The 60,948-nt window shown below is 44.9% G+C and overlaps 1 protein-coding gene across 4 annotated transcripts; it reads left to right on the forward strand.

Moving 5' to 3' along the window:
- Positions 1 to 2,310: 2,310 nt before the first annotated feature.
- Positions 2,311 to 58,545, forward strand: EYA3 (EYA transcriptional coactivator and phosphatase 3). 4 transcript variants are annotated; one of them, XM_082296635.1, is made up of 18 exons: positions 2,311 to 2,385; positions 22,982 to 23,076; positions 29,265 to 29,308; positions 31,366 to 31,445; positions 34,013 to 34,079; positions 34,863 to 35,005; positions 40,323 to 40,460; positions 45,097 to 45,179; positions 46,583 to 46,766; positions 49,266 to 49,405; positions 51,173 to 51,256; positions 51,882 to 51,971; positions 53,307 to 53,365; positions 54,340 to 54,497; positions 56,072 to 56,186; positions 56,577 to 56,698; positions 56,957 to 57,057; positions 57,919 to 58,545. In XM_082296635.1, exons 2-18 carry the CDS (start codon positions 23,044 to 23,046, stop codon positions 57,997 to 57,999), a joined length of 1,722 nt encoding a protein of 573 aa, XP_082152761.1. In that variant the 5' UTR covers positions 2,311 to 2,385; positions 22,982 to 23,043; the 3' UTR covers positions 58,000 to 58,545. The 4 variants fall into 4 exon arrangements, with proteins under 4 accessions (XP_082152761.1, XP_082152764.1, XP_082152762.1 ...); XM_082296638.1 differs by lacking the exons at positions 45,097 to 45,179; positions 46,583 to 46,766; XM_082296636.1 differs by lacking the exons at positions 34,013 to 34,079; positions 34,863 to 35,005.
- Positions 58,546 to 60,948: the final 2,403 nt, after the last annotated feature.

Genomic DNA, 60,948 nt, shown 5'->3' on the forward strand with positions numbered 1-60,948 from the left:
GGCGCGGAGGGGGGGACCTGCTTTCCCCCCTTGGCTCCCAGCAATAGCGGAGCTCTCATTTCACAGATCCCAAAGCCCCGAATAGATGGAATTTGGCAACTATCGGAGGAAATGGAAAGAAATTTTACATGGAGAGCTGGTAGATGCATGATCTACCAATTCCTGGAAAGCTCGCAAGAGTTTATACTTTAGCTCTTCACCATGGGTACATAAGAGGCTTTATTCCATGGCTAGCACTGTGGGCTCAGGGAACAAACATAAACTTGCATCTCAGGAAAAGGCTAAGTGGAGGGAAAAGCCCCAAGGCCACTTCAGGAGATGTTGCAGTAATTAGTCAGTAAAAATGCATTTCTAAAAACCAGGCTAAGCTGGTACTTCTGTTCCTGGAATTACTTTCTTGTTTTTACTGCAATGTTGTATTACTCTGCTTTACCTTGCAATGAAATGGATCCTCAAAAGTTCTTTTAAATAAAGTGTGTTCTCCAAGTGTTTTGCCCTTTAACTTTTCTGACCTTCTCATCTTTCTGTATTTATACTTGAAGGAAAGCCTTGGTACCACACCGAAACAGCTTCAATGTGCCTTTTGGGTTTTTTTTATGACCATCATATGAACTCTTGGGAGAGGTGAAATTAAAGGCTCAGCAAGGTTCTACCTGCTAAAAGGGAAGGGGAAAGAAATAAGTTCAGATAGGAAACAACTTACGAAAAATCTGCTAGAGCTCTCCAAAACCCAACCAGACAAAACCCCCTGAACTCTCTGACCTGCATATGGGAAATTTATACAGACCAACTGTGTTGGGGTCCCTCCCCCGCCGTGTAGCCCTGGCAGAGGGGCCCTGAGGGCACAGACACGGGGTTTGCCTGCCCCTGCTCAGCCTCGTTCCCGTTGGTTGGTTTGTGTTCCCTGCGCGGGCAAAGGAGCCTCGGTCCGGTGACTGGGACAGTTCCTGGGCACAGCCCCGGCCATGCGGCTGGAGAAATAAACATCTCTGAAACATCTATCAAGAGTCTGTCTGTCCATATATATTTCCTTTCCACGGGACTTCTGGTTTGATATATGTATGTTGCAGTATCCCCACTGCAACACAATTGTGCGGCTCAGATGTGACAAACCATTTTAACGTATTGGGTTTGCAGGGCTAGGCTGTGGTAGCGGAGAAGGCGGGGGGTGGGGAGGGCTGCAGGGATGTTTTTTTTTGGGAAGCTGTCAGAAGCTTTCCCCGTGTCCAATGAAGCCAAAGCCATTCGGCTCCAGGGCGGACCCGAGCCCATCAGTGACGGTGGCAGCACGTTTCGGATAACATTATAAAGAAGGAAAAACAGTTATTGCACAGGAGCAATTCGTAGCCAAAGAAAAGAGTGAGAATATGTGAGAAACAGCCATGCAGAGCCCAGTGTCAGTGGGAAAGGAGGGCAGGACTTGCTCCAGGTGCTGGGACTGACATTCCCCTGCAGCCCATGGCGGGGCAGCTCATGGTGGGGCAGCTGTGCCCCTGCAGCCCATGGAGGGCACGGGGGTGCAGAGACGCACCTGCAGCCCCTGGAGGAGCCCACGCCGGAGCAGGGGGATGCCCGAGAGACTGTGACCACGTGGGAAGCCAGTGCTGGAGCAGTCTTGGCAGGACCTGCGGACCCGTGGAGAGAGAAGTCCACGCTGGAGCAGGTTTGCTGGCAGGACTTGTGGCCCCATGGGGGACCGGCAGTGGAGCTGCCTGTTCCTAGAAGACTGACCCCATGGGAAAGACGCCACGCTGGAGCAGGGAAAATTCTGAAAGAGTCCACTGAAGAGTCCATCCCTTGAGGAGGGAGAGGCAGGGAGAGCGCGTGTGATCCCTATTCCCCGCCCCCAGCACTGCTGTGGGGAGGAGAGAATCGGGAATACAGCCGAGTCTGACAAGCAGGGAGGGGTGGGGGATTAAGATGTGGATTTATTTCTTATTACCCTACTCTGATTTCTCTAGCAATAAATTAAACGGATTCCCCCAGCCGGATCATGTTTGCCGTACCGGTGCTGGGTGAGAGATCTCTCCTGCACTGCTGTCGCCCCACCACCCTTCGTCCTGTTTTCTCTCCCCTACCCAGCTGAGGAGTGCGGTGACGGAGCGGCTTTGGTGGCACACAGCCGGACTGGCCCCGCTATTAAATACCGTTGGGACAGTGAGCAGAGCGGAAGCTCCGGGAACGCAGCACTGCCCAGACGGGCAGCGGCACCCCGCGGCTCCCTCGCGGCGCGGGCGCGGCGCAGCCCGGCCCCCACCGGCCCCGCCCCGGGGCAGTGACGCCACTGCCGGCGCCGCGCGCTCTGTTCCGGCGGCGGGTGGGGAGCGCGGGCGCCGCTGCCATGTCCGCTGCGGGTCCCGGGCCCGGCTCCGGAGCCCCCTCTCGGTAAGAGCCTGCTCGGGCCCTGGGCACGGAGTACCCCCGCAGCCCCCGGAGCTGCTCCCCAGCTCGAGTTGGGACCAGCCGGCCGGGGCTCCTCGGCCGCGGGCGGTGAGGCCGACGCGTGTGCTCCTGCCCCCGCCCCCGCCAGAGCGCGGGCCCGGGGGGCTGCGGCAAGACCGGTGGCGCGGGGCTGGACCCCGTCTCGCCGCCCCCGAGCCCGGCGGCGTGTGCCCGGCTGTCCAGGTGTCTTCGCCGCTGCTGGTGCGCGGAAGAGCTGGGAGGAAGGCAGGAGGGGCAGGGGGGCACTGTCCGGCTCTCTGGGTTCGCCCAGGCAGGGAGGAGCGGCTAGAGGGAACCTGGATTCAGAACCCGCCCTGCGACATGCCCAGGACTCGGGTAGATGCCCGCGGGAGGGACCGCGGCTCCCGGGGCCGGGCGCAGGCTGTGCGGGCACAGTTCAGCACACCTGCATCGCTCTTGGGTTGGTGTAGCTGCTTGTGCTGAAGTTTATGCAGTCTGATAGGGTGTTTGGGCTGAGCTTGGGCTTCACAACCGAGGTTGGATCCAGATGGATGTTCCTGGGAATGCTGTGCAGAATTGCTGGAGCTTTATGTACAGCCAGCTCCAGAACAGAATGCTTTGTTAGCTTGGCTGCTGTGCTGCATGGTGTGGCTGAAGAGTCATGGTGGAGTTTGCTTTCAGTATGGAGCTAGCTCTGTTTCTGTGATACACTTCGTCTGTAGTGTAGTAACCTCCAACTGGTGATTAACAGTCAACATACTGATTAAGATAATCAGTAAAAGTCATAGAAGATAATCATAGAAGCCTTATCTGCCACTTGTTTGGTTTCCTTCAGTTTTGTCTGTTGTGGATTATCTTAAATTCCGGAAGCTGAATAAGGTATGTTTAGTTGAGAATCACAATTCATGTGCCTCAAGTCAGTGGTTTCATAATAAGTTACTTTTAAAAATGCGTGACCATAGTGGCTTTTTCAGCCTGCAAACCTACAGACTTGTTGGGCTTACCCTACTGTGTTTGGGGGATTTTCCTTGTCACCTTGTGGTGCGATCCTTCTTACTTGTGGAGTTCTGCTATCCAGCTTTTGCCACACAAGCAGTGATCTGCCAGTACATTCTCCCTGCTCTGTTTGAAACATTGCTGAGCTTGAAGTCCTGCAGTTTCCAAGTTGCTGCAATTCCTGCAGTGTCTGCCTGCAGCTTTTGTCTCCCCCTCAGCTCTCCCTGCAGCCTCAGCAGCAGTTGTGGCACCTGGGGAACTGTGTATTGTTGGGTTGTGCAACACATTTGATTGAAAAATTGTTGCTTTTCAATTATTTTGGTTGAAAAAGTGTCACGGATGTATGCTATAGCTGTAGGGATTCCCAAGTAATTGGTGACTTTGGAAGGATTTGTAACTTCTCAAAACTTTGCCCTGGAAATACCCAGATGCTGAATGAGTTTTCAGTTGAATATGTCAGAGGACACTGTCAGTGGGTTTCCATGTGTTGTATGAATGGGTTGGAGCCCCTCTACAGCAGATTAATGTACCGTTTCCTAACTTCTGTGTACCAAAAGGTGGTTATAGATGGCTAAACATAAAACTAGATAAAATATACTGAAATACTTTAATTGAACTAAAAGTCAGGCAAGTAGTGTGCTCCTGTGTGCGAGCCATGCTATACGTAAGGTACCCAAGGCATAAAGCAGATAATACGTTGTTGGGACATGAGTAGCTCCATGGCTGTACTCTCAGTTAGCAGAAGTAGGGTTATTTTTTTCCCTCTTGACAAGTCTCTGCTCTTTTTCCCTGAAATCTGCTCTTAGAAAAGGGACGTTTGATAAAACTTTTACTGGGTCTGCAAAACCCTGTGATTGGAAGCGGAGCTGCCAGGATGGAGATGTGTGGAAACTTTTGAGCCTGAAATGGAATTGTGTCAGGACTTAACAACTGGTATTTTATATATGTTCTTGCACCAAGCAGTGTCTACAGACTACCTATCTCCAGACAGCATCTTCTTACAGGACCTTGGGGGTGGTTTTGTCCCTTATACCATGACCAGTGGCACTCACTGGTTGGTTATACACTGAGGAAGGTCTTTTTCAGCTTTTTCATGCTTTGTCTTACCCTTAATTTATTTTCTTTATTTCATCCTAATTTATCCAGAATTTTTTTCCTTTACTTAGTTAAGAGGCCGCAAACCAGCATCTCTTCAGCAGTATTCTCTGGTGGCCCCTCTCTAGCAGTGATTCTGGGATAATTTTTGCAGATGCCATGACTGGAGGCACTCCAGCACCTGAGGGAGTAACTTCAAATCCTTTCTTTCTTCTTGCTGCTGCCAGCAGAGCCTCAGTGAAGGTGATGTTGCAAGGGCTGGGATCTCCTCCTGGTGCTTTACCCAACATGATGTTTAGGAGAGTGCTGTGACACAGCAGGGCATAGCAGCCTCTTCAGGGTATGGTGTCATTGTGATTCACACCAGTCACTTCCCTGTCTTTTCCAGGTTGTCACCCATCAGTCCTGTAACTGAACAAGCTAGCTAGAAAACCAGCCTTGTATTTAGAAAAATAATATAATATTGTGATGGAGCTGACTGGGGACTCTTTCCATCTCTTGAATAGACTTTTACTTGGGGTTAAGGGTATGTCTAGCCTAATTTCAGAGGTGATGGAAGAGTTCAGTTCAGCAGCAGATAGGTCCCTCCTGAGTTAAGACTTGACCAGAGCGCTATTCTTGCATCCCAGGAGCTTCCTGCTGCATCTTGAAATGTTTGTTGGTTGTGTTTGAATACTGACAGTGCTGTTTCTCTGAGAGTCACCAGCTGGAACATGGCATAAAGTGTGTGGCAGCTTTAAACCTTGGGTGATGGTTCCTATTTCTATACAGAGTGCGCTATTATGTGTAATTCCATTTCTGGGATTTTCCAAATCAGTCTCATACTAGTGTTTTTTCTGTGACTCTTTTTTTGCCCTGTTCTTTTTGAGAGAGCTTAAGAAAATCTGCCTTAAATATTACTGACTTAAGGTGATCAGGGTAGAAAAATGAATATTCAGGACCAGGTGATTATTAATTATTCAGAAGAGAAAAGAATGTAGCAGCTGTTTTCAAAACCACATGGAGGTGTTTTGGGTAGAAAAACAATGATACTGGTTTTCTGTACTTCAGATTTCCTCATGCTGCTCTTTTGGTAAAGGCATAGTTGTTCTTATCTACCTGTTGGGGAAAATACTGTCACAGAAGACAACACTGTTGGTTCAGGGCTTTGAAGTTTCACGTGCAAGTCTGGTCCCATGTGTAGGATATATCTGTTGCTTTGTTCCCTACCTTTACAATAGCTTTAGAAATTTCAGAAGCTGTTGCCTTGATTATTCTGTGTACTTTAAATCCCCATTCCCTGTCCATCCAGAACTTTTTGGGGTATAGGAAGGGGAGCTGGCCTTTCTAGAAGATGTGATTCAGAGTTAACAGGGGCGCTTCATTATCTTGGCTGGTATTCTGAAGAACTACAAAGACACATGAGGTTTAATTCTTCTTATTCTACTTTCTTTTTTTTCCCCATTCTATCCAGTAGTTAGCTCACATGCCAAGCCTCCTGCTATGTTGATGTTTCTGGATATGAGCAAAAATTAATTCTTCTGGTTTAAAAAATAAAAGAAGTTACAAAATACTCATTCTTGCCTGACCCGAGGAAAGCCAGAAAGTCCCCATGAGTCAATAGTATCACTGCGGTTGGCATTTTACAAGATAGCAAAAACAGTTACAGTAATTCCGTGAATCGTTAGTCTGTATGATAGCTATCCAGCACCTAAAGAATGTAACTTTATGCTGAATAAAAAAACAGCACCAAGTTGTCATGTAAGTTTCTCTAATGAATGATATTAATTTTTTTTTGTGGCTGCAGTTGTAAAAAACCCAAATATAACTGGACTTTATTGAAAGTGTAGTTTTCACTGAGCTACTGGCAGAGTCCAGTGTTATGTCATGCAGCTTCTTTTTCCAGTGAAGGAAGTAAAAAGTGGACTAGTTTTTGGCAGACTAGGCCTAAGTCAGAGACAACAGCCCTTTGGGTAAGGTCTTGATACTGACAGATTTTAGAGCTAGAAGGCAGCAGAAAGTGCTGTGGGCTCTTCTTTCCCACAGGTTACCTGGTACCTATGGTAAGCAAGAAGACACTGATTCCTTGGGCTGTCATTCAGCCCAAAGGTGTGTGTCAGCCTCTGGTTCTGCCTAAACTTCAGTCCTGTTCCTCACTCTCCCACAGCCCCTGGAAATAGACCTGTGGTCACAGGTGACAGAGCTGCCAGGCCCCAAAGAGCTGTGGAAGTGAGTTGTGCTCTGCTCCTTACCTGTTCCAGTTGCCAAATAAAACTGGTTGTAACTTAATGGAGTGTTGGGTTAAACATGCTTTGATTACCACTGCAGGAGTTTGTGTAATGTGATGCCTCTCAGCTGGTGTCAGCTGAAATGAAAGTGCACAATCTTATTACTGGCCACAGGTCAACTAATTAGGGATCCGTTAGTAAAGCAATGACCAGGTCATTCATCTGCCGCTTTTCATCTTGGGCTCAAGATTTTCTGTGGTCATCAGGCTTTCCAGGACATACAGCACTGGTTTTGCTGGGATTTGTTTGTTATCCGGTTAGGGATTGATTCTCAGTGCCAAGGTCTGAAGAAAATATATTTATAGCAATGAAGATATCTTCATGATCTTGTTCATTTCCTCCTGGGAGCCACACTTGCACGTACCAGAAGGTCAGAGGACCTGGTTTACGTGATGCTTGAAGCAGTGTAGTTTGTTGTCTTTCTTACTTTTTGTGCTTGTTTTTTAAGTGTTGACAAGAGTAAAGCGCACATGTGGAAATGCATGCTGTGGAAAGATGCAGACACAAAGTTCGGGTCTTGTCATTTGTCCACAGTTGTGTAAACTCTGAAATCTGATGCTTTTCTTTAGCTCACCTCCCCTTTGTCTTTTCACCTTAAAAGCTGTAACTCAGGAACTGCAGTAACTTGAAAAGCAAACAAACAAGAAAACACTCTTCCCCCCTGCCCCTTTCCCCCCCAAAAGACCCCAAAACCTTCACATGCCTTTTTGTTTCTTTGGCTCTCCATCAGGTCCTGTTGACTTGTTGCACTTTGCAATAGACACAGTTGCCATTTGGCTGAATCTGGTAAAGCAGTCTAAGGGAGACCCTGTGATCAGGAACACTCAAATGGCTGCTTATCGTACAGGGACATCAGACCTCTCTCTCCATCTTCCCTTTGTGTCTTTGGTGTGTGTCATCCCATTCCTTCAGGGCCTTCCAATGATTTTTTTTTTTTTGTGCATGTGGCAGAAGCTGAATATGCATTTGGGATTACTGAATCCCTGGAAGCGTTTAAAGCCAAGTTGAATGGGGCTTGGGGCAAACTGTGGAAGGTGTCCCTACCTTTAGTAGGAGAGTGGAATGAGATGGTCTCTAAGGTCCCCCCAGCCCATTCTGTGATTTGGTGACTGCTTCTGAATGAACCCAGAGTCTCACTACTTGCAATAGCTGTGCTGGGTTGCTCGGCAGACTTCTCTTCTGCATTAGAAGACTTGGGAGAACTTCTGCAGGGAGCAGAAGTGCCCTACAGTAAAGAAGTACGATGGTCCAAAGACTGAAAGCTTATGTCACCACAGTTTTGTTGTCTGGAAGTATATTTTTGGAGGAGAGGGTTGCTAATTGACTGAATCACTGAGTTTAGAAGTTAATATATTTGAGTACTCTTGAACTGTAATATTTCATATGAGCTAAATATAAAGAGTTACATGACTGGCAGTTAGATAATTCAAATAAATAACGGTGTGAAAGAGAAAAAAAGAACATGGAAATAGATGGAAGGCCAACAGGGAAGAGTAAGGAAATATGAGTATGTCTTTAATCTGAAGGTTTTGTTGTCCTGGCTGCAGTATCTTTTGGGGTCTGTGTAGAAACTTCATGCAATTTCTCAGTATTTGAATGTAGCTTTTTTGCTGACTCTCCTGGTCTGCGAGGTAACTCTCCAGGTAAGTGAGGAGCACTCACAGTAAATAAAATACCAGTGACTTCTTTTTTATAAAAAATAATGCACAGCATACTCAGGATCAACTCAGACTTTTTGCTTACATGTGATTTGGTCGCTGGTAGCATATGTTAATTATGGTTCATGCTGAAAAGCACATGAGGTAACATGAAAAAAAAAGAGAGTTGGGAGAAATGGGGCCTTTAGGGTAGATTTGAAAAAAAAGTCATCAGCCATTTTTTGGCCAGAGTTGTACCCTGTGGAGGAGACGGTGCTGCTATTTGTGAGATATTTGTTCTTTTTTGAAAGTTGGCTGACCTGCCAAGAGCAAAGACGGAAAAGGATTTTGTCAGTGAGCTCCAGCAAGAAACAAATCATTTACCATCTAAGTCTGCATTTATTTGAGACTTTATTTGGGTGTAAATTTTGGAATTGTTGAATTCCAAGTAGTACATGTTCATTCTTGGTTTGGGTAATTTTTGATGCTGTAGTACTAACTAGTTGTAGATCCTGTAATCATAGCAATTACTATTTGGTGGTGAACAGGGAGCTGACCCCAGGGTTGTGCTGTCTGTGCTGTAAGAAGTCTTAGGGAGATGACAAAAGGAGGCTTTCCTGGAATGTGGTGATGCCAGGGTATCTCTATCCAGGAACAGTGGGGCCAGGGACAGTGGGATGTGGCCAGTGTGAGTGAAGGGGTTTATAAATGGGAACAGCATTACAGATACAGAAGAAGAGAAGCACTCTTGAGTCTGTATGGGTGGAAATCCCAGACTTTAAATGTACTGCTGGGATTAGACTGGGTATCCCTGGATCAGGCCAGTGATAATGATCAGGACCTCTTAACTGAGATCAGAGAAGCTGCAAATTTGGGAGATTTATGATGGACGATTCCACCTACCTGGACAAAGACCAGGTAGTGCCTTATCAGGAGGCGAGGTAGAAGGAACATTCTTCCAATTCAGTGAATGACCGCTTCAGCTTAAACTGTCAGAAGAAGTAGCTTTTTGGATTGTTGTGGTGCATAGAACCAAATTTAAGTGCTAGTAATGGGAAGGCTTGTAACAACTGCAGTGCAATTAGATATAACTGATTAGAATGGGACAGCGGCCAAAATAAATCCAGAACGTGGATATTCAATTTCAAGAAATTAAAATACCTAAAAATGAAACAAGTTGATTGAAAATCCCTCAAACCATGAAAAGATCTGTCCAAAAGTGAGCAGCCGATAGGGAACTTGTAGGCTGTTTAAAAAATTCTGTCAGAAGCCTGAACAGCAAACAAATTGGGGTGGTGGTGGTGGGGTGTCCCCAGTATCCCTCCATGGCTCGACAGGAAAGCTAAAAAAAATCATAGGGGAGAGATGAGCATTTAAAATGAAAAGTGTGGCAGGTGAGAACAGGAAAATCTGGGTGGTGGCAGGTAAAATGTAAAACAAGAATTAAAAAGAGTGAAAAATAAGTTGAACAGCGCCTTGCATAGCAGGCTTAAACCAGTTGTAATATATTCTCCAAATTCATCAAGAGCAGGAATCCAGGTAGCGATTGTGTGGGACTGCTTGGTGGCCAAGGATGAAGTAATGGGCACCCGAGGGTAGTAACGTGTAACGGAAAAGCTCAGTGAGTTCCTTGTTTTCACAGTTAAAGGTGGGCCCTAGAGAACCTCCAGGGAACACCACAGATGACTGAGTTCCACAGTAATAAGGTTATAAAGGACAAAACCACTGCTTACTTGCAAGCATGCTGTCAGCATGGCTTCTGTACAAGCAAATTCCACCTTGTTATTGTCCTGGAGTTCTCAGAGTGCATGGGTAGAGGGGAAGCTACAGGTATAATTAAATTTTCAGAAAACATTTGACAAAGCTGTATTGAAGGAGGTTTCCCCAGGCTTGGAGGAAAGGTGCTCTATGAATGGAAGCTTCTGGAAGGAGAGATTTGGACTGCAGGGCACCTCATGATGTGGCCTCTTTTTTGTTCACAGAAGGTAGGTGGCTCAGGCTCTTGACCGCTGGGCTTTTGAGAATGTGCAGGGTTGGATGTTTCACCACCCCTATGGGACAGTCTTGTAGTGTAGACCTCTCACATGGTGAATAAATTTTTCCTCACATTGAACTGGAATTTTCCTTGTTGCAGTTTACAACCATTACATCTTTTTCTAGTCTCTTGAGATGAGTCTGGCTGTGTGTGTTCTGTATCTTTTAGTCTAGCTTGAGACAAGCCTTCGTTGCTGCCAGGACTCACAGCTGACTCATGTTGTACTTGTCCACCAGGATTCTTCAGGTTCTTTCCTGCAGAACTGTGGCCTCTCAGTTTGTTCCCAGCCTGTCGTGTTGCATGGGGTTGCCCTGTCCCTAGGGCAGCCTGTAGCCCTTGCCGCTGTTTAACTTCTTGAGGTTCCTGCCAGCCTGTCCTGCCAAGTCACAACTGAATTACAGCTCTGCTTTCCAGGCTTTTGGATTGCACCTCCCATTTTGGTCTTATCCATGGATTTTCTCTGAAGGCATGTGCTGTACTGTTGAACTTGTCATGATGAAGATGTTAGTACTGTGTCCACTGTCATCTCTTGTGCGTAGCTTTTTGTTACTAGCCACTAGTTAGATTGTTGCCATGTAGTCACAGTCCTTTGAACCTGGCCATCCACGCAGTTTTCCTGTGGACAGGACTTGTCCATAGTTCATATCTGCCCAGTGTGGCTGCAAGCATGCCAAAGGACTCTGCATTACTGAAAGGAGATACCGAATATTCATAGCTCTTATTTTCCAGAGCAAATAATTTCATCAGAGGTGGCAGTCAGATTGGGCAGACACCATTTGGCTTTGGTGGATCCATGCTTCTTGTTCCCAGTTTCGTGCTTGTCCTTTGTGTGTGTACGAATGATCTCCATGGGGATTTGCTCCACAGTCCCCTGACACACTGGGATGAAACAGACAGCTGGCTTCTCTCTCCCTTATTGTCTGTCTTGAAGGTAACATTTGCCCTTTTCCAGTCATAAGTCACCTTCCAGATTGATGTGACCTTTCTAAAATGATAGGAAGCAGATCCTTCTCCATCGTGTCTGGTGTTAGTTGTGTATGTCCAGTTTTCCTAAGGCAGTTTCTAACTTCATCTTCCATTGTTAGTGCCAGTGTTAGTGTCTGGGAGCAGCAGGAAAGGGCCACTGAGTGGTAGCACAGCAGGCAGCTGCAGCAGCAAGGGCGCAGTCCCTCAGGACCCACAGGGAGAACTGGGCGATGTCAGGAGTCAGGCAGGAGCTTGAGTGGGCAGGTGGATCCCAGGAGGGACCTTTGTGCTCCAACTAGATTAGGTCTATAGCTCAGGTGGGAGCCAGAGGGGAGATCTGCAGCTTAAAAGCAGTTCCCAAGACAGGAAGTGGAGTTGCTGGTGCCTTCAGTAGTGCTTTCTGGAAAAGCTGTCCCCAGGGTCACCAGCTGCACTGTCTTGGTCTTGAGCCCAGGTAACCAAACCCCTAGGATGGGATATATTTTCTGGGGGTCCTGACAGGTGACACTTTCACCTTCCAAGCTCTCCCATGAGGCACAAGGACTTGGGAGGCCTGAAAGCAGACCTTGATAGTAAAGCCTGAAGAAAGGAAGACGTTGAATCCCTCAGCCTTTCCTGTATCCTTGGTCAGTTGATGCCTGCCTGCTCAGCATCTGACCAGCAGGTTTCTTGGCCTGTTGCTACTAGTGTGCTCAGAGGAGCCCTAGGAGCCCTTCTTGTTGCATTTTGTGTCCCTTGCCAGATTTGAGGCAGCTAAGCTTTTGATCTCTGCGTGCTTCAGCAGTTCTGGTGAAGTCCTCATAGGTACCTGGTCTTAGCTTGGCCTCCCACATTCTTCCTTTTTGAGCTTAGTCAGAAGTTGTCTGTCAAACTGTCCTCTCCCTGCGTCTGCTCATTTTCTTGCCTGTTGGGGTGGAATGTGCTCTTGCACTTGGGGAAGCTGTCCTTGATGATCAGATGTTGCTTCTTCAGGCCCCCCCGTAGCACTGTACAGATCAGATCAGTCTTCTGAACAAACTATAAGCTGGCTGTTTATTTTACTTGTCATCTTCACTTCTCCTGGGATCTTGAACTTCTACCATGTTACATCACCACCTAAAAAAATCTTTGATACACTGAGAAACATGACTTTTGTTCACCCCACCATATTGCTCTTACAGTGGATATTGGTGCTTAAACTGGGTTTGTCCAACATCTTTACCAGTGATCTGGAGGAATGAATGACCAATAAGATTTTCTAAGTTTTTTGATGTTACCAACGATTTAAGTTCAAGACTGAGTGATCAAAAAGTGGCTTCAGTGGAAAAACTTCAGTGTAGATAAATTTACAAGAAGTTAATATAATGAAAATAAATATGGTTTAGATTGTTTTTTCTAAATTAAAGGTAATTCATCTCGGGAAAAGCAATCTAAACCCTGCCTAACGGGAGGCTGAACTCAGAATGGGCAATTGTGACTCCAGAAGGGGAACCTGAGGGCAGCGATAGGTCACTGAAATGATTCCTTGTGTAAGCAGCAGCCAGACAAAACACTGATGATGCTGGCTGGCTTAGGACAACAGACAGAGACATCATTTTACTGCTCTATTGTAAAGCTGTGGTTGCAGCCACATCTTGTGTATTACGTGCATCTGTGGTTGCTGTGTCTGAAGTGGGCAGTGACCACGACCATAGTGGATGGAGCAGATTTTTAAAAACCCAAGAGGAGCTGAAGGGTGGGGGCCTGATTTGGAGACAGAATGTGATCAAGGTTCACAGAATCCTGAAGGCAGAGGACGTGCTGAAAGCTGAGCTGCTCACCCAGTCCTTCTGTAGCAGGACTGAAAGCCCTTGGAAACCTGGTGGAGGTGGCCATGCTCACACAGGTCCTGCCGGTGTAGCTGGGTGAGACAGACCATGCGTCTGCTCTCGGCAGATGTTGCTGGGCTCCCCCTGCCTCTGTCGGCAGGACAGATGCTGTGTGAAGCAAATGGTGTAATAAATCCATTTACTTAAAAGTAGTGGCTCCTACTGAGTAGCTGAGTGTTGAACACCATCATTTAAACTGGTTTTTTTCCCCAGAAAAAAAAATCTCAAATTTCCAATACTTTTTTCCTGATTTTTTTTGAGCAGGTTATTCTAGCAACTAGTGTTGCTAAGATATGAATAACTACAGATGTTCTCAGAACTAATCATACCCTGATAAACACCATGTCTGACCCTAATGCAAAATAACAAAAAAAGTAAATTTACTGTAGTCACAACCTCTGTAATAAAATTGTGGTGAAGGTTGAGTACTGAAAAAGTTTCTCTAGTAGAACTGTAGGTGCATTTCATGCTAGCCTCTGGTACTAGGTATATGACTTTTTGATATGTATGAGTCAAATCTTTTACTGAAAAGGAAATTTAGAACTGCATAATGTCAGTAATTCCTTTTTGCGGTTAATGTGATGCAGGTTTGCTGTCTGTCTGAGAGAGGCTTAAAATGTTCTGTCTTTTGTTCAGGAAGTGTCCTAATCTATTATAATGTGTCTGAAGTGGCTTTTAGGAATTAAAGGCAGTGTGTCCTGCTGTTGGAAAGTTTGTTTTTAAAGCCATGGAAGTCAAACAGCTTTTATTTTCTGTCTAGGGCTGCAGCTCTAGAAATTTGTGACCTGTTTATTAATTTCCAGAAACACAAAAATGTATATGAGCTGTGAGATTTCAGGTACCACACCCTGTGTGGCCTTCAGGGAAAAATCTGTCCTGTCTCACTGCAAATTATATCCTCAGGAACAGAGGAGGGAATCAACTCTTTTACTTAGCTGACGTTTGTGTAAATCACTGTACTTCGGTTTTGTCACTGAAAGGTAGCAGCAGTTCTGTGTTCTTGTGCCCTGTAAGCGATGCACATTGGCTCTGTCTAGCAGGAACTGCCACGTGATTTCTGGGCTCAGTGGGAGTTGTTTTTCTTGAGGATGAAGTTGTTCTTTCCAAATCTTCCTTTTGTGAAAACAGTTCTTTTCCCCATTAAAAATTTCCCTGCTGTGTTTCAAAATCAAATTGAAAAAACATTGCATAAGAACTGGGAAAATAAGCATGTGTCATTGGTCAAGCAGAGTGAGCTGCAGACAGTCAGACCACTGATAGCTCTTCAAGGATCTAAAAATCATGGGGAAATTCCTGTCAATGGAACAGACATTGCTTAGGGGAAAATGAGATTTGTATATCCATGTTTAATTTCAGTTATTTTCTCACTCTATTTATTTCTTATTTTATTTCTCGCAACACAATTTGCTTTCCATTTTAAGGTTATGAACTTTAATCAAACCATGATTTTTCAGTCCCACAGGACATTATTTGGAGGCTTGTCATGACCATCCATACCTTCAGAAATAGGGCGTACAAAATGCCTTCCTTGTAATTTTTACAGTGTTTGATTCTGAAATTTCCTGGTTGATAAAGAAGGGAAGAAAGAGCACGGAGAGAGAGCAGGGAATCATCGAGCAGCACTCATTGCAAAGGTTTATTCTCCTGGTTGTTGCAGTGTTTTGAAGATACCTGTGGGTGTTGTACCTAGGGGCATGTGGGTGTGTGTGGAGGATGAGAAAAGCCAATAGTGGAGTATCAATGTTTGTCGTGAGCTCTGCTTCTGGATTTGTTCAAGACAGGGAATCAACAGGCTGGTGTGTAGCCCAGCTTTCATTCATTAACTTGAGTCCTTTTTCAGCTCTGCTTCTGAAGAAGGAAACTAGGAGAAAACTGTTCATGAAGGGGGTAGATTTAACAAGAGAAAGCCTGAAGGATGGTGTCTTGAAGATGGATTTTAGAGGGCATTTTCAAGACTCGTTTTGGAGAGCAAGGCTGTTTGAGGAGTTGGTTGTCAATAGTATTAGAAAGTAGGACTCGGCACAGGGTGGTTGGCACCACAGTGTGAAGTTAGAAATCCCACTTCCTTTTTCTTCTTACTTCAGCTGTTTTTCAAACAGTGGAGCAAGGTACCTGTTCCCATTGGTTTGGAAGCTGTGGGATGACAGTCACAGACATATACTGTGCAACCTGAATTTGACAGTTACAAATGAACTCCTGTGCACCATGGGAATGAGGGTGTGCACTGTGCTACTGCCAACTGCTTCTGAAAGCAAGTGACTTGTGTGAGGTATTTCATTCTGTGGTGGAGGAGGAAAGCTCACTGAGCCCCTCCTGCGCTCTCCTGTCTCTGCACAGGGTTGCACTACTACGGTGAGTCCCTTTTCTTTTGAGTATCTGTAATGGTTTTTTGATTTTCACCAGATTGAACATTTTACACACCAGTTTATTCACTCATTTTGTTTGTATCACTGTAATGTTACAACTCATGAAGAATTTCTATGATCTTGGTTTTGCCTGGAGGAAGAAAAAAAATGAAAGTACACAAAATTGTTCAATTCCTGACAGTTCCTTAAGGGGCTGTTTTATTCCATAAACTAGGAACCAGGCTGATGCTGTAATCTCCTGGGGTCTTGAATCAAGCTGTTTCAAAGCAAAATGGGAGATTCTTGTTGTTGGCCTGTATTTGCTAAATCCTCAGGAGGGATCCTATAGGAGCAGGCATCAGGTTGGATGTGCTGCCTTGGTATAGTCAGAACACTGATCAGCCTGTGTTCAATAATAAGTTGGAAATATTTCATCAGCTTGGCAGGTGAAATACTATCATGGTTGGATATAGGAGTGCTGAGATACAAGGAAAAATAAAATATATCTGTGTGCCTGCTTACACTGTAATGTGGAGGAGCACAGGCCATTGCCAGTGTGGGGGATGACTGAGAGCATATTTTGCCTGAAGATTAAAACTTAAGTCAAACCTTCAGAATAAAAAGCACTCAGCAGCTGTGCAGTGCATAGTAACGTCAATATGTGTCTCTTTTACCTTTGTTTTTATTTGGGTATTTTAATTAAATCTAAAAAAAAACAAAGGTGGGGTTAGATCTACCATACTGCACTCTGCCAAGTTCTGCTCTTCTCTGTCAGAAGCTGTTTGTCATGTGGTGAGTGGCACTGAATGAAAACATTGTGAGGAAAAGCTCTGCTCCAGTTGGGTGACGTCTTAGATTGCTTTGGCTGCATGCTCCAATTCTGTGTGTGTCTAATGCAGCAGCATGGGACACATTGTCATGAAATGCCCCACCAGAAAATATGGGAAGCCTATGCTATTCTTCTGCCTAATTAATGTATTTTTGTTGCTGTTCATTGTAAAGTGGTGGTCCTTGAATAACTAAGGAGTGAAAATAACTGCAGAGATGACTTGTACAAAACATTACAGCTACTGCTGTAAAAGACAATAAAAAAATGTTTCTATAAATACATAGTACACCGCTTAGACAAATCTCTGGGGCCAGATAGAATCCAGTCAAGGTAGTGAAGGAGCTGGCAGAGGTGCTCACTGAGCCACTTTCCATCATTTCCCAGCCTTCCTGGCTAACAGGGAAGGTCCTACTTGACTGGATGCTTGCAAATGTAGTGCCCATCCAGAAGAAGGGTCAGAAAATGGATCTGGGGACTACAGCCTGACCTCAGTGGTGTGGAAGGTTATAGAACAGACCATCTTGCATGCCATCATATGGCACATAGTGGACAACCAGGGGTCAGTCCCAGCCAGCACGTGCCAGGAGAGGCAGATCCTGCCTGACCAATCTAATGATCTACAACAAGGTGACTTGCATCGTGGATAAAGGAGGGGCCGTGGATGTGTCTACCTGAACCTTAGTAAACCCTTTGACACCATTTCTCCTGGACAAACTGGCTGCTCAGGGCTTGGACAGGTGCTCTCTTTGCTGGGTTTAAAACTGTCTAGATGGCTGGGCCCAGGTGGTGAAGGGGAATGGAACTGCTTCCTTCTGTGGCTGGGCACTGGTGGAGTTCCCCAAGGTTCAGTATTGGGGACCAGCCCTGCTTAATATCTTTATGAATGTTCTGGACAAGGGGATGGAGTGCATCCTAAGCACAACAATCCCATGGAACGCTCCAGGCTAGGAGGAAAATGGCTGGAAGGGGGCCTATCAGGAAAGGACCTGCGGGTGCTGGTTGACAGCTGCTGAACATGAGCCAGCATGTGTGCCAAGGACATCCTGGCCTGCGTGAAAAATGGTGTGTCAAGCAGGAATAGGGAAGTGTTTGTTTCCCTCCTTTGGGTTCAGTTTTGGGCCCCTCACTAGAATACAGACACTGAGGGGCTGGAGCGTGTCCAGAGAAAGGAGCAGAGCTGGGGAAGGGTCTGAAGCACAAGTCTGATGAGGAGCAGCTGGAGAAGCTGGTGGGGCTCAGCCTGGATGAGGCCTGGGAGGATCATCTTGCTCTCCACAACTCCGTGACAGGAGGATGGAGCCAGGTGGGGTTGATGCCTTAGGTTTTAACTTTTCTATTTTCCAAGTCCTGCACTGCCCAGTGTGTAACTGAAGTTTCTTGTAGCCTGTTAATTTCTGTGCTCTCGTGCTAGGTAGACATAACAAAGCCTGTCCGGGTCCTAGGCCCAGAAAGTATAAACCAAAGAGCCTCTAAGGGGGGGGGGGGTAAGCTGAGGGGAAATGACATCATTAACTGAAGCTTTAATTGGAGAATTAACCCTGATAGGCAAATGAACCAAACCTATAAAAGTGTGAACAACTCGTGACCCATTGTCCATCTTGGGGCCCATCTCGGCAGTGGCCTCTGGTCCCCAGGGGTACCTTTGAAGGCCTTTCAAATAAATACCTGCCTTATTCCCGTACTCCTGTCTTGTCTCTGTTTCTAGGAGGCCTCTCAAGGCATCAGGGTCAGGCTCTGCTCCCAGGGGACAAGGGATGGGACAAGAGAAAATGGCCTCAAGCTGTGCCAGGGAAGGTTTAGATTGGATATTAGGGAAAATTTCTTCACTGAAAGGGCTGTTCTGCCCTGGCACAGGCTGCCCGGGGCAGAGGTGGTCACCATCCTTCAAGGGATTTAAAAGACAAGGCACTTGGGGGTATGGGTTAGTGGTGGCCTTGGCAGTGCTGGGTATTGGTTGGACCTAATGATCTTGGAGGTCTTTTCCAACATAAACGATTCTATGGTTTTATTCCAAATCACTGTTTAATAGATGTAACTTCATTACCCCAATCAAAGCTTTGTTCTTAGGGAAATAGTGACTGATTTAAAGTAATACAAAACCATAGTCAATTAGCTTTTTTTTCCTAATCAGGGTAATTACTGTGTGTTGGTTTTATCACACTATCCTGACTTTAATTATTTGCAGTTTGGGAGAACTGTTTCTTGCATGAAAGTTTATATCCAAAGCCAAGGCAGATGAGCTTGGAAAGCACAAGCTGAAAGTAAATAGCAGTCTATCCAGGCTCTGTTCATAGTGGGCAGCTTTCAGAAATTCTATCCAGAGTATCTAGTTTGAGAAAGTCTGACCAAGCTGGACTTTGTATTTTAGGATTTTTAATATATGTTTTAGTGCAAGAAACTGGAGATCACTTGCCAGGGCTTTTAATAATGAATTACTGGCATCAAGATGTTGTGCAGAGCAGAAGGCAGCTGCTGAGAGCGATTCTGCAGCCCAGTCCTCTGCTCTGGTGCCTTCTGGTTGGAAGTTTAGATAACATGGCTCCTTAAATTGAGCAAACAAAATAAAATGACACACCCAATTCTTAGTATTTTGTGTTGTTGGTGTTCCATGCAAGTTGGAATTAAACAGGATGGTTATTCAAAACAAGTCTAGATTAAATAAAAACTGGTGTTTAATTCACATATTACAGAATAGTTTTCATCAGGTAATTAACAAAAATCATCCCATAAAGGGAAAAAGTGTGGTACTTTGCTGGTTTTTAGATGCAGAACCATGGACTCATTTTTCTGAATGTTTCTTTCATGCAGCAGCTCATTTAATGGCTTCTTGCACACTTGCTTCCAGTTTGTACTGTTTTTCTCATTCACAAACCCAGTGGCCCACAGAAGCATTCTCACCGCCTGAATTGGCTTTTGAGACCTCCTTCACACAGAAGTATGAACAGATATACCCTGATCAAGCCCCAGCTGCCCCCAGAGCTGTACGTCCCCGCTTCCTTCGCCTGGGAGCTCAGCAGGCACAGTTGCCTCGGGGAGCTAGGCCGTGGTGGGATGGGGACCAGTGCCCTTGGGTGTGACCACAGCAGTTTGGGCTCTCTGCAGAACTGAACATATCAAAGATCTTCTTTGATAGCTCTGCTGCTGTGTTCACTTAGGGTTTAAAAATGTTCTGTAATAATGGGTGATAAGCTTACCTGAAGTGCAGTTACCTTGAGTTTTATGCAAGTTAAAAATCTAATTTTGAAATTTGATGTGCAAGAAATAAAAAAAACAACCAAGGAAACCCCCTAAAAAACCCCAACAAAAAGTCAGTGTTGTGTATTTTCAGTTTTTAAAAATCATCTTTGTTGCTGGTGAGCTGCTGGCTCAGTGTGCTCCTCTGAGGCAGCTCAGGCTGAGCAGGTGCAAGATGCTGGGTTTGTTTTTTGGGAAAGCCAAGCTCTGGGTGGTTCAGACCTGTGCTGCTGGGTAAGGAGGTGTCCAACAGCACCTGGAAGAGCTCGGGCACCTGGGGCTTGTACCTGCCAAGGGCTGGGGCTGGCTGAAGGGCAGCTGGGGATTAGCTGTGGTGGAGCGGGGCAGGAGCAGCTGCTCCCTGGATCCTCCTCCTTGTGGATTCGGCCCTGGAGCTGACAGCAGCTTCACTCAGCCTCTCAGTGCGGGAGGAGAGAGGCAGGCAGAGGTGATGGCAGGGAGAGGTACTTGCCATACCATGATCCAAGGACTTTCTGTGCCCAATCACAAGAAGATGTGTGCCTGCTCTGCATGAGAACCCGGTGACTGAGTGGGTGATAGAGGTGAAAAGCCTGTTGTGTATTTATCACCGTGACTGATGTCTCTGTTTAATCGAAGTGAAACATCAAGTAGATGGTAAAATTATGGTTTCATTTACCATGACTGTGGCTGAAAAGGCACATCCTGCTGCTCTGCTTGCATGTTTTTTCTGACCCACGTCCTGCTCTCTCCCCTGGAGCAGGGCTGTGCAGGGCCAGAGCTGATCTTTCTGACAGCAGCTTAGCAGAAAAGATTGTGCTTGGGTCTCTCTGGTTTTTCTTTTCTTTCTCTTTCTTTTCCCTTAGCAGATCCTACATCCAGACTGCTGTTCAACCACACAAGCCTCTGGTGCCCGTGAAGGAGGGAGTGTCAGGCAGGCAGGAGTGGGCTGTGGGAGGTGGGGAGAGGCAGGAGCTCTCCCTTCTCCCACACCAGTGTAAGCTGCTGCTGGCCTTGGCTGGGGGAGGATGCCCTCACCCCTTGCTCCCAGGTGTGAAGTTCAGTGCCTCCATTTCACCCAGACACACACTGCTGCTTGGTCTGTGGAATGACAGCCTTGGGCACACCTCGAGTGTGAGGTGTCCGCTGCCCGTGCTGCTGTTTCTGGAGGTACAGGGAAGGCATGAAGCCACCCTAGGCCAAGTTCTCACTTGGAGTTCTCACTTCCCTGGGAGAAGGCATGAAGCCACCAGAGGCCAAGTTCTACCTGCCATTAAGGCAGGCACTACTGTTCACCTGCTTTGGTTCAGTCATCTGCTTCCAGGTGCTACAAGGTGCCTGACTTACTTGGGAAGAGTGTTTTCTTCATGCATGTAACGTATTAAATGGGGCTCTGGGAATCTTTTTGCCTTTGTAACTATTTAGATCCTTCTCAAAACCAAAATTAAAGAACTACTCGCAGCCTTTAAGCAAAGCATGGCATGGGAAGTTACTGCTGTGTGGATCAGTGGAATGCAAAATATTTTTCCGTACTGAAGAGTTCAGTTTGGGATTTTTCTATGAAATTGCACAACAAAACAGGGTTAAGTAAGAGAAGTGAAGGATGAGGGACAGGACCTCTAGGTATGAATTCCAAATCTTCTTGCTCTTGGCCATTGTATTCTGTACTCCTTTTTATAATCTCTCAGTGGCAGAGTTTCTCTTCAGTCCTGATTTTTCTCTGTTATTTCTACAAAAAATAAAAGAAATAAGATTTATATTTAAAATAAAACAATTGAAACTGATGGAGAAAAAACTGTAAAGGTAACAGTAGAGCTTTGTATTGTAGACTTTCTTGTGTGTTGTGAATAGGGTCGTTTCCAAAGAACCTGAGTTATGGACGAGACTAATTGTGAATTCAGTTGATTCAGAGTTCAGGCAATAAGGGTAAGTAGCTTTGATTAGGGGTGGCAGCCTTGCAAAATCCTCAAACCCTCAATGAAATTTTATCCTGGCACATACAATACACGCTGGCACATAAGACCTGTCCTCAGATAAGGGAGAAACGCTTTGTGTTTTCGTGGTTAATATGAAATTATTCCAGGCTGCATAGCATCCCTGCGGCTGGCACGTGGGACTTGGCTGCGGGCGGGCTGCACGTGCTGGCCGGTTAAGTAGGTCTGGCAGGAGCCAGGGAGGGGACAGAGACATGGTTTTTAGGACACCAGAAAGTTACTTCTGTAAACTAGTTCAGTCACTTTGTGTGGGGATAGTTCCATAATTTGAAGGTGCCTGAATGCTCCGAACAGGATGGGAAAACAGAAGGTCCTAGAAGAAAGAGCAGTTGATAAAATGGCCTTTCACATTTCCTCAGACACTTAGAGACAGACTTTTGGGGCTGTGGAGGCAGGAATTGGTTGTATGTCAGCACAGAAAGTCTCTGGATTTAATTTCTCCAACCCACTAAGTGTTTTTCAGCATTTTTTCTAATTTCTGTAATCCCCTGAAGTTGTGCTGTGCGGGCGTGTGGCAGAGCAGGCGCTGCTGGGGTGGCAGAGGAGGCAGCTCGGGAAAAGCTGCTCTGAAGAGGTTGGGGTTGATTTTAATAAAATGGCTCCAAAATGAGAAGGGGAAAGAGCAAAAACACAGGTCATACTGCTCATGCACGTCATGTGGGCAGAGGGGGAGGCCAGGAGGACGCAGGCCTTTATCTTTTGCCCAGCAAATTGCAAAAGTTAATCAGGTTGTGAAAATATTCTGCAAAATTTCTTTTTCATTATTTTAAGCCCCTGGAAGATAGCAGCTTTTTGGTGTAAGATATAAGATTTCTCTGCTAAATGCTTCCAAAATAAAAATTATTTTATAAAATTTCATCAAACTTCTCTTTTTGAAAGGTGCAGTTGAAATAAAGAATTTGTTGTGCGAATTTGGCAAGGAACAGCACTGTGTGTAAATGCATTTAGGTGTACAGTCTTGTCCTGATTTTTTTTGATTGTTATATAAATGTTCTAAATTAAAACAGGTTAGATTGAATCATGCTGTTTACTGACCTAGTAGACCAGACTTGATCATTTAAAGTGTCTTTAAAATCACGGTGCACGTGTCTGATTAGTGTATTAGCTTCTGCAGTCAGTGTGGTCCGAGTAAATGATGTAGAAATGTACCATGTGCATGAAAAATCTGGATCTTCAAAGCTTAAAGCTAAATCCCTTGTTTATGAAATCTTTCCATATATGAATTTTGTATTTTATTTGGGAGATGGCCACACGAGTTTTGTGGGAGGAGTATATAACAATTAATATTCTCTGATAGCCTACATGATAAGACCCCCCAAAAGTACATAAAGCTATGAACACCTTTTTTTAACAGGGCTTGAAGACTGCTGAGGAACACACGATTTGAATCATTTAAGCATTAAAATAGTAATACCCATGGAAGAGCCACAAGACTTACCCGAACAACCAGTAAGTACATTTTAAAAAGACTAAAAATGAAAATATAAAACAAATTTGTGATCTTACAAATTTGGTATACAGTTATTTTAACTAATACTGGAAAAGAAGGCTTATACTTAGTATATTTATCCAGAGGACAAAAAGCATTTTGTTGTTCGTAAAATGTGCTGTACATTTAATTTACTATAATTGTACAGGCTGTAGTAATAAAGGAATAGTTATGTATACTTGAACTCTGTGATGTTTCTATGCATGCAAAGATTACCTGTTATGCTCAGAAAACCAGACTTACTTTAAGCCTGTTGTAGAGAAAATAAAATTTACTGGTTTAGGGACAAAATCCGCATGCTGGTTATTACAGGGTATGTAGTCTTTAATTCTTCTTATGCTTGAGATCTTGAAAAGATCCCGCAATTCATTGTTTCCACAAGTGGAAGGCATTTTTTAATGCCTAATGTAACAGTACGTTGGGGTAGGGAAGCATGTGGGAAGGTTAAAGTTGCTACGTATTTGTGAAGTATTTGCAGTACTGTTTGCATTGTCAATAACTGATATTAACACAGCACAGGAGTGTTAGGTAGACAATTATCAATACAATATGAGATGAATTAAATTGCCTATCTAAAACACAGTAGCAAAGGAATTAAGCAGAAATATTTGTATTAATGTTCTGTTCCCAAAATAAACCTGGTGCAAACTCAACAAGAAATTGCCAAATTACCATGGGAGTGATGCTTGTAATCTTGGAGGCCTTGTCAAATGCACACAGAAACAGAATAATGTGCTTGAGGGCACTTTGCATGTGTTCTAATTGAAAAGATTTTGATGCCTTTTTAATGTGAGAATTCAATGTTCTTCAGTTAAACTAGTTAGAAAATACATTGTAATGTCATTTATGCAATTTTATGGCTTAGGAACTAAGTCAAATGAAATGGAAATGTAAACTTAAAATTATTTAGAACCTGGCTTGTCACAATCTGCAGGTGATGGGCCTGAGTGATATCCATGAAATGTGAAACTAAGTAGCAAAACCATATAGTTTGTATTCCAGCTATTTGAAGAGTTTAAAAATGTACTAAAAAAGGAAATTACATCCTTATATCATGAAAACTGTCTTTATTCTTCAGGGCACAAGCGATAGGGTACAGCTAATTTTCAGTGGAGTGTCCTTTAAGCAGATTCTGTTGTAATATTCAGCTAAAGATTTTCTTGGTAATTTCTTTCAAGTATCTGATACCAGTCAGTCATTCTGTGACAGAATATAAGACTAGATGGATCATAATGAATAGGTGAGGCAGTATTTTGGGTAGAGTGGAACATTCTTACAGGAGGAAATGGAAAGAAAATTTTGTTCTCTTTTTTGTATAGTGAGACCATTCCTGAAACATGTGAATTTTCTTTAAGTAAAAAAATAAAAGGAAACTGAGGTCAGCTTTGCAAAATCCTGTCAGCTGAATCACCCAGTGATGGTATTGTGCACACTTAATTTCTTTCCCAAATGTTTTGTTTTTCTTAAATCACCGGGACAAGATTAGTAAGTTACTTCAAAAAATAATGTTTATGGCAAACTGTTGATAACTGAAGACAGAAAGGAGCCTGTAGAAAAGTCATCGAACTTCAAGTTCAGTGTATTTTACTTTAAAAAAAATTAATTAAAAAAGGTGGGTAGTTTTGTTATGTTGATGTGGACTGATAGTAATAATTGCTTCCAAAATGTGTTTTTTCTAGCTCAATGTTAGACTGATCACTCAGTTCTGTACTGCTCTCTGGCATATTGTATGGCCATAGCTTTGGTCCCTGGTTTTTGAGTGTTTCTTCCCTCTTCAAGTCTGTATTAGAATGAAAACAGTTTCTGTGCACACTGCAGGGCTAGAAAACAGATTCAGAATTTATAATAAATTATTAATCTGGATTAGTTTTTAGAAGTGATTCTGTATAGTAATCTCTCACTTGTTGAATGTGTTGTGGGTGGAGGTAGTTAATTTTTATAATACTTATTTTAATTCTTAATACTAGGAAATGACAAAATGTTTTTTATAAAGGACAGTGAACTTGTGTGAGCCTCACTGCAGACACCCAGCGGGTCTCTGTGTGTTTGGAATGACTGCTCACTCACATCAGACAGCGAGGGCAAGCCTGGGTCCATGGTGGGGAGAGCAATGTGTTGGAAAGGGCTCCAGAAATACACTGTTTTTTCCTAATTGAAATTAGCGAGAGGTTGGCAATAATACCCCTTGCCCCTGAATGCGTGCTGTCCCCTGCTCCAGCCACAGCAGCCCAGCTGTGCTCCCCAACGGCTTGGGCAGCGTTGTCTCAAAGTTATTGCCCTGCTCGGTGATGAGCTGGGAGTGAGGAGTGTCCCTGTGTCTGCTCAGGCTTGGAAATTATCCATGGATGTCAGTCAGAGTTGGATTCATTTGTAGACTACCTGTTCTCTTGATGTCGGGAGGAAGACTTTGTGTATGGCTCAGTAAATACGACTGACCTCCAGTCTTTCAGAGGCAGGAACAGAGCTTTCCAGCATTACTTGGATTTTCAGTGATAGAAATTTGTGATTTGGGAGCAAGGATCAGCTAGAATGTGCCATTTGGCGCTTTTTTTTTCCTTTCTGCCTTTTTTTTCTTTCTTTCTTTTTCTTTTCTTACAAAAATCAATGTAAGCCACAAACCAGTGGGAAATAGGAAGATGAAGGTAGGAGAAAAGATGTACCTTAGGAGACGTCACTCGTAGTGCAGCAGAACAGCTTAGAGAGTGAACCTTTGCAGTTGCTAAAGCTGGAAACATGAATCCCTGAGGTAGACCCCATCTTTTTCCTTGTTTTAATTTCTTTTTTCTTTTTATCTCTTTTTTCATCCCTTATTTTTAAAAAGAATGAATTAACTTCTGCATCCTTTCAGTACTTGAAGGGGGCCTATAAGAAGTCTGGTGAGGAGCTGTGTGCAAGGGTAGGAACAGGACCATGGGGAATAGCTTCAAACTAAAAGAGAGTAGGTTTAAATTAGATTTAGATTCGATGTTAGGAAGAAGTTCTTCCCTGTGAGGATGGTGAGGCCCTGGCACAGGCTGCCCAGAGAAGCTGTGGCTGCCCCATCCCTGGAAGTGTCGCAGGCCAGGTAGGACGGGGCTTGGAGCAACCTGGGATAGTGGAAGGTGTCCTTGCCCATGGCAGAGGGGCTGGAACAAGATGAACTTTAAGGTCCCTTCCAACCCAAACTATTCTGGGATTCTATGAAAAGTCTTCGAACTGTGATCTTGTCACTTGAGAGGGAGCAAAAAACCTTTCTGCATCTCTCCAAAGATTTTCAGGGGGAAGTGTATGTTGAAAGAAGGTGTTTGAAGAGATTTCCGCAGCCTTTTCTATGGTTCATGCAGGAGAAGGATGCACAGGTGCCCAGGTAGGGTTTGGAGTTGGAGTGGAGTCTGGCAAGACCCAGGTGGGAGAGAAGCACATCTTGACAGTACTCCCTCCTTGTGCCCCAGATATCAGCCTTATGTTATGGTTACTAGGTGCTGTTCCTGCATTAAATATGTGTTAAGACGTGCCAGGAAACAAAGAAAAAGCTTTCTAAGGCCATGAAAGTCTGTTGAAAGCTGTTCCCTCCCACTTCAATTTGTAGTGTAAATTGCAGTGATTAGTGATGGGTAGAACAGTGAGTTTGCATCCCACTGAAGGATCAAGATTTTGTAAATTGGGTTTGCATCCCACTGAAGTGTCACAATTTTGTAAATGTTACTGCACAGCATTAAGACATTAGGGACAATTTCTTTTAAAAACCTCCCAAGGTGGGAACAAGCCAAGGCTGGCCAGCTGAGGCCAGGACATGATAAGCTGACATCCAAAATTGCAGTTTGGCTTGATTTCTGCTGCACAGTCACAATGGCTATGACATTCCAGGGCCATTTAAAAAAGAGAGGATGAAAATGTCTCCAGATATTTACTGATTTTTTTTTTTTTTAATGACTTTAACAATTGACTTAAACTCCTATCATAAAATTATAGACTGGTTTGGGTTGGATGGGACCTTAAAAATCATCTAGTTCCAACTCCGTGCCATGGAACAATGTAAAATACTGATCACTGTGCATCACTGAGGGCATGGTTTGGCAGAGGAGGAAGATCTCCCATCGTGGGAGAACAAGCCATGATGGCCTTGTGCTGTAGACACTCATTCAGAGAGAAGTTCCAGTCCAGTGGGCAGAGCAGCAGAGTGGGGCTTTGAGCTCAAGTCCTGTCTGCTGTGAGGTGTCTTAGGAACAGCTCTCCTGTTCTAGTTTTGGTGAAAACAGCAATAAAACTGATGTGTTCATACAAAACTTCGCCTCTCTTGGGGCAGAGGGCTTGGTTTGGGCATTTTTGTAAGTGAGCTGGTTTCTCTGTTCACCTTCCATATTAACAAACCACAAACTACTGAAGTTGCGGACATCAGATCGTATCGAGTACCTGACTGGAAACAGCAGTAAAATCCTGTGAAGTCTAAAATTCAAGCTGCCAACTCTAAAGTTAATTTTTAGTTTTATCCTCCATGTTATTTTGGTCTGAAGCAGTTTGCCCCTACTTTTTTAGGTGTGACTAGTTTTTTTCTGTCTCTTTTCCTAAAGAACCCTGTGGGCAGTTTGGCATCCTGAGCTTTCTGCTGGTGTTGGTGGCTGAGGTCCCTGCTCAGAAGCAGGTTGGCAGGGTCCCAGGGAAGGGCTGGAGCATTTGCTGCAAGGCAGAAGGATGACAGAAGGAGTTGAGAGGCGGTGCCTGAGACAGCTGGGGTAAAATATGTCTGCTTTCCCATAGTGTTGTAGTTGACATTGTCTTTGGGTGGGGAAGACTGGTGCAGACCCTTTGGATGCAGGACCTTGTGGTGATGTGGACGAGAAGTAGTATGTGTTCCTGGGCAGGCAGGAGGAGGACTCTGGAGAAGTGTGTGAAGCTGTGGGCTGGAGAACCACCCCAGGAGTTGATGTCACTGACTGTGACCAGCTCTTTGCTCAAGTTGAAGTTAAAAGTGCAGGAGGTTTGAGGCTGTATGATATCATTGTGCTGCCATAGTCTTGTCATTCCTTTGCCTTCTCTGTGGTGTAATGAGTGCTATTGAAGTTTGTAGTGTTCTGCAGTGAGTGCCAGAGGGAAGAGACACTGAGACTAGTACAGAGATGAAAGCAGACTGAGCTCTGGAATACTGGTAACTTCCTCAGGGAGAGAAGATTGCCCTTTCAGCTTTCTCCTTCCCATCCTTTCCCCTTGTGACCTTGAGCCTTTTTGCCCCCCCTGCCTCCCAGCTCCTCTTGCCCAACAGGAATTCACCTGTATGTTACTACTTCTTTTTTTAAAGTGCATTTTGACCTCTCATGGTCAAATTGCATTTCCCTCACCTTTTATTTATATTCACCTGAGAAAGAAAATGTGAATAACATGGTGAAAGGTTTATTCTTTGGAGTCCATGCAGTCTGGTACCTAGCCTGTACCTTCGCAGACCCCTTTTCACAGAAGACCTGCTAAACAGTGCTTGAGTGCCCTGTAGGGGCTGGGATGATACTGATGGTGCAAGTCTGGCATCTAAACCTGCTCAGGAAATGTGGAAGGCTGTAAAACTTCCTGCTTAGAGGGAGAAGGTGTGGAAAAAGAAGCCTGTGTATCCAGGCACTGACCCTGGCATCCTCCTGAGGGTTTCACAGTAATGTTTGTAGCCTGCAAAAACCGAATTTGGGTTCAAGGCAGTGCTGTCTGCGATGTAATACCCAGTACAGGAACAGGATCCAGCTGGAACCTACAAAATGACAATAAATGCTGTATTGGTTTTAGTCAGGAGTCAAAACTCCTAATTTATTACAGCAAAAGCATTCATGTTCCTATTTTTGTGCAAGATTAGAATATAGGGGGAAGAGAGCAAAGGTTATGGCTGAATCCATGCAGAATAAGATTTTGTTAACATTTATGACTTTTTTATTCAATTTCCACAGAATTGTCCTTACCAGCTGTTTTTGTGGCTGTATATCTCAGCACCTGTTACGTACATAACTAACATGACAATTCCGCTATAAAAGATCCAGTGTCAGCCCTTGTTTTCTAATTAGGAAAAGGCTTGTTTAGAGGTGAAGAGCCCACTGGTAAATTCTGGAGTGCAGGACAAGGCTGTGTATTTAGCCACCACTGTGAACCCTCCAGCTTGTGTTAGTTGTAGCTCTGAACGTTTTTGTCTTCGCAGGTGAAAAAAGCCAAGATGCAGGAATCCAGAGAACAGAGCCTGAGGTATGGGATTTTAAATTTGATTTTAGTGTGGAACAGTTCTTTATGGTCTTTTACAATTATAAAGCTTTCATTTTAGAAATTTGCCTCTTGATTTATTTTTTACAGATCTACGGCAAATGTAGCTGCATTTGTATTTGGTATAATATTAAGTTCCCAATAAAAAATAATTAGCTGCCCCTACAGTATTAAGCTTTTATGAAAGTGGCTACAAAGAGTCTTAAAGGCATCATCATGCCCATCTTTCACAGATTGAGATTGTCACGTACTGCACATAACATGTGTTTAATTTGGTGAGACTCGGGATATTTTAATAATATCTGTGCTACTATTCTTAGTGAACCTGTGTGGAAAACTGCTTTGAGAAATGAAACTCTTGATTTGGTAGCGTCTTCTATTTAAAGCTGTTGTGTGATACTATTTTTAGCCTCAGTAGATGCTTTCTGATGGGTATTGTATTTAGGAATTAACTATTCTTATTACTACTTATAATGAGAATAGCTATATTAGGATTTTTTCTCCCTCTCTGAGTAGCAGCAAATACAGTGAAGAAAGATTTCTCTTTGGAGTCTCTGCCATTCCAATAGGAGCAAGGAGGAAACATGCCATTTCTGCAGGAGTGGACATGGTATATTCTAAAAGTTAGAAATTTGAGCTAATCACCGAAGCTCCCTTTCTGGCCCATCTGAGATCAGAGGAGTGACATCCTAGGGGGAGGGTTTTTTCCCTCTCTTGGGTAGAAAGGTCCCGAGGGCAGCATGGGCACGTCTGAACATGTCGAGGTGCTCTCCCTTCTACCTCTGAGTCACCCTGCCTCAGCACGACAACAGCTTCCTTGCGGGCACAGCGAGCTCAAGATTTGAGTGTAAACATCCTTGTATTTTAAAATTGTAGACATCCAGTATTTAAAAATAGAAGATGGGGAGGGATAAAGTTGCATTTCTAACTTAATTAAATACACTGTTTAAATATTCTGGCTCTGTTTTGATAAAACTATACATGATTTTAGGTTTGACCAATGGATTAGTTTAAAAGAAGTTATTGGACCTGTTTCTCCCATTCCCCTGCACTGCGGGGGGTGGAGGAGGGAGAGAAAATCAGAAGTTGGGCCTAGAAAGCAGGGTGGGGTGGGGGAAGGTGTGGTAAGATTTGGGTTTATTTCTCATACAGCCTCCTGCTCCCTGTGCAGGTCAGCTCAGGCACCTTTAGGCTCTTCCTGAGAGTTTAATTTGCTCATCCAACACAAAACTGTGCAGTTGTTTTTTGTTGGGATGCTGAGTAGAGTCGGGTCATGGAGGGAGGCACGGAGCACCATGCTTGGTGCACACCTGATCTACAAGTGGAAGTACCCCTTCAGCAGCAGCAAACAGTTACCTTGGCTCCTTTACCTTGAGAAACTTCAGTCTCAGAATATCAGAACAGCACACAGATGGCTGAAAACCTCATGAAAAGATGTGTTGCAGAACTAGTGTTAATAAAACTAAAGCCAGGAAGGTAATCAGCAAGGAAAAAACAATTTCAATCAGGAATTACCTGTACTTTCTACTCTATATGTGAACAAAGCAACATTGACATGGAACCGAAACAGTGTGGGAGAAATCCAAAATAATCCAGTAACCTGCAAATATTTAAGTACAGAAGTGACCCCCAGTTCAAGGATGTTTCAGTGCTGGTCTTCAGGGACAAACCCAGCAGCGAGGCAATGCCCATGGGCAGGGGAGCCTGTGGCAGCTGGGCCACACACCACTGCTGGCAGCAGTTCCTTGGCTGCTGCAGCCTGGGGGAATGGAGGCTCCAAGGGGTGTTTCTCACAGAAGCCACCCCTGCAGTCCCCCCCTCTACCAATCCCTGGCCACTCAAACCCCATATAGTTTGATGTCTAATTCCAGCTGCAGATCTCTCTCTCAGAATCTCTTCATGAAATAGCAAAGAGCACAGGGCTAGGTTCTGTGAAGAGTTAGTTTGCCTTGGTCAGAAAGGTTGAACCAGGGGTCATGATGCCCAAGGATGTTAATTTAAGAGTTCATAATGCTAATACTGAGCCTTTGTTGTCCTGGCAGTCATGTGAGCAACACAGAAGTCAGCGATCAGAAAACTGAATCTTCAAACCTTGGTTCAAACCTTCCCATGTCCAGTGAGAGTGAGTATCTCTGGAATTTTCCACTTGTCTTTCCTCGTGTCTTTCCCTGGTACCATGCTTCATCAACCTTAATCTTTGTCTTCTCCTTGTAATCCTTAGCCTGCCCTCGCTATCAGTTGTAAAGTAAATGTTTGCTGTAGTGTTTGCAAAATGTTAATGCCTGATGGTAAGGAAATATCTGTTTCTAACAAGTATTTTTGTGTCACTACCCCCCAGCTTGCTGTTGGGTGCTTCTGAGTACTGCCGTGTCTTATCTGCCTTAGACATGATTCTTCTTGAGGGTTGAGTCAACATCAATTATAATGCCTATTGTAAACATGTTTTAAAAATCATTATCTCTACACAGCTGGTTGGGTCCTTTGTAGCAATATGCTATACACTTCATCTTGGACTCTGAATTGTATTGAATGTCTGTAGAAAGCTCCTAGGAAATAAACAGAGAGGAAACAGGCAGGGAATACAAAGATTGCATAATAAATGAAAAGTGGAGTGTATCCATTCTTTTGGAAAAAGAGGGCTGGAGGTTATTAGGAAGGTCAGATTCCTACGTGGAATACCTTTGACTGCCAATACATATTTCAAAGTGTAAATCAGCTCAGCTTAGCTGAAGGTATGTAAGGTGTAACTTTCCATTGTAATTGATTTGATCTTTGCTATTTTAATCCAGGTACTGTGGTGTTGCAGGAGTTAGGAGAAGTTTCAGCCTGCAAAACCTGCTGCCTAACTGGATAAGCCATTTACAAATCCCAGAAACTGCATGCAGTGTTATTGTGGAATTTTTTGCTTTTTTACACCATTGCCTAATTCTTCATATGCACTTTTATAAACAGGAATTCTAGAAATATAATTACTACATAATTATTCAGATGAATATTGACATTTTTTAAAAAAACCCTACAAATCCTAAACATTTTTGCAGGAGGGATGTGGGAACTGACAAGTGTTAAAGGAAAGCCTTTAGTTCCAAAAGTTCCCTGTGTTTCTGTGTTGTATCCTTGTGCTGCATGGGCTTCACACTGTGAGTAAGGGCAAACACTGAGGAGCAGAGGAAGGTGATTCATGGTTCACTTGGGAGGTTCAGCATGTGTGGTTTGATGGTTTGTACCGCTCAGCTGCTTGTGTTCAGATTACACAAAGAGAAGGTTATTGAGGTGGCAGAATGCACATTAGGGTTAGGGTTGCCTGTAGCGACTGTCTTGCTTTCCTCAGTGTAACTCAGGAGAGTTAACTATGTGGCCATACAAGAACGATAATGTAAGTCTGATACGGAAAGCCCAACTTTTCTGAGCACATTATTGGCATCTGGATCAAATCCCAGAGTAGAGTATGCTGGTATCTGTGACCCTGTGCTGTTTTGAAGGCTGTTAATTGAGTCACTCCAGAGGGAGAGGGAAGTGTGGTCTCTTGCAATGGTAGGGGTAGAGGGGTGGGGCCCCTGGGCCCACACAAGGGGATACAGTTAGCCAGGCTTACCTCTTGGGCAAGCCCTGGGTGCTTTGTCTGCTTTCCAAGGGGAATCAGCTGGATCCACAGCAGTGCAGCCGTGTTTGCTAACGGTTTGGGTATGGTGCTTCTAGATCTGAACTGATAAACCCATGTACTGTGCAGATACACAGTCACAGAAGTGTAGCTCCCAGCAGCATACTGCACTGTGGTGGTGGTGTGTGCCAGACAAATTCTGTGCTGGGGTCCTGCCCATTGTTGCTTTCCTAGTTTGATGAACAGCAGAGTATTTAATCAGGTCAGTTCATGTGAATCTTGGGGGTGTTTAATGGCTCTTGGATTAAGCCATAGGAGCCTAAGCCCCCTTCTCTACCCCAACCTGGAATGCTATAACAGAGCTGTCTCACACAAGGTGTACTAGAGCCACAGGCTGTGCTGAGTGAGAACGTTTGAAACATTTCCTCTGTGAGTTGCCAGCTGAGCCGCTCTGTCTTACCAGTTTCAGAGTACAATTGTTGTGGATTTATTCAAGCAGAAAAATAGAAACATCTGGTTGAATGTAACTACCAGATTACTTTAGAGGAATCTCTGGGCCTTGTGCACTGCAGCTGTGCTTCACTGGTTGTGTGTGATTAAGTTCATTGAGCTGGAGCTGTTCCTTTTTACAGGAAAGACAGTTTGCTGGAGCCGTGCATGGGTAGAGTACATAGAGGAAGAGGAAAGCTTGGCAAAACAGGCATTTGGTCTCTGCTCCAGGACGCAGAAATGTTACGCTTGGTGTGGATGAAGCCCCTTTGGCAAATATGCAGGGTTTTGGGATGGACTGAAATCAAATTTTTTTTACGACGGTTGCAAAAAAATTATAGTACCAGCTGATAAAGAGCACTGTTACACAGGGAGGAATAGTGTGATTGACTGATCTACCTGCTGTGAGCTGGCAGAACATTTTTGTGCCAGTTTAACAGTGTGTTTTTGAGAATTTGCTTTGAAACAAATATTCAGGGCACTAAAACTCTTTGTAAATCCTGTGTGTTGACTAAAATGTACCGTAAGTATTGATATTTGTATTTATTTGTTGGGTTTTGAAAGCACCTCTGTAATTACACAAACTATTTTTTTTTCAGTTATGACATGCACTGATTATATCCCAAGGTCATCAAATGATTATACCTCACAAATGTATTCTGCAAAGTAAGTCAAGAAATTGTTACTCAGTTCTGTAACTCTTACTTCTTTCTGAAGTAATCTTTTTGTATCTTTATGCATTTCTCTAATGCTGTAAATCCCACTACTGGCAACAGATACTCATTGCTGAGGACACTGAATTTACAGAATTCACCCTTTGACTTTAGTTACTGTTGTTTTATGTTCACAAAGATAAATGAGCCCCTTCAAGTAATTAACATGATAGTGAATAATGCACATAATATTTGCCAAATAAACAAATTAAACATAGATAAGTACAAGGGGAATATAAGATTTTCTCATCATTCACTGTGTTTATGGATCTTTGTAATTCTGCCTGTTGGAGCAGGATAGGTTTTAGCCCCCACTGCTTGGTTTTTGTGTAGTCTCTGTGTGTGTCCCATTGGTTCTTACAGATACAGCTTTATTACAGTAGCTTTAGGGTCTGGTGTAGTAAGGCATGATAAATGGGACTAACTACTTGTGCCTGTTGGAATGGGGAGTTTGTCCTTCCCAACTCACCCTGCCGTTGCAGTCCTGGATGAACACTGGTATTGTGGCATCATGGAGGAGGGAGTTTCCCTGGTGTCACTGCAGGAAGCTGGCAGCATCTATTAACTCAAGAGCTTGCCTTGGGAAGCACAAGGAGCTTATTGCGCTAAGAGGATGTGTCAGTCTGAGAAGTTTCTCCTTTCTGGAGCAATTTTCTGGTGTGTCTTCTGGTTTGAAGGCTGAAAGATGCATAATGTAAATAGTTCTTTCTGACTTTTGTTCTCTCTTTTCACTAAGGCCATATGCACATATCCTTTCTGTACCAGTATCGGAAACAATGAGCCCTTACCCTGGTCAGCCTCAGTACCAAGCACTACAGCAGTCCCAGCCCTACACCATCTACCCCCAGACCACTCAGACCTACGGACTACCTCCTTTCGGTAAAAAGTGACTTTTCAAAGACTTCTTGGTGCCTGCAATTACTGTTTTATGTCTCATTAAAAAGCCAATGTTAAGCTTAACCAGGTGTGTTGGAGAGAAGAGTTTGTAGGAGACCACGTGCCTAGCTTAAATTGTAGATGGGCACTGATCTCATGATGGGACTTCAACTTACAAGATTTCTTACAAAGCTGTTACTTTGGTTCTCCCCATGAAGTTTGTTATATGGTTCTTGGCTTGGGTTCATAATTGTCTTCAGTTGTGATATGGCTGTGTTTGTGCAGTTTCTTTGTTAGTGAAATGACACAACACCCCATACTACAACTTCTCTGCTTTTTCCTTTCCTTTTTGTTGTCCAAGATTAAGACTTTTTATTTCATCTTTCACCAAATGAGAGCTCATGCTAAAATGTCTCCAAGTTTACTAGGCAAATAATTTGCTTAATTTGCTCTAAAAACGGAGACCTCTTGATAGCTATTGCAGTCTTTGCAAATGCTTGAAGGGTCAGACTTGTGTTGTCACTAAAGCTCCATTACAGGGTTTGAGCTATCCACCCTGTGCATGGGTGGGGAAACACCTCTGGGGTGTGGGACTGCTTTAGAAGATAATGGGTGGTTTTCTCCGTGGCGTATAAAGGGAACTGAAGATGAGTAGTGCAGATAGAAAAATATGTAACTTCTGGGTGGGTTAGCTAGTGAAAGACTGCCTGGTCTTTCCTTGTACTCTGTATATTAGAATCATAGAGTGTACTGAGCTGGAAGGGACCCTCAAGGATCACTGAGTTCAACTCCTGGCCATGCCCAGACACCTCAACAACCCCACCCTGCGCATCCCTGGCAGCGCTGCCCAAACGCTCCTGGAGCTCTGGCAGCCTCGGGGCCGTGCCCATTCCCTGGGGAGCCTGGGCAGTGCCCAGCAGCCTCTGGGGGAAGAACCTTTCCCTGCTCTCCAGCCTGAGCCTGCCCTGGCCCAGCTCCAGCCGCTCCCTGGGTGCTGTCCCTGTCCCAGGAGCAGAGATCGGAGCTGCCCCTCGGGAGGAGCCGCAGCCCCGCTGAGCTCTGCCCTCAGTGTCCTCTGCTCCAGCTGGACACACCAAGAGCCCTCAGCTGCCCCTCCTGTGGTGCCTCCAGACCATTCACCATCCTCATGGCCCTCCTTTGGATACTCTAATAGCTTTACATCCCTTATGTATTGAGGCACCCAAAACTGTCCAAGCACTCAAGGTGAGGCCACCCCAGCACAGAGCAGAGCAGGACAATCCCTCCCTGTTCCTGATGCCCCCAGGACATGAATGTCCCTCCTGGCTTCCAGGGCACAGATGACTCATGTTCAACTGGCCATTGACCAGGACCCCCAGGTCCCTTTCCTCCGGCTGCTCTCTAGCCCCTTGTTCCCCACTGTGTCTAAGCAGCCAGGACATTAAAGTGTCAGGCACTGAGGAAAAAAAAAACCAAACCTGTGAGTGACCAGCCCCACACACATACCAAATTTTATAACTGATTGTTAAAAATGAACACTTTAACTTCTCTTTCCATTTTCAGTGTTGCCTAACTTGGTTTCATATGTAAATATTGTACAATGTTGCCAGATCTCAGAAAATGGAAGATAGCAGAGGCTGTTTTATCCCTTACCATGCAACACTGATGAAAGGGGAGAGCATCACCCCACTGTGCAGGGAACCTGGGGGAGCACCCCGCCTGCCTATGGAAGTGGTGGAGTCACCCCCCCTTAGAGTGTTCAAAAAACATGGATATGGCACTTGAGGACATGGTTTAGTGGTAGACATGGTGGTGCTGCTGGGTTAATGGTTGGACTTGATCTTAAAGGTCTTTTCCAGCTTTTACAGTTTGTGATATGTCTCAGGGGCTTGTGGTTGTACTGCACAACCATATGCACTGAGCCTCTTGCAGATTTATCTGTAGTGCTAAAATCTTAGTACTTTGGTGTGCATAAGGATGAATTTTCCTATAGTTAAAAAATTAGATGTCTTTGAATAAAAGCAGCTATATTTCTGGCTTTTGTTAGCTGCTGACAGAGCATGGGCTTTTATAAAGATTACAGAACAATTGATTTGTCATGATATATTTGAAAGATGGTGTAGGAAAGATAATAAATCCAGACTTGGCTTCGTTAAACATAAGTTAAATTACTAATACTGTACTTACTAGTGGTTACTGGAACATACTCCTCCTCACTGGGTGCCTGCACTTCAGTTTCAGGGTCTTGTTGCACTGTTTTTTGCTGTATCTGAACAGTGGCTGATGGTTTCCTTTGCTTCATTTATTTGGTGTTTCTCAATAGTTTGTTGTGCATGGTGCACTGAGGCTGCTTGGTGTGCTGTTGCATGTTTTAATGTGTCACGTGATGGTTTTTTTAAAGGCAAATATTTGTAAATATGTGGAGTGCTCCAGTGAAGTTGTTTAAAAAGGTGGCTTAGAGTTAATTCTACAATTTGGGAGGGAGGGAGGGTGTAGGTGTTTTGTTAGTGTGTTGTGTGTGTGATGTTTTGTTGGTGGCAGCAGTGATGACTGTGTTTGGGGGGAGTGTTCCTTTTTTTTTTAAATCCAAAGGTTCTGGAATGCAGGGGTACCTCAGCTGCTTCAGTATTATACTCTAAATGTAACACTAGTAATTCTTCTGAAGACCTGGAAGGAGATCTGCATTTTCTATTGATTTCAAAGGAGCTTTTGTCTGTAAAACATCCAAAATGTTTTGGATGCTGTGGATTTTGAGGTCCATTTTTTAACACCTGAATTTTTAGTGTGAAATCAAGTGTTAGGAATATGTTAAAAGTCATTATTTCCAGTAATGGAAATCATACTGGAGTGGTACCTGCTGCGTCATACTGAGAAGATGGACCTTGCATGGTGTGACGGAGAGGTAGAGGGTAGAGGATGGAACGTGCACATTGCAGAGAGAATTCTGGAAATTGTTTCTGCTCACAAAATCTCCAGTGAGCAGGTGAGGGCCAACAACTTGGTCAGATGTTTTACCAGCACCAGAGGGCTTGTTACAGGGGTTGGTGTGTCTTTCTACTGTGTATTTGTTTCTATGCCAGAAAGAAGGCACCATGGTTGATCTAATTGGAACAAACCAGCATGAAATTCAAGCAAGCTGACAAACACAAGCATAGTCTTGAGGTGGCTGACGTCAGGATGCTGCTTTTAGAGAAGGGATGACCTATGCTCTTGCTGATTTGTCACCTCTCTTAAGTGTTCAGTGCATTGTTCTGCATGAGATGCCCTTGTGGTCTGGAGAGATTTTTTTTTTTTTAAAGAAGCATTAAAATAAGAGTAGTGACATCCAGGCTGCATATGTGTAGCTGTAAGTTGGTATTAGAAACACCATGGATGTGATGGCTTACATTAACTCAAGAAAAACCTACAAGTGATGGGATGTCCTGTGTGGGGCCTTTCCACGTATGTTAGATATATGCTGTGACATTCTGTGACATACAGTGCTTCCACTGGACATGGAAGAGTCATTCCCCCTCTTACAGCTTCTCCTCTATCATCCTTGAGACTGTGCTAGCTCATAATGCTGTCCTGCAGAATGAGAGGGGAGGGACAAATACCACCAGTCCAGGAGTGTGCATTGCTGTATAGAAAGTAGGACACATCTGTAGCAACAGAGTCATGGAAGGGAGGGGCTGAAAGATGCCTTAGCGCATGACCTGAATCAGCTCCTGTGCTGGCACCCAGCCAGCGCTGCCAGCGCCTCTGCGTGTGTCTGACCTGGTGCCACACTCCCGGTGTGGGCATTATCCTGTAGCATTCAGGGTGGGTTTGTATTTCACTGTCAGGTTGATTGGCACTTCTGCATGTCACGAGACCATCACATTGTGGTGCTGTCTGCTCCTTGTCCCTGTCTTGTGCCCTAAGGAGCTTCTCGTTACTGTCCCCTATAGAAACTGCTCACCCATTTGGAGATGGTGGCACTCCCTTTCCAGACTAAAACACAGCTGCTCCCACTCTGCTTAGAGGATCTGTTTCCCATATATTTTGTTCTGGAGTTTCTGCAGTGTATCTACAGTCTTTCTTAAATCAGCCTTTCCTTTTTGTTTGCTAGTTATTGAGGTTCTGGAGGTTTGAAACCTTAACAAAGATGCAATTTGAGAGTTGAAGAGTCAAACCCTGGGGTGGCTGTATAGAGGGGGGTGATTTATTATTATTGACTCATAGGTGTCAGTTTGAGATCAGGTATGTAAATAAATCAAAAGGGCCGTTGCAGAATTTAATTCTGACAAAGCTCCAGCATGGAGCAACCTCTTGGAGCTGCTGCTCATGTCTAGCTTGATGGAGTCTTCTAGGTAAGAAACCTAGAGCTCATAGCCCATGGCTCAATCCTGCTAGAGTGGGTGAAGGGCTGCAGGTGGCTTCTGCAGCCTTGGTACTGTTTTTGGGATGTTTAAAAAGGAGGGTGGTCTTTCTGATGGCCCTGAACTCTGTCTAGCTCCAAACGTTCTTTGTCCCTCTGCTTTGCACACTCCTGCTTGTTTTTAAGTAGATCCTCTCAAAATATTTCTGCTTTCTAACCAGGGCCAGGGAGAACTGTCTTTGACTTTTGCTGTAGATTTGGAGACACTCAAATGAAAGCCTGAAGAGCCCTGAAGAGTGAGGCCTGAGCTGAACTGCCTTAGCTGGACACTGTTGGCACCCAACAGTGCAGAGACCTCGATCTTAACACGGCACCTGAGCTGAACCACATGCTAAGTGTGCCCTGTACACATAATTACAGTCACTCTGCTCTCTCTGCTGTGCCCAGGATTGTTACAAAAGCATTCCAAAACAACAGTAAATCTGGAAGAAACGTTCGGATTTTTAATTTTTTTTTTTTTAGCTTTGTTGTTGTCAGTATAGGAAAATTACTGATTTTTGGCTTGTTTTAAAATACTCATCCCAAAGCCCAGTGAAGTAGTGGAAGCGTTAAGCTTGGCCTTCATAGATCCTGGCTTCGGCCTCACTGTGTAACAGCTGATGTCACTTGCAGTGCTGTGCAGCTCAGCCCAAAATCACAGCAATTGGCAGGTCCTTTATCTGCATGGGCAGTGAAACTTAGTGACACAAGCAGATTTTTAGTTAAAAGCTTTGCAAATTAGCCTTCTTGGTGCTTTTAATTTTCTCTTTTTCAGCCTTTTTGTCACCAGCTCTAATCCCTGCACAGCCTGACAGTCAGCACTTGCTATTGCCGAAATGAAAAATTTTCCATGTGTCATTTGTTACTTGGCTTTTGTGAAGAGCAAAATCTTAATCTGAGGTAGGAGCATGCTGTTTGGTCCCAGCATATTTGTTTGTAACTGGTCCAATTTATCTGATTCAGGTGCACTGTGGCCAGGTATGAAACCTGAAAGTGGTTTAATTCAGACTCCATCTACAAGTCAGCACAGTGTTCTTACCTGCACTACAGGGTTAACCACAAGCCAGCCCAGCCCAGCACATTATTCTTATTCCATTGAAGGTAACTTGGCATGGTTTTTATCTGCATCTCTCTCCACCTAACCGAGTCCAGATACCAGAGAGGCTTGCACGCTTGTCCTTGGTTTGTGCATGCTTCTTCATGCTTTGCCTCTTTTTTCTTTGTGCCTGTGTCTGTCTGGGTTTGTATTTGCCTCATACCTGTGTGTGCGCCAGGCTGGCTCGTTGGTGCCATGCTGCTGGGCTGAACAGGGTGAGGAGCAAATGGGAAGGGGAAAGGAGACTAAATGCTGTGTTCTTGCATGCTTTACTGGGAATGCTCTTGCATTTCTCTTTGTTTGTGGTCTTTAGCTTGATGTCAGGAAATACACTGACCGAAGTGAGATTTTTAAACATTTGTTTTTAATTCCTTCTGGAGGTAGATGGCTCTTGCATATTACACCCACTGGGTTGGTAGATCTGCTAGGAAGTGAATTTCTCAGTATAGAGCTACCATACAAATATTATAGTTGCTGGAAGTGCCACATCTAAGAAGGCAGATGCTAAATTTCGCCAGTTTCCACAGCAGTTTTTAGGAGTGAATGTGCCAGATAGCTGAATAATGGAATATTGTTGCTTATGGCACCTATGTGTGAATTGATAGCTTTCTTGAGGCTGGATTTTGCCACTTATGTTTTGATGACGAATTGTGAAAATTTGTCTCTTTCTCTGAGGATTTTATAAAGCATTTCAGGAATTCGTAATATATTTCTTGTGGAATATTTTTACAGAATTATTCAGGGACTTAAGGAGATTTTTAGTTCCGCTTCCTGCTCAAAGAGTAGTTGATACAGAATTCAGAACCAGGTTGCAGAGCTTTATCTAGTTGTGTGTCCAAAACCTCCAAGGATGGAAATTTTGCCAGTTCCAGAACCTGACTGTCACTATGATGAAATTTTTTTCCTCTTGTCAACTCAGAGCTTTCCCTCTTTCATGTTCTGACCATTTCTCTCCTCCTGCTGCTGCATACCTGCAAAAAGAGCCTGTGTCTGTCCTCTCACTAATGTCCATGCAGGTACCAGCAGGCTGCATCAGGTCCCCAAAGCCACCTCCTCTCCTGGCTGGACAGTCTCTCTCCCCTGAAACGCCCCTTGCAGGGCATTTTCTCCAGATTCCTGACTGGCTTGGTGTCTCTTTACCAGACCCACTGAATTTTATCAACATATTTCTTGTGCTTGAGGCTCCGAACTGAATGCCAATAACCAGATGGGGTCTCATGAGAGCCAAGAAAAGGAGGATAGTTCTTAAAATTAGCAGCGAGTGGGGTTTTCGCATGTCTCTCACCGAGGAAAGTCACGTGGTATGTCATGATACTTCCTCAGCTTGCATTATTGTGACAGTCAATGGCCTAGTGTAATATTTATCCTTAATTCACTTTCCACATTCATAACACAAGGAAAGCAATACTGGAAATACTCCCTTCCTTCCAGCATGATTGTTCTTCCCATACTCCCACCAGCAGAATGACTTAACGGGTCTTACAGCACCGGCTTTAACTGCCAAGGGTCAGGAATGGTTCTACACAACATGACCCCTGCCAGATTTCCCAGTGATATCCCATGGGGAGCAGGTGGATCCCTGGGGATTGGTGAGGTGACAGACCCATGTCAGGCCTCGCTCTGTAGAAGAGCTATAAAATCACAGACTGGTTTGGGCTGGAATGGACCTTGAAGATCATCCACTTCCAACCCCTCTGCTATGGTCAGGGACACCTTCCACTAGACCAGCTCGATGCAAGCCCTGTCCAACCTGGCCTTGGACACTTCCAGGGAGGGGGCAGCCACAGCTTCTCTGGGCACCCTCACAACCAAGAATTCCTTTGCAGTATTCTGTCTAACCTTGCCCTCTGGCAGTGGGAAGCCATTCCCCCTTATCCTGTCACTCCATCCCTTGTCCAAAGTCCTTCTCCAACTCTCTCTGAGCCCCTCTGATTGCTGGAAGGGGCTCTAAAGTCTCCCTGAAGCCTTCTCCTTTGCAAACTGCACAACCCCATCTTTGTCAGGTTTTCACACAGGAGAAGAATTTTAATCTGTGCTGCTGGGAGAATGTGTGATATGAGAAGTTTTCCTGCAGGCTGCTCTCTGAAAGTGTGCACAAGTCACCCCCAAGTGTGCAAAAGTCACCCCAGTTGTACAAATACTGTTGCTTTTTGGAAAAACCTTTTGCAGACTGGCAGGAAACTTTTCCTTTTTCACATTTGCTGTGTTTCCTTCTCAAGCAGCCCACCAAGCGGTCAGGTCAGTACAGGGGCTGGTGCCAGGGAGGTGGTAGAGAGCAGAAGCTGGAAGGATGGGCAGAGTTTTTTTAATAGTAATCCCTGGAATATCTGTCTTTTCTCTCCGCTCAGAGTAGCAGGGTGAGACAAAGTTACACAATGATGCTGACCCACTGGAGGGGAATTTCAGTGCATGGTTCTGGTTTTGGCTCTTTGAAAATGATTGAAGCAAAGCAGATTGGGATTAAGAAGGTAGGGGAGGCAGGGATGTAATCTCTGAGGATGAGCTGTGAAGTGGGGGATAAAGAAAAGAGGAAAAGAGTCACAGCACCTTTAATGCAGTACTTGTGGTTGCTGGTCATTTTACACCTCAGACCTTGAAGTCATGTTTGGCAAATCCGTGCCAGATATTTTTGCATGGTTCTGGCCCATTGACAGGTAAAAGGAAGTGTCCCACAGTGCAGAAAGAATTGGTTCATCCATGTCGTGGGAACTGTTTGAAAAAATCTGGTATGTAGCACTGTTTAGATACAGGATTATTGAAAAGGCATGTTGGAGGGAGACCAGAGTTAAGATAAACAATGAAGTTCATATGAGGGAATGCCAAACCTTGAAATCTTTTTTCTCATTTCTTAACTTCTGTAATCAATCTCAGTGGAGAAGCAGCCTCTGCAGAGCACTACAGATAAGAATCACTTTCTGTTTCCTCTCCATAATAATCCTGAGAGCAGTGGTGTAACAATCTGTCTTCCAGAGAGTTGCTGTTCCCCAGCTGCATGGCAGGTTTGTTGGGTTAGCAAGGGTCTTTTCTGGAGAGATGGGTTTCATAGGGGCCTAGGAAGGGATCTTCTCTTACAGTCATAATAGCCTTGATAGGTTCCATAATGTGTAGTTGGAAGGAGTTTTATTTGGAAACTGCCCCGTTTTCAAGCAGTTGCTTATGAGAAGTGTCTGCTTATGAGAAGTGTCTTGTCTCTCTCTTATGAGAGCCAAGGTTCCTTGGCTCTCACAGCTGGGCTTCAAGTAGCTGTGGAGCTACTGTAGGTCCTTGTGTGTCTTCATTGCCATTATTGGTATTCAGTGCAGCCCTTTTGTCTTTCTCTTAATGTTTCTGGGGCTAATTACTTCCCTTTGTTTCTGCTTCCACAGAGATGATACCCTTCATATTTCTCACCTCCTGTAAATACTGTGTATTTCTACATGTCCTTTAAGATCTGCTTCTTTTGTTTGCTTACCTTTCTTGAGGCCTATTTTGGATCCATTCCTCTTTCCAGGAGGCACCAGGCAGTATCGGTGCTTGCCATAGCACAACATACACTGGTTAAAAGTTCATGGTGGGTCTGTTTCCCTGGAGCAGCAGGACTGAAGCCTTCAGAAGCATGAGTTCTTGGGGCGAATTCTTCATGGTGGCATTTGCAGAAAATGAGGGGTTTTTCTCAGAGTGATGGTAAAATAGGGATACTGTGGATTTCTTCAAGTCTTTACATAAGCATCTAAAAGTGATTTTTTTGGTTTTATTTGTGTGCAGATAAAGGTGGTTTAGAAAAGAATAGTTCTTGGTGGCCTCTGGATTTGTACATTCTGGTTTTGTTCATGCTGATTTAATTATTTGTTGTTATCCTTTTGAGTCCCAAAACCCCATGTTGAGGAGTGTTTAATGGAGTGGCCCTGCGTCTGCAACCCCCCAAAAACTGCTGAATGACTGGCGTTCGCAAGTGCTGCTCTAGCATCCTTTTCTGTGTTTTGGGAGAACTGAATGCAGTGACATGAAGGCTGTGAAACATCTTCAAGTTGATACTAACAACTACACATCTCTAAGAATTTGTCCTATGAGCTGTTGACAGATTATTTCAGAAAGTCACATCCAAAAAGCAGTTCTAGACACAGGGATATTGGGAGAGATGTTCACTTTCTCCAGCAGGAAACACTCTTCTTCTACTATTTAAAACATTCTTAATGTTTCCTTAGTTTTTAAATCTAATTAGACTAAAAATGCTAAGTTTGATGCAGAGATTTTTTTAACAGAACTGAGTTAAACACATTCATGTCCTTTTTCTTGATTTATTCTGATTCATTTTCAACTGCTACTGATTGACCATCAGAATGGGATTGTCTTATCAAAACATTGTGGTAAAGATGTAAAACCTTTTTAATTCTACACAATTGCTTAGCAGCCATGGAGGGAAAAGGTTTCTGAACCATTTGAAAGGACTGTTTTTAAAGAAGTACTAGCTCTCCTTCCCTGTAAGACCAATTGAAATGTGACTGGTGTCAAAATACAGCCCAGTCCTTTTTTGGCTCTTAGTAGCAGAGTGCTGCTGGAAGCACAAATGCTTGCACATTTGCCTAGTAAGTATTTATTTCACAACTTCTAATTTCTTATTCTTTTCTAGAATATTTAATGCAGTAATTCTGAATTTTACAGCATCAACTACCAATGCCAGTCCAGTCTCTACATCCTCAAGTGTTGTAAATATTTCCACTTCAGCAGTAGCCAGCATCTCACAGGTAAAACTTCCTTGGTAAATTTATGTGCACCATCTCCTTTACCTTTGTTTAATACATTGCTCAAAACTAACCTGGGAATGTCACTTCAAATGGAGCACAGTGGTACTGGAGCTGTGGGGCTCAGTGTGTAACTCAAAGTCACCAAATCACTCCTTCTATCTCTTTGACCATGATGCTTCTCCCTTTGGTCTTTGCAACAAACTCACTTCATCTGTTCAAAGCAGTTGCCTCATCTGCAAATTGTGAGGCGAGTCTTAAACTGAGATCTCTGCGAGAGAGGGAGGGGAAGAAACAATTCAGCTATTTTGAGGACTAAACCTACAGGGAGGATTAGACATGGATGTTTTTTGGACGCCTTTGTTCTCCCTCAGCAAGAATAGGAAATGAGGTTGTACACAAACAGAACACCAACCCAATAAAGTAGGGTGTGCATTCTGATGGTAGACTAGAACAAAGTGAAACAGCACTGCAAGCTAGCAAAGACCATTTCCCCTTGCCTTTTACCTCTGTGGGTGGTTAATTGCCATTCTGAGTACTTGGTTATACAAAGCAAGCCTTCAGCGTTCAGCTTTTCAGAAAGAGAATACAGAAAGTGTGGAAAATGCAATGGATGCACAAAAATCCTTTTGTGCTAATGCTGTTGCTTTTTAAGCATGAACTTGCTTGGAACCATAAAGGGAAAAAAAGATTTTCTTTTAGTATTTCAGACCAAGGTACCTGGTTTACAAACCCAGGCTGCTCTTCAAGGAAATCAGGAGAGCACAGTGTACCAGAACAGTGTGATGTGACATTTGGGGTTGCTGCTTTTTTTACTGTCAGTAGCACAAGATATAATCCTCAAGCACAGCTCCAGGTGCTCAGTGATCTCCTAAATGAATTAAGTAGTTTTCATAAATGAATACCTTCCAGCACAGCATGCAGAATTATTGCTTGATGAAGTCAGGACATGAGTAAGGGCCATTTATCCTGTAGTTGTGCCCTCAGCGAGGGCCAAGGTCACTTTCTGTCACTGTCAGTACATCTGATATCAGGAAGTCAAATGCAAGACAAAACCACACATTCCAGAGCACAGAGCGCACTGATGTCTTGGCATCTACTCAGCTCCCCCTGTTACTATCACATCATTCATTATTAATTAATTTTTGCAGACAGTGGAAGCAGAGGAATGGCCCTGTGATCGCTGGTCTCCTCTGCAAAACCTGCCTGTGCAGGGGCCATTGGGCAGCTAGAGCTCTCAGCCCTTTTTGGGAATGTCTTACATGTGCAGAATGAAACAGCATAAAGTCAGACTGTGCTCTTGCTGGGATTTTTCTTGGACAGGATATTCTAATACAAAAGTCATCCTGATTCAGACTGTTTTTGGAATGCGGTGTCCTACCATCACTAACTCTTTCCTCCAACAGGAGTATCCTACGTACACGATCCTTGGCCAGAGTCAGTACCAGACCTGTTACCCAGGCTCAGGCTTTGGAGTGGTGCCACCAGCAGACAGCAACACAGAAAGCATGGCATTAGCCACGACCACGTACCCAGCTGAGAAACCAAATGCCCTGGTGCCGGCACGGGCGGTGCAGAGACCTTCCTCTGGTGAGGCGGGGTCTGTAAAGGATGGCTGCAAAATACCTCTGCTAAACAGTGCAGGGGGCAGGTGTGGGGAAACATCTCCAAAAGGTACCTGCAGCATCTTTTCATGCTGGGCCAGATGGGACGCTTGCCTTCCGTGTCAGACCGGTCTCACTGGTGTGCACAGTATTATGGTGGGCCAGCCATACTTATGTATCAGAAGCCTTCTACTGCTGCAATTCCAGGACACCTGCCATGTACTCTGTGTGCCCCAGGGAAAGGGAGTGTGAGGGGTCACTTGAGGAGTTGCCAGCAGCAGCTCCCTGGGGACTGGGTGTTCACTTGGGCTTACAGGGCAGTTGCTTGTATTCGGTCTCAGTAGCTCCTGCTGCATCTTTCTCTCCTGCAGCCAGGTGTTCAGAGTACCTGGCAGGTACCTGGCAGAGTACCTAGCTGCCAGTCCCAATTACGGGAGTCCTCCGGGACTGCTCCTGCATTTTCAAGAGCTGTGGTTCAGCCATCCCCTCTCGCTGAGCTGTCTCTGATGTGCCCAGCAGTACATGCTTTCCTTTCCTCTGCCTCATCATTGCAAACAGCTGCTCTGCTGTGCTTTGCTGTGGGCACATCTGCATCTGCAGAGCAGTCAGTCACTGGCACTTGTCTGGTAGAGAAGATTTGAGCTGGTAAGGGAAGTAGAAAGTGTATTGAAAAGGTGTAACTGCCTGTTCTAGAGAAGTCACACCTTAGGTCATTTCCACCAGTGCTGGGTTGTGTCCCACCCTCAGGAGTGTAGGCTAAAGTTTCTTGAAAAAGAGAGTTTCTTAAATGTATCAAGGACAAGAGCAAAAACTTAGTGTTTTTTTCCAGTGTCTTGCACAAGGAGTTAGGAGATTGTTCCTGTGTTGTTGAGCAGTTTTAAATTGAAATCTGCTGCCTGTTGCAGATTTGAAGGTTGAGGGAAAAAAAATCCAGATTCCAGTCATTTTTGTTGGTGCCCTGCATCTGGCCAGGCTGGAGGAAACGTTCTTCCCAGCAGCTTTGCTGGTGCTGTGCTTTGGATTCCTAGCTAAAGCAATGCTGATAACGCAGAGTGTTTTTGCTCCTGCTGAACAATCCCTGTACAGGGTCAGGGCTTCCTCCCCTCCACACTCCCAGCAAGCAGGCTTGAGATACACAAGACCCTTAAAGGGGATGCAGCTGGGACAGCTGACATGAGCTGACTAAAGGGATTTTCCATACTATGTAATAGCATGTTCAGCAATAAAAACTGAAGTAGAGGAAGAGGTGGGTGTGTGGGGTTTGGCTTCTAGGGTGGGTCTTGCTCAGAGAGGGGCTGGGTGTCAGCCTGCTGGGGGAGGTGCTGATTGATTGCCTTTGCAGCACTTTGCCTTGTGCATCTTCCCCAGGTCCATCAGGAGTACCTGAGCTCAGCCAAGTCCTCCAGCTCAGTCACACAACCTGCAAGCAGGGATGGGTGGCTGCCAGTGAGCCAAGCATACAAATCTGTAGTCTGGGGCTTAGTGACCCCTCTCCACTTTACCTGATGGGATGCTATCAATGTGGGTGATGTTGTCCATCAAGAAGTGTGGTATTCCAAGCACTTTTCCTCTTTCAGGAAACAGTTGCCCTCTAGTTGAGGTGAGCAACAGAAGATTTATTCATGAGAATTAGTTCTCATTTGCTGCTGAAAACCAAACCTGAGGAACTGACCTGTTATTTCAAGGTCATGGGAATGGCCCAGTTTTTGATGTTTTCAGTGCCATTTTCTTAGCTCAGGAATTCTCCAGGTTCACCATTTTGCATTGATTTTCATAGGAATTGCAGTATCTTATCTTCAGGCCCCAGACTGAATTAAAGCTCTTCCAAGCCCCCTGTACCCTCTGCCTTCCTGCTACAGGTCTGGTTCTGCTTTGGAACTAGCTAGGCAGATGTCTGGGATGTTAATTCTTCTCCCTGAGCTGTAATAAAGGATTCATAGAGTATCTCCCATCATGGTCCTTATACTCTGCACATCAGAATTAGTGATTTTTATGGAGGTGGTGTACTGTTTCCCTGGGAAGGGCATTCTTATCAGTAGCAGAACAGGCTCCATCTTGTGTCCCCCTTAGTCATGGCCATGCTGCTTGACCAAGGCTATGTCTCCAGAGCCAACATCATTGCTGTTATTCTTTTATATTCAACTGTCTAGTAAATAAAACAGTTGAGTAATAAAGTAGTTCCAGGGTAGTGAAATGACTGTGGGGTTCCAGGCTTTAGGATGGAGGGTGCTCTGCTCTGGCTTTGCTCTGCAGGCAATAGTTCTTGCAGTAGCTCAGTCCTGGGGGACTGAATTGAGGAGACAGCTGTTATGAAATGATGGGATAAAGAAATCATGGTTTATGTTCTAATCAGCGTTCAACTACTACTGCATCCACATAGTAAAGTAACGTCTTACCTTTTGCTAAGGTGGTTTGTGGCCACTGCTGTATTGGTGTTTATTTTGAGACATGGGGGGATGAGAGCTGTGTGATTTCTTTCTTCTAGGAGACGCATCCACAAGTCCTTTGCTACCAAGAGCAACAGCAAGTAAAGAGTTAGATGAGCAAGCAAGAAAAAACATCCCTGGAAAGAACAGAGGGAAGAGGAAAGCAGATACCTCCTCCTCACAGGACAGTGAACTGGAGGTAAATAGAGATCTTCTTTTCTAGAGGTAGCATTGCAGAATAGTGTGATGGTGAAAGTTTTCCTCCCTTTTTTTCATTCTGTCTCCATGGATATGGAAGGGGATTATAGAATGGTTTGGGTTTGAAGAGACCTTTCAGGGTCATCTAGTCCAACCACCATGCAATGAACAGGGACATGTTCAAGTAGGTCAGGTTGCTCAGAGCTCTATCCAACCTGGTCTTGAATGTTTTCAGGGATGGGGCATCCACCACCTCTCTGGGCAACATGTGCCAGTGCCTCACCACTTTAATTGTAAAAAATGTCTTCTTTACATCTAGTCGAAATTTACTCTCTTTGGGTTTAAAACCATTCCCCCTTGTTCTATCACTACAGGCCCTACTAAAAGTTCTGTCCCCATGGGTTCAAATTGAAAGAGAATAGGTTTAGATTTGATACTAGGAAAAAATGTCTTCCCTGTGAGGGTGGGAAGGCCCTGGCACAGGCTGCCCAGGAAATTAATGGCTGCCCCCTCCCTGGAAGTGTCCAAGGCTAGGTTGGATGGGGATTGGAGCAACATGGTCTAATGGAAGGTGTCCCTGCCCATGGCAGAGGGGATGGAACTGGATGGCTTTCAAAGTCCCCTTCAAACCCAAAGCATCACTTAAATGGGTCTTGGAATCCTAGTGGTGTCATTGAGGAGACATCCGGGTGTCTCCACTACAGCCCCATGCTCAGAGCAGGGCTGTTCCCAGCACTGGGGCTATGGCTTTGTCTGCCTGAGCCACAAAGAGCCTCTAAAGCTGAAGATCCTGTACCTAGACAGTGAGATCCTGTCCCTAGAGATCTGTCCCAGCACTACCACATCCAGCCAGGGAAGAAGGTTTTCTGTCTCCAGTTGGAATTGCCCATGCTGCAAATTTCCCTTTCTTCTTCCACAGCAATTTTCCATCTGCCACTGTTGAGAAGAATTTATCTCTATCTCCTCTGAAGTTCCCTTTCAATTAGTTGTGGTCTCCTGTTATATATCCCTTAGTCTCCTCTTTGCTGAAATAAGCCACCCTTAGCCTCTCCTCTCCTCTGGGCTGCTGACCATCTCGATAGCATTTTGCTGGCAACTCTCATTTCCCCACAGATCTCTGGGACCAGGAATGCAATCTGGGGTAACCTTCCCAGTGCCAGCTGGGTTGAGACAGCACCTCCTTTCTGGCACATGTGGCACATTTCAGCAGGATGGTCATCTTATCCAGAGAGTGCTACTGGCTTGTACTGGTGTCCAGTATGCCCTCCAGCTTCTTCAGCCTGGACCAGTGTGAGGGGTTATTCCGCCCCACATGTTGGCCTGGCTCTCAATATCAAAGTCCTTCTGTACCAAAACTCTGTTATAAATAAGGCAATGGGCTGCCATGAGGAATGGCAAAGATTTCTCTGACAAACACCAAGGGCATGTACCTGGTGCTCTCCAGATCACAGGAAGTACACTTCTACCTCAGCAGGGCTCTAAAGTTCATTAGCACTCTTAAGCTTTACTTTTATAACTATAAAAGCAAGAGAAGCTTTTGAAATAGTATGACCAAAGAGCCTTAGTCTAAGTGTGTACTTCTGTGGTAATAAATAAACTCCACTGCAATAAACTGAAGAGTTGAATGTGTTCAGCCTGTTAGAGGAGAACTGTTGTTTATACCTGTTAAAGCATACTGCAGCTAACCACAAAATTAACTCTGAAACTTGCTCCTGTATTGTAGTTCAGTGCCTGGAATAGCTCTAACCTGCTCTTGTTCTCTCTGCAGCGGGTATTTCTCTGGGACCTGGATGAGACCATCATCATCTTCCATTCCCTTCTTACAGGGTCTTATGCTCAAAAATATGGCAAGGTAATACTGTCTTTTTTCCATGGAAGAAAACCCATTTCTGTCATGCAGAATGAAATGTTAGTCTTTGGAAAAGGAATAGATTTTTTTTTTTAAAACTCTGTAAGGTGGTACTTCTAATTTGTTGGCAGTTTGGGGCAGGGAAAGTACTAAATTTGGCTTTATACAGAGCTAGGAGATGGACATCCACCAACATGTCCCTTCTTAAAATGCAAGTCTGTCAAACTAGTTTTATCCTCACTGGGAATTACTGAGGTCCTGGCACATAAGGAAAGGAAATGTTTTTTCTCCTTCAAAATACATTGTAGATTTTTGAATGTTTTGTATGTGCTGACTGTAAAAATGCATCAGTCTCTCCTGTGGAGCACTGAAGTGTTCTGTTACATTTTGGGTCAATGTATTATCAGAATGTGGATCTTTCTTTGTTTTTCTTTTTTTTTTTTTTTTTTAATTGAGTTGCTTAAAATACTAGGGAAATTGTAGTTCACACCATTGAATGTAGCTGGAATTATGCCAGGTTTGCTATACAGTGGAAAACTCTGTGAGGTTTAATTGATGAGAGATTCATGACAATTCCCTTCTGCCTGTATCCACGGTGCATTTACATTTTCTTTTTGTATTTTTCCAGGATCCAACACTAGTGATTGGCTCAGGTCTGTCCATGGAGGAGATGATTTTTGAAGTTGCTGATACTCACTTGTTTTTCAATGACTTGGAGGTACATGGCAAATGTGTTTGGAAGGCAGAACTCCACTTTACCGTGTCAGAATTACACTGCACTGTTTGTGAGGGCTCTGTGTTTCAGAGCCTCTTACTGCTTGTTGTAAGCACAGCCAAATCAGGGGTGCACTCTTAACTGAGACAGGCATTCTGCAGTCTTCTAGTGTCAGGAGCTCTCTCAGTTTCTGCTGGGTTTCTGCTTGAACCCACACAAATTAAAAGAGTGATGTCTGATCCATCCTGTATTTGCGTTTCTGGACTGGTGAGCACTTTGCTTCCACTGATACTCTTTTGAAATGGAGACCAGAGATGTGAGGAAAAGGCAGTCTTGAGGATGTCCGTTCTCAAGGGCTGTGACTAAGTCAAGGACAGAATACAGGAGGTGACTTTGGCTGTGGAACAGCTTGAAGGACATGCTGCATAAACAAGCAGGCTGTACCCATGGAGGGCACACAACACTCTCCCTTTTTCTATTGTGTTGTCTTTGATGTAACTCCACTCAATGTAATTTGCAGAATTGGCAGCACTAGTTTAAGGCTTAGAAAGGCTGAATATGAACAGGGACCAGTTAGGTGTAGGTGTATCACTGATGCACATAGTGGAAAAGCAGGATGGTTTTGTTGATGCAAACAGAGACTTAAATGATATTTCCATTGTGGCTGTGACTACTGGCAGCAGTGAACTTTGCGACGGTGGTAATGAGTTAGCTCCGTGCTTCAGGGAAAAAAGCAACAAAAACCAAATGAAAATGCCAAATAGTCTCTTGTGCTGGAAGGGGCGTCACGGCTGTGTTAGCTGTGTGCTCAGCCACAACATGTACTGCTGTAGGTGTTGTTTAGTGAGTTAAATCAGCTGCACTAAGCACCAGAGCCACAGCAGTGCCACCACATTTTTTGAGAAAATAGAGTAGCAATGTTTCACCAGATAATGTGGTTTTGGGCTATTTTTGTTTTGGTTTGTTTGCTTTTTTGAAATGGCAGAAGGATTTCAAGTGACAAGTGAGCTTTGAGTCCAACCTATTCAGTGAGTGTTGAAGTTCTTTTTCTGCAGACAACTCAAAATACCATAGAAATGTGCTTTTTTTCAATCCTGTCTGGTACTTCAGATCCCAGGCTGGGCAAGGACCTCTAGGGGCTGGGAAGTAAAACCCAGCACTGGCAGAGGAGCTAGTGGAAGCTCTGTGGGTTTGTGGAGGCACTGTGGCATGGCTTGTTGGTGTTGGGAAGTGTGAAGAGATTGGTTTCTATCACAGTTTCTTTAATCTGCAAATTTTAGTGTGTTTCTGGATTACCACAACATGACTTTATTTTTGGGGGTTTTTTGTCTTTAACAGGAGTGTGACCAGGTACACATAGAAGATGTGGCATCTGATGACAATGGCCAAGATCTAAGGTGTTGTACTGATGAATGCAGGAATGTATTGCTGATGTAATCAGGTTTTGTGAAGACTTGAAATGCAGATGGGGTTAAGGGATGGAGGTCAGCATTGTGCAGGGGATGAAACCTGGTAAAATGTTTGTTTGCAATTTCTTTGAAGACCTACAAAGCATTAAGAGTTCTGAAATTATATTGTGAATTATATTGTCCACTGTTGAATGCTGCCTCTGTGCTCAAGAACAAGTGAGGAATGGAGAACCAACACTTCAGATCTCATGACAGCACTAGATTAGTTACCTGATCTAGTGGAAAAAGTCCCTGCCTATGGTAGGGGTTTAGAATGAGATGATCTTGAAGATCCTATCCAGCTTAAATCATCCTGTGATTCCATGATCTTGACCTTCGAAAGTCTCCCTGTGGTTTGCATCCCTGAGAGCTTATGGTGCTCACTATCAAACAGGGTGAGGTAGGTTTTGTACTGAGCTGAACTGGCTCATGAAAAATTCTGAGAAAGGTCTGTCACGGAGAAAGAAATACAGAGAAAGTGTTGAAGCAGGACTTGCTTCCTGCAGTCATAAGCTGGTAAAGCAGCTCATCTGCTTGTGGAGCTGCAGTTGTGATGTAAAGGCATGGATGTTGTGTTTGGAAGATGTGCTGGGGTTTATTGCTGCAGGATGAGGAAGGGGTCAGTGGGAAGGATGCTCTATATGGCAGAGGAGTGAACAGCCAAAGAGCAAAGGAAGGTTTTGTAGTGGAGGATGGGAAAGGAGTTGTATCAGTGCAGCAGTTCAGAGCAGCAGCTGTAGTTGGATGTCAGCATGCATTCCCGCAGGAGCCGGGCTCCACTCTCCAGGTGCTGTGGTGCTTGTGCAGCTCCTCTCCAAAGTGTTTTCCAGCTGCTGTCAGCGCTGCCATTGGCAGCCCTGCCAGAAATGCCTCAGTGGTTCTGCTGCTGTGGCACACCTAACACATCTGCTTTCCTGGAACAGCAACTACAACTTCTCCACGGATGGGTTCAGTGGCTCGGGAAGCAACGCAAACCACAGCTCCTCAGTGGGTGTGCAAGGAGTGGACTGGATGAGGAAGCTGGCCTTCCGCTACCGCAGGGTACGCGAGATCTACAACAAATACAAAACCAACGTTGGAGGTGAGTGATCACCTGCACCGAGGTCTGAGCACCGAACAGAGTTTGTGGGACCAGACTCCATCCTTCCTCAGAGCTTTGGCTTTCCTGATGTGTGGACATGAGAAATAAACCATTCTCCCAGTGCTAACTGGGATCAAATTTCCATGGAATCTAGGAGGGTACGTCTTCCAAAACTGAACAGTGTGCCAGTGCAGGCTGTGATTTATCGTGGAGATAAGGATGGTCACTCAGTCCTAGAGACAACAGTTTTGGTGCAGATAGTATCCCTTTGCTAATTTGGTATAAAAGGCTGCCTGGCACTCTGCTCAGCAGTGGCCTGAATGACTCATTTGCCCTGCTGCTCAGGAGGTCTCATTCATGTTTCCACTAAGTCTGCCTCTGGTCGTGCCATTGTCAGGAAATACAGTGGTCACCCCTGGGCTCTCAGGTCCACAGTCTGACATGACTTCTCTGATCTCTCTTCACAAAGTCACTTAAAGCCTTCTAGTTTTGCTTCCCTTTCAACTCCAAAGCTGTCATAATCATGCAAACCATAGTGAGCAAATGGAGATTCATTTTCTGTTTAGTCTGAATCTTGGCATTGCCATCCCTGGAAAAGGGACGCTGCTGGAGCAGCTCACCTGGTAGGGTGACTTGGCCTGGTTGGTTGTGGGTTTGGGTACCCTTTGCCTACACAAAAACCTTGATAGATGTTTTTTTTGGACATATTTTCTAAAAACCAGGCGTTCAAAGCTACAACTTTGAGCATTAAAAATCTGCTAGTATAGGTCTGCAGTTTGGTGTGCTGCAGTTACTGGATTTCTTGTAGGGATCAGACCATGATTTTGTATTTTGCACATGGGAAACCTGGATACAGAGTTTTTCAGGACCTGTGGAAAGCTACATGATGAAGTAGCTGTCAGTGCAGCCTGCTGTGGCTCCCTCCCTGGCCTCACTGCAGAGGACTGGTGTAACAGACGGCTGGAGTGAGGGGGGCTCCTACGTCATGGATGGAAATTGAAAAGACGTGCAGGCTCCATGTGCTCCTTTCTTGCTGTGTTTACTGTCAAGAGCAGAAATGGGCTCCACTTCTGTCTGCTTTTAATTCAAAACCAGAGGCTTGAAGAAAATTATATCTAAAAGCGATTACAAACATGGGAATAAAAGAAGGGGGGGTGGTTTAAAAAAAGGTGTGTAAAAGGGCTTAAAGTGGAAAGGGTCCTTGGAAAGCAGAAAGTCAGAGAGAGTGATTGTAGGAGTTCCTTCCCCTGCTCTGTGGCCTTGGATCCCTGCTACTGTGAGTGCTTTGTATGAGAGAAGTGCCTTTGATTGCCTGAGAAATGTATCCTGAGAAATGCTTTGAAATAATTGCAGAAAAGTATCTGCCCAGTTCTCCATGGTCAGACTCCTGGATGGATGTCTGGGCTCATTCATGTCATTGGGAGCTGGTATCTTTAGTTGCTTTGAGATAAGACAGTCCAGTTTCCAGAGACATTCAGTTCTGTTATTTATTGCAGAGCAGGCAGCTGGTGCACTGGGGGACAGCTCTCCCCGTGTCAGATGTGCCAGGCAAACATGTGTTCCCTACCTTCCAGGCCTGCTTAGCCCACAGAAGAGGGAAGCTCTGCAGCGACTGAGGACTGACATAGAAGTGCTGACAGATTCCTGGCTGGAAACTGCATTAAAATCCCTTCTGCTTATCCAGTCCAGGTATGGAACCTGGAAGTGCATGCGAGGTTTTCTCAGCCCTTTCTCGCCCTTGGGTTCACGTGCAGCGCTGTGCTGGGCACTGCCCCCATCACGCTGCTGCTGTTGGGCACAGGCACCGAGAGGCCAAGTGACTGAGGGCAAGAACTCCACCCCTGTTTCTCTGTTGAAACACCTGTAGTTAGGAAGGTCCCCACGCTCACCAAATGGTTTTTCTGACAGAGAATTCTGCCAGAAGCAAATGAGCAAAAATTATGAAACCTTGTCCTAAAATGCCTCCTGAAAGCAGGACAGCAAAGCACCTGGCACGTGGGGAAGCTGATCAAACTGCCCGGAGCAGTCCTGGCACCGCTGCCTGTAGATGTGCTGTTACAAGTGTTTTTCTTCTTTTAGAAAAAACTGTGAGAACATCCTGATCACAACCACCCAACTGATGCCAGCTCTTGCCAAAGTTCTCCTGTATGGATTGGGCGAGGTGTTTCCCATTGAAAACATTTATAGTGCTACAAAAATAGGTAAGGGGTTGTGCCAAGTCTGGCACTGCAGCATCTGCTGGGGATAAGCTGGGATTTTTACATGGGGAACTGCCATTTCTGCAGCTGAGGAGCCCCATGCTGTGGTCCAGCTGGTCGAGGCTTCTGGCCTTGGGAGCTGAACTGGGTGCTACCCCTGCCTAGTAAGACAAGAAGTGTTTCCATACTGGGAGGAAGGGACCTTTTCAGGCTCTATTTCTCTCTGCCTGAGGCTCCTTACAGGAGGATTGTCTTTGGCAGGTAAAGAGAGCTGCTTCGAGAGGATTGTGTCACGGTTTGGAAAGAAGGTCACTTATGTGGTGATTGGAGACGGGCGTGATGAGGAGGTCGCAGCCAAGCAGGTAGGTCTGACTGCAGAGGTGGGGCAACGCAAAGGGAAGTTGCTGGCAGGCTTTGCCTACAAGAACTCTTGTCCCAAGGCTGAGCTCTTCAGGCCAGGGCAGCCAGGAGCAAAGTTTGTCTTTGATGCAAGAGATCTTCCTTTGTGTTAAGATGGGCAGTTTTCCGGCTCCTAGGTGTTTAAAGTTTCTCTTTTATTATTGTTTAGGATTGCATATAACACTGTCCCTGTCAGCAGTGTCTTAGCATATCATGTTGGACATAGCATGTTGAAAGGTTGGACTCCGTGATCTTGGAGGTCCCTTCCACCCTTGATGATTCTATGGTTCTATATCCTGATCATAGCCTGTGACTATCAGGATAATGCAGTTTCTCAGGAGCACAGAGGATTCAGGGTGCAGGAACAGCAGCAGGTCAATACAGTGCCTGCCATTAGGATGGATTATAAACAAGGAGCAGAGTTTGATTGATTTGGACAGGCCTAGACCGGTTGTTCAGTTGTGCTAATTAGCAGTGAAGTGCAAAGATGACTGTCAGGACCTTGACTCCACAGGCTTCACGTGTTCTGCCATGTGCCAGAGCTGTTGCCCGTGCAGGTTTCCTGGGGGCCCTGGACAGGCATTCCTGGGTGCAGCAGCAGCTCACAGCCAAGGTTTCCATCACAAGCAGCTGACAGTGCTGATGCCTGTCACACACAGATGCGCACATAAGATGGGCTCCAGATATGGATGTGCATGTGGCCGAGGTCCCTCCTGAGCATGGTGTGCTCAGAACCACCACACTGCACAGCCCTGCAGCTCTACTCAGCCTGCTTCAACCTCAGCTGAAAATCCCTGCATAAACCTGACTGTCCTCTGTTACAGCACAACATGCCGTTCTGGAGGATCACAAATCACGCCGACCTTGTGTCCCTTCACCAAGCCCTCGAGTTAGACTTCCTGTAAGAAGTTGGAGCAAAGACGTGACTGAAGCTCCCGCAAGCCCTCTCCATTACTGGGGGGGGCAGAAATCTCACATGTTTGGGGACTCACTTTTCAGCTTGATGAAGAAAACATATTTAATGCAAACTGTACAGTGGAATATGACAGCAGGTCGTTCCTCGGGAGCATAGCCCCTGCCAAGTCCAGAGGTGTCCTGTAAAGAAGCCCTAGACTCAGCAGAGCTAGAGCTTGTCTGCAGAAGGGACTTACAGAGCCGGTTGAATGCCTCTGACAGGTGTCTCCAGAGGGAGGGGCCATAAAACAGCAGATGTATTTGTAAGAGCCTTCTCCTTTCTATTCAGCTTAGTTGTAGAACCCAAGTAAACACAAAACTTTATTTTTATAGGAAAACGCTGATGGCAGAGCTTAAACCTCCCTTGTTTTGCAAAGCCGAAGAGCTATGGTTTTTTTCATAGGAAATATTAATGAAAATGTCAAAAATACCTCTATTGCTGTAAAATGTGTCCTCTCTCCTTCCCTGGGTATTCAAACCAGTTAATTTATTACAATGTCCTTATGTTATTTCCTCAGTGTGGGATTACTGGAAAATATAAAGGTAAGGGAATGCATCTGGGATATGTGGTTCCTTGTAGAGGCAAGTATTGGTGTTCCGAGTTGATCCCAGTGGCTTCTAGTCAATGTGTGCACAAGCCCTGTTAGCCAGCAGGAGATCACTGGATTCCAGCCTTGGTCTGGACTGTAGATCCCACAGATTTTCCCTGTAAAGAAAAATGAAACCGCCTGTGAACATGAGGTACAGCAGACTGGTGCAGACTGCTCAGATGTGAACAGAGTCCTCACCTGGACTAGGAATAATCTAATTCCTAAATCCTCATGAATGTTGAAGAGAAGGCTCTGGCTATGGTATAACCTTCATCTCTGCCTTCCTGACTCTGTTTATAAGTTCCTTTTAGTAGAATCAGATTCAATTTTCTTATATTCTTTGCATTAGCCTAACTACATAGTGAGAAACAAATGCCTTGTTAAGAGGGACTTAATTTTCTAAGACACTGTGACTTGGCAGCATGGAGCACTTGGGAGGGATTTTTCTGCTCCTGTCTCAGTATAGAGGCTGGAGTCACTGGCCTGCAGCTCCTCTGGCCAGGAACAGCCAGCTAGGGACTGTTTTGTGCCAACTCAGGCTGTGTTTGGTGGTCTCCCCCATGTACCCCGATGGCACCAGATCAGCAGGTGCCCTGAGGACAGGTGTGTGCTGTGCCCCAGAACCTGCTGCTGCTGCTCCTGCAGAGCCAGCCCTGTGGCTGCACCCAGACCTCTCCAGATTGTGGTCACCAGCCCCATATCACCATAGGGAGACTGGGCTGAAAGTCTGTCACTGCAGGGAAGACACAGACCCATTTGCTGTGCCCATACAGGCAGGGATGTGTTTGCTACATTTCTTTCATAGCATTAATTACTGAGGGTTAATTTCCATCAGTGCAGGGGGAGCTGCTGGGCCTGCTTGGCACAGGCTCTGCTGTGCCCTGGGAGCATCTGTTCCTGGGCCAGTCCAGTGACCATGGGGCAGAAGGTGCCTAGAGGCAGGGGTTTGGATACCTCGTGCTCAGGGACTGGACCCGGGAGGTCTATTTCACATGGTACCAGCTCCAGTTTCCCTTTGTTGTTTTTTTTTTTTTTTTTTTTTTTTTAATAATTAAATTGGAATCAAAGGCAATTCTCTTTCTCCAGGGTGGTCACTGGAGTCAGGAGTGATCTGCTTTCCATTTCAGCTCCTTGCCGGGTGTGATCCCAGGTGGATACTGGGTCTGTGTATTTCCCCAGGAGCTCTGCAGCTCAAATATGCACACAAATACATGTGGGAGTTCCTGCCCGCCAGCAGCATAACTGCTCATCCCATGAGGAGGATCTGAGGACTCTGCTGTGGTTGTCACTGGGCAGCTCAGCAGAGATAAAGGTGCTTGGCTGCCTTGGGGGCTGCTGGCCCAGCAGAGCCTGGGGGGCAAACAGGCTGTGCTGGGAGTGCTCAGCAGTGGATTTGGAAAGGGGAGCAGGACCCAGGGAAGTTCTCTGTCTACACCAAATGGAGACCTCAGGTGTGTTTGCACCTGTTCCAAGGCAGCTGGGGCAGCTCCAGCTCCCTTACTGCTGGGTCCATAGAGTCCAGTTCCTCTGGGGTCCTTGTGAAGTGCCAGAGCTGTGGTGAGGAGCCTCACTGCTCCCAGGATTGGAAATGTCACCAGAGGATCAGGACTCAGTTGTAGTCAAAGAGTCTGTGCTGATGCTGAACATCCCTCAGCAGGTTCCCAGCCTATCCAAAGGTCTCCTTCAGGCAGGTTTGGGAGCACATTTTGTACTCCAGCTGGCTGAACTTTGGGATTAAAAGCTGTGCCTTAACCTCCCAACACTGGCATGGCCAAGCAGCCCCTGTGCTTTGCTCTCATCAGAAGCAGCTGACCAGAGCCATGCTGGAGAGGGGCTGGGTTTGCCCAGGCACTGGCAGCAGGTGCTGGACCTGCGGGCCTGAGCTGCCTGGTAGCTGGCTGTGCTTTGTGTTTGTTTACTTTAAATGTTTTAGGGAAATTTTAAGACGTTGGTAAAATTTTAGCTGAGTGTGGAACTCGCAGCCACTGACATTTCATACTGATATTTATATGATGTTTCCTTGAATGTATGTAAAGTACTTTTATAACAGGAGGTTGATGGTACATTTCTGTGTTTTGTTAATAAAGGGGTGACCTGGCTATTTTATTTTTTCCTCTACTGGCTGAATTTAAGCCTTTTCCCGTCTCTCTTGAGGCAGGAACAGCACCTCTATCCAAGCATTGATTTTCTGCTGTCTCTGTCACCAGTTCAGCTACAGTCAGGTCAGGGGTAATGGGAGAGCAAACCTGAACACCTGAAGGACAGTCAGCCTGCAGGCTTAGAGCACCTGAGCTCACCTGGGTGCTGCTG

This window comes from Coloeus monedula (genome assembly GCF_965178545.1).
Source record: "Coloeus monedula genome assembly, chromosome: 24".
NCBI classification, from domain to species: Eukaryota; Metazoa; Chordata; class Aves; order Passeriformes; family Corvidae; genus Coloeus; species Coloeus monedula.

Coding starts and splice junctions, on each gene's coding strand:
- EYA3 (XM_082296635.1), top strand. CDS start 23,044: ATGGAAGAGCCACAAGACTTACCCGAACAACCA. Junction 34,080..34,862: donor TCACAAATGTATTCTGCAAA/GTAAGTCAAGAA, acceptor CTTTTCACTAAG/GCCATATGCACATATCCTTT. Junction 54,498..56,071: donor ATACAAAACCAACGTTGGAG/GTGAGTGATCAC, acceptor CCTACCTTCCAG/GCCTGCTTAGCCCACAGAAG.